At 46.2% G+C, this 70,837-nt stretch overlaps 1 protein-coding gene across 2 annotated transcripts; it reads right to left on the bottom strand.

Annotated features, from left to right (window-relative positions):
* Positions 1 to 34,867: 34,867 nt before the first annotated feature.
* LBHD2 (LBH domain containing 2) lies at positions 34,868 to 57,225 on the bottom strand. 2 transcript variants are annotated; one of them, XM_075103976.1, is made up of 5 exons: positions 57,091 to 57,225; positions 47,700 to 47,802; positions 43,316 to 43,406; positions 39,312 to 39,516; positions 34,868 to 38,174 (listed from the first exon to the last, which is right to left on the bottom strand). In XM_075103976.1, the coding sequence occupies exons 3-5, from the start codon at positions 43,403 to 43,405 to the stop codon at positions 38,098 to 38,100; spliced, it is 372 nt and encodes a 123-aa protein (XP_074960077.1). In that variant the 5' UTR covers position 43,406; positions 47,700 to 47,802; positions 57,091 to 57,225; the 3' UTR covers positions 34,868 to 38,097. The 2 variants fall into 2 exon arrangements, with proteins under 2 accessions (XP_074960077.1, XP_074960078.1); XM_075103977.1 differs by having other exon boundaries at positions 39,312 to 39,513; positions 57,091 to 57,216.
* Positions 57,226 to 70,837: the final 13,612 nt, after the last annotated feature.

Here is a 70,837-nt window from a genome sequence, read left to right as displayed (position 1 = left end):
AATGGTAAGAAGGGAAGAAACTGTCCATTTTCAACTCTTAAGTGATGGGGCTGTAAAGCTCTGACTGAAGCAAGCCCCGTCTGAGAGCATAAGGGCCTGATGACAAGGTAGAAATCACACTTTCCTGAAAAATATGTAAATAGCTTTTGTAGAGCTTTTTTCCTCTTTGAGAGACCCCAAAGAACTTTATGAAGGAGGTCATTATTTATTTTTGTTGTCTCAGCCCTCAGCATGACTAGAACTGAGGAGTCATTTTAGAAAAGGAGGGTATTTACCTGGTTTTCCCTCTTCCTGGTAATATTTTCCTGTTAACTAGGTCATATGCATGCATTTGTTGTGGATTCCCAATTGTTCTGTACATTTGTCACATAGAACAGCAAATAATTTGGCAATACACCAAGCTGAAAAAATACCAATAGATGATTTTGCACCAGAAAAGTTAATATTTTTTAGAACGGTGTTTTTAATGACAATATTTTGAGAATCTAACTGATATCACCGGGATGGAATTGCTGAGGTTGGAGAATGGTTCAGAAAAGCCTTGTACTCAAATTTGTTTTTAATATCAAAATGAATGGCCTAAAATTTTTTCTTACAAATCTGACTCAAGTGCTTGACTGACATTTGGTCCATTCTTTATATTTTTAAACAGGTCATTTGTCAGAATTTTGGTTTCTGCCCAGTACTGACAATCTTTCTTCCTGAGGTGGCCCAGTTCTGACCTCCTCACACCAGTAGTCCTATATAATCACCTTGCAACAACTCCCAGGTCAAGCCAGTACAAACCCCATCGGTCTTTGGATTAGTGAGACTAGGGCCTCCTTTTGAGCATGGGCTCTTGATTTCTCCACTTCTCTGGACTCCCTACAAGGTTACTGCTACCTTCTATGTGCCTCTGAGTTTAGCCCTGGCTCTAGTGTTCCTGACCCTGATCTGCAGGGTGGTAAAATCCTGATGTGACCAAGAGCCCCAGAACACCAGCCACTTGCCATGAAGAGCTCAGGGAGGTAAGGTTCCTACAGTTACTTGCAGCAGGGAAGAAGACAGCCCTCTTTTTCTTTTTTCATTTTCTTCAAATGTCCCAAAATAAATGCATCCAAAGGCAAATATTTCTGCAGTATCACTGGAGAGAAGGAGAGGGATGGGTGGCTCAAACCAGAATATGTAGCCCAAAAGAAAAACAAAAAATATTTCAGGTTGCTCTGATTCTGATTTCTTAAAATATTTTGATTTGGGATCAAGGCCAAAAAACCTCAGCTATTTGCACAGCCCTCATCTGAGCTCTCTGGAGTGGGGTGTTGCCTCTGTCTACTGGAAAGAGAGACAATTCAGCAAGCCACAGAAGTCTCATTGCTCATGCCTCCCCATAATCTCATTGCTCATACCTCCGTCTGCCCTCACCCACAGTGTAACACTATGCCACGCCACACATCGTGTGTGGATCTGCTGGGTCTCTCCAGATCTTCTGCTTTCTCCATGTTTGTGAGGCTACTGACTCCCTACAGGTTGGGCTGTGTTTATGCTTGTATCTTGAGCACCTTTTGAGAGCTGAGTGCATGATATAGTGACTGTGCAGCTGTGAAAACCTTATCTGGCTTTCTAGGTCTGTCCTCCCTCCTCACTTCTTCCCATCTTCTTCTGCAAAGCCAGTCATGGTGTACCTTCATGGCCCAGCTCAGCCAGCACTGCTGGTGGCTGCGCAAACTGCCAGCAATTCACTCCTGGGAGTGAAAATATGGACCCTCTGGAGATGGCTTGGTTCCTACTGAAAAAGGGTCCTTCAGAAATGGAGGCAGCCACATGTGCAGGTGGGACAGGAGAGATCTGGCCATAGCTCACTGCCAGATCTATGTACATCACCTCTGTGGTAAAGCTCACCATAAAAGAGGGTGCTGGTGCTTGGACGAGTGTTAGTTGCTTTGTCCTTGTCCTTTGTCCACAAGCCATCAGGTTTCAAGAGCCCTGGATGCTGATGTGAACAAGCTTGCCACCAAAGCAGTGGGGTTTTGCATTGGAGAACGGGGACCCTGGCCCACCACGTCCCCTGGGTCCGCTCATTCTGCCTTCATATGAGAATCAGTTGTGACGTGAAAAATTTGCACAACACAAGGGCAAGATGGCAGCTTGGAGCCAGGACCTGTGCTGCAGTGAGCAGGATGAAATGGCTGCCAGGCCCTGAGGCAATGCACAGGGCTCACCACAGAGGGTCACCTGTGGCAAAAGATGCATGTAGGGCTTCATTAACATGGTCGATTAATGTTTTACTGTGTTTGGTGGTGAGGAAGCACCCCATCATGAACAAGCTGTAGGACTTATCTGTAGACAGTGCCCCTAGCTTATTCTCCAGAAGGGCCAGGGTGTTTAAAAATTGGATAACCCATTTTTCTGAGCCTTAGGAATACGGGCGTTACTAATTACCTTCAGGAGAGCTCCCTCAAAAGTGCATTGTCTTCTTGCTAACAGGGTGCAGAGCCTTTCTCCTCCAGACCTACAAAGTTTCTTCAGTCTAGTGAATATGGGCTAGATCTTCTTTCTGGCCAACACCTCACAAATGTGCCATTTCTGAGGTTGCTGGCATGCTAAAGGCTCGTCTGTTTGGAGTAACTCAAGACTAGTTTTTTTCCATAGTAGCTATCTGGTTTTATGCATGTTCCATTTTATGATAGGTTGAATGACCTTTTCTGTTACAGCGTAATACACTTTATATGAGTTGAGATATTTAAGAATGGGGATTGCACTTAAAATTAACATCCTACTTGAATCTGATTTGTCTTTCAAGTACAGGCTCAACCTAAGAGTGAGGCCAGGAGCTGTGGAGCCAGTGGAGATGGCTGTACCAGAGGGAAGCCTTTGCTGGAACAGGACAAAGCTGTGCTGACTGGGGGGTTGGATCAGTGGTGCTTGGTGTGAGAGAGATAAATAGAGATTTTTGTTCACAGGGACGGTGAAGGAGAAGTCTTTCCGCAGATACAGGGCTATGCCATTTTTTATAAGAAGCTGCTTTTTTTTTTTTTTTTTTAATGCGGGGCTTACTGATGAGCAGATAACCTCATTGCAATACTTTACTGAAGCAGTTACAGGTAGAGCATGGCTGTTTGCTCCTAGTCTCAAAGCCCGTAACCTGGTTCATCACCCAGGTTCCCCTGGACAGTGACAAACATGTGGCAGGCCTGGCCTGAATTGAGACAGCCACAGCTGGACATCTGTGCTGACCCTATGCCTGTGAATTGGGAATGCAACTCCTCCAGCACAGGCACGCTCACAGTTTTGGGCTTTTTCATAGATGTCTTTTCTATTTTTACCAGGGAGAGGTTCATATTTTTCTTCCTGGTGGTGTTTAAATCTCTAAGTGAGAAGATTTTTTATTTTCCAGTTGTCAGAGGTGGTTACCTTCAGTCTCGTGAGGATGAGTGTGTGGCAGCAGCAGTCAACATCTGTCTCTGGAAGGTCAGCAGTAAAACAGCAAGAGACTGAGCTGTGTTATGAAGATAATGGCTGGGAAGGGGGTTAGATTGAACCTGGTCCATTTGCTTTCCCCTCCTAAGCACAGGTGCCCATCCAGCAGGCAGTCAGTCCTTCCTGGTGAACGATGACCAGAAAGCATCAGAGATTTGCAGCCCTGGGAAGCAACAGGGCAGAGGTGAAGCCCATGATCAATATTAATGGTAGCCCCAAGAGGTTGCTGGGTCCTCATTAGAGAAAATGGTGAGTTCTGATAATATTCTTGCTGTTACACTAATGTCTGATCTCTCATTTCTCCATCAGCAACACCTCCCATCTCGTCTGGGCTCGGTGTCCTGGAGAAGAGTGTGCTTAAAGGTGAGGTGAAGGTAGTTGCAAGAGGTGTTAAAAGAAAACATGAGGGAGGCTGTCAGCCAGGAAAGGGAAAATTGGCCCCATTGTTAAAGGAAGAAAAGAACATCAGAGGGCTTTTTAAAATGTCAAGAATGGAGTATTGCTGTGTGCTCTTTGCTTATTGAGTAGAGTTTGAAGGAGGTTTGCCTTAAATATACCTTCCATACAAATATACAGAAACATGTTTTTTAGTGAACTTTAAACATTAGCTATAATAGTCTTTGGATAAAAAGGCAGTCATTATTCCTTCGAGCACACTCTACTGCCGAGCAAATGTTCCAATGTGGCAGGATGGTGGCTTTAAAAATAGCTGTTCACTCCAGAGCCTCCAAATGTGGCTTGGAGGTAAATTAAATGTTTGACTGTGAGCAGTCATTGATGTGGTCCAAGAGCTGCAGCCAGCAAGCCCTCATTTTACTGAAGCCAGTGGAAACAGGAGACGGTGGGAAATGGTTGCAGAAAGAGAGAAGGTCTGGGCATCTTTGGGAAGCTCCAAGCCTTTCAGGAGCTATTTTTAAAAATCATCACTTGCTGAACTGTTATGACACCCATCATAAAAATCACAGGAAACCGGGTGGAAGGGCACTGACAGGGTGTTATTTTGGGTGACGTACCTGTGCTGTTTCTCAAGGTACTTGTCCAAACTCTTCTTAAATGTCCAGACACAAAGACCCATGTGCCTCGGCTCAGCAGGTCCAGTGCTTTGCTGCTCCCACCAAGCCAAAGCTCTGCTGGGTTTTGTTTGAATCTCCCTCACTGTAACTTATGCACATTTTTTTTTGTCCTACTCACAGTAGAAATGGGGAAATATTTATTTCTTATTTTCATTGTCCTTTGAATTTACCCTCTCTTCTCTAGGCAGAACACTTTTTCTGACCTTCCCACGCAAGTTGTGGTTTTGGGTCCTTGCTCATCCAGCTGCTGTCTCTTCTGAACTCCCTCCAGTGAGCTCATGACCTTCTTAAATTGCCTCCAAATTGAATGCAGTAACTCAAGCTAAAATCTTACCAGTATTGGACAGACTAGAATTATTTCATGTTCAGCAGCAATGATCCTGTTTGTATGTCATAGTACAGTATTTGACGTTTTTGCAACAGCAATGTTGATTTGCAGTCCAGTTGTGACCCACTAAAACCTTCAAAACTTTTCGTACCCAGCTGATACCAGACCAGCTTCTTATCTCCCATAAATATGAATGCCTGTTCCTTCCTACAGTTGGAACTTTGAATTTGTCCTTATTGAATTTCATCCTACCTTCTTTTTAGAATATTTCTCTGATTTTTGCAAGGCTACTTTATATTTGGCTTCATCCAGCACAGAGCAGCCTCCCTCATGCTAAAGCTATTTGTGAATATAATAAGCATCTTTTCTATCCTTATTAAAGTTACTGGTGAAGATACTGAAAGATGGAGGACCTTGCAAAGACTTCTTCTGGTCAGTAAATATGTCCAGTCTCACAGTGAGTGAACTAATCACTGAGTACAGTTGAGTACAGTCATTGAGTACTGTTGTGCCCATTAATTACAGCTGTCTGGTCACTGCAGACTGTTCCCCAGTGTGGAGTGTCTCCCAGCCCCTGGCATTGCCGACCCAGCCAGGGGAGTGGCAAGCCCCTGGCGCTGGCGATAAATTTCATAAGAAATTTCAGGAAACATGGAAATATTGATTTTTGTCTCCACTTGTCAATTTTCCCCTTTTTTTTCCCCTTTCAATCGGGTTTTTCCTTTCCACTCTCTGTTCTCGTCACCTTCCCTCTACTTTTCCCCCATCTGCTTGCCAGGGAAAGTACAATGTTTAGATAGTCTTTCCAAATCTTCCTTTTTCCACTGTCTAACCTTTCAAAACTTCAGTTTGGAGAAGTTAGAGAATGAGGGGAAGAAAGAAAACCAACTGTGAAACTGTGAAAACAAAAATGCTGATTTTTCCAGGACATGTGTGGAGCCATTCTTGTGCAGGCACACAAGTAGGAGAGTCCTAGTCAAGAAAAAAGATTATATTAATGTCACTCAGTGGCCAAGAGGAAGCAACAAGGAGGAAGGGAAAGCAATTAAAAGCTTCCAAGCATTTCAGAAAACATTAAAAGGTGGGGAAGGGGAGGTGTTCTGCTCTGACGGGGCAATGCATAAACACATTCACAATTTGAAAAGGGTTGGTATTCTCCTCTCTCTCTCCCTTTCTTTGCCTGACTGGGTTCCTCTGATGGGCTATATCTTCTCAGTCTTGTTCTGCTTCCCATGGGGGTGCCTGTGATGCAGAGACAGGTCTCAGGCATACTATCACTTTCTCTCCCATCTCTGCAGGACTAAATACATCATTTTCTTACCATAGCATCACTAAGGGTTTTTAGTGACCATACCAAAGTAAAAAAGCCAATATTAATCTTTTCTTTAATGCTTCATGCAAAGGGTCAGGAAAGAACTGATTGCAAAAGTACAAGGGACACACCCTTCTATAAATTAAAACGACAGCACTATTACTTTTGGAGAGGGCACAAAACATGGCTAAAGTCCAGCCAGGCAATACGTCTTCCCTGAGGGCGACAAGGCTGCTAATCTCTTCCACCAGATAACCCTGCTCCCTGCCGAAAAGTGGTAATTAAGGGCCACATTTTCAGCAGCCCTACAAAAATAGGCTTGTTTGACTGCAGGAACGGGATGTATTGCAGCATACACAGATAGCACCGTGGCACAAATGCTGATTTCCCACACACAGACACTGAGGGTTTATTCTGGGAGACCTGCTGGAAATGTGGCCAGTGCTGCCTGCCTACACTGCACTAAAGGTTGCAGCTGTATATACACCCCACACCCCCACAGGGAGCACTCACCATGCTCCCTGAGCTGCAAGGGTGACTGCAGCAGTGGCAGGATACTGGGCCTCCCCTTGCCACCTCAAAACAGAAGTTAGACTTTGCGAAGTCCCGGTTGGCACCAGTGTGACATGCTGGGATAGGCTGTGCTGCAGCAGGTCCCTCTCTAGGGCAGTTTCTGAGACGGTGTCTCTGAGGAGTATTTCTCCATGTCCCCATGCTCTCTACACTTTCTCAAGCTCAGCAGAGGCTATTTGTGGGTTATTTTTCTTCCCTTTCCTTTCTTCCTTGCTGTTTAGTGGATATCTTAACTATATGCATTTTCTGAAATCTGCACCAGTTTGGATCAAGGCCTGACTATGCTCTTAAAAAAGCAAAGGACCTCCATACTCCTGATGGATGGAGATGCTTTCCCTGTGTTGGAAAATGGGAATCAAGGAGGCAGCACTTTGCATGCAGGAGTGAGGACAGGAGAGGGAAGGGACCACTTCATGGATTTTTATCCTGACTCACTGTCAGCTTCCTTGAAGGCTCTGTTCTTCTGAGATGGGGGTGCATAAATATGGCAGCTTTTCTTTCTGTGCCCCACAAGTGCCAAGGTGCAGAGCTGCATGTTTGGGTGTGTGAATGGTGTTTTGCACAGAGCTGACCCTGCCCATGGCCCCGAATGTTGGTCCCCAGGTGAGCTCTGCTGGTAGGCCCTGTGGTCCATCATCCTTCACGTTGGCCCAGTATTCTGGTGACAGGTGCTCCCTAAGAAGTCTTCAGTCTTACTTCTCAACCACTATTTGTCGTATAGTTGGCTTTTTGTCCTAATGGGGGCTCTTCACCTGTTAACTCCTCATCATAGGTGGTAGGTCCTGCTGAACTGTCCAGTGCTCCTACATGGAGTTCTTCTGTGCAGTGGTAGCACAAGAGTAAATGGCTCCAGAGCGCCCTGGCACTGCTCTGGTAGCTCTGTGTAGCTGAGGAAGGCACACCAGGTTTTATGATGTCTGAGCAAGCTGTTTGTTGTAGACTGGCTGCTGCATTTTATGAGCCTATTTGCAATCCACCTTCAGCCTCTTCCCCAGTACCAAGTAAGGAAATGAGGGAAAGTTTATTGCACCAAAGCTTTCACAATTCACAGCAAATATGTTCTATACAGAGACAGATAAAAGATGATACTAACTAATCCTACTTGGCCTGATCTTGCTGTTATTACAGTGGTGTAAATCACAGTCCATCCATTGGTTCCTGAGAGGTCTCTTCAGTTCCTTGCCACTTGAGATGACTGCCTAGCTGAAATGTGTGCTTACCTTGGTTGGATTTGTTTGTCCTCAAGATCTTAACCAAGTACTTGGTTAAGTTGCTTTAGCAATCTGTCTAGCATCCTGCCTCTGCAGAGGCCATAGCCAAGAGGGCGTCATCTTTGCTGCTGATCTCTCGTCCCCAGTATCCAGGTCGTGCCTAAACCCTCTGGATTTCTTCTGATGTTACATCTCTATGAAAGGCTGCATCTAGCTATGCTAGGACCAAAGCTCCTGCCCAGACACATGTCATTTTGTGTTTTGCTCCCTGCAAGCTCCCTTCTGCTTGACCTGGATGAATGATCTCTGGTCCTGTCCTGATCTGTTTGTGCTGCTGCTGCAGAGATCAGCATCCTCACCATTGCTTTGAGCATGCCACTGCCTTGACATCCTTCTCATGCCTCCCTCTTCTCTGTGTCACTGTGTCTGGCCTTCTTGGCTTCCCTTGCAAGGTCCTTCATAGTCCTCAAGGGAGGAAAGCTGGTTCCCTTTGTCTTTCAAGGGGTATACTAAGGGTGCCAGAGCAGTGGCACAGGCTGCCCAGGGAGGCTGTGGAGTCTCCTTCCCTGGAGACGTCCAAACCCCGCCTGGATGCGGTCCTGTGCCCCCTGCTGTGGGTGTCCCTGCTCAAGCAGGGGGGTTGGATGAGATGATCTCCAGAGGTCCCTTCCATCCCCTGCCATTCTGTGATTCTGTGATCACTGATGCCGACCTCTCTAGCCTCCTCTAAAAACTGTGACTGAGCATATCCATGCTTTATCCCTTCTTGCCCTCTCACTTGTGAAGTGCTTGGATAAATGCCCATAAAGAGATATTTTTATGTCTCTTTTCAGATTCTCCTGCAAACCTGAGCAGTGGGATCCAGGATACTCCAATAATGCTGCTGTACTTCAACAGTGCAGGAAATACAGACAACCGTTTTCAGGCAGTTTTAGAAGTGGGAATATTTCTGTGGTGGATTGACACAGTTTGGAAGGGACTACCTTTCAAGAAAAATGGCCTTTATTTTCTTCTGCTGATTCCTGTCTGCCCTAAACATTTTCTGTATTTTCTGTGTGATTCTGTAAGAATATTTTGCTGCTGTCCAGCTTAATGAAATGTATAGCTAGAAAATCTTGCAGAAATGGAAGAAGTCTTAGTCTGTCACAGTGTTAAGTAAAATAATTTATTCCATTTTTATCCCATTTTATCCATTTATTTAATTGTTCCTTTCTTCAGAATGTGTTCTAAAGCCTTTCATACATTTTTTTCTCACCATCCTCTCGTGTATGTGCTCTTGCCCAGTCAGGCATCACTGCTCTGACTTCCCTGAGGAGCCTTGCTACTAGGAGAATGATACCACGTGCCAGAAGGCTCCAGCAAGGATTATTTGTTCTTATTCTCTGTCCATTCCTCCCACTACATTTGCTGACTCTAACATAACAACATGTTAGACTTACGCCTTTACTTTAGGCTTTATTTCCATTTTATTGTCTTTATTGCTGTTATTTAGCCCACCTTCTCTGTTATCTTCAGCATCAACATTCTCACTCAAGCAAGGCATTTGCTTGGTTTTGAGGAGATACCTCAGTTACCTTTAATCTACCATGCTCTCACCACATAACAGAACTGCTCTGTCCTTATTCTCCTTTTGTTTATGTAACTGGGTGACCTCTGTATTATTATTTCTAATGCAAGGTTTAACTCAGCCTGATTTTTGACAGTCCTTATTGGTTTCTGAGGCATGACAGTCAGGAATATCATCACCAGTTGCACTTTACTTTCCAGGCTGCTGCTGGGGCAGTAAAGCTTCCCATACTGATACGACTCTTTCAGCATGACTCTGCCTGGTATCATTCCAGCAATATTTGTCCATGACCAGATATGTTTGCAGCAGGGGCCCAACACAGTCCCGGTAAACTATTGTTCCCTAAAATAATATGACTCAATGAGTTTTTACTCTGGTACATATTCTGCCTCCTTATTTCTCTACAGTCTTTCACAGCATGACCAGAAACTATACCTTCACCTCCTGTAATTTCACTATTGCACCTCCAGGATAGTGTGTTTCCTTCAGTGCATATTGCAGTCAGAATCTCCATTTTTCCACATCCCACAAGCAGGAAATTTTAACTCTGTATTAATATTTTTCTATCAAAATACATCTTGCACACAAGGCATCTGTTTTTTCCCACTCTTGCCTAAGATCAGCCTTAACTGTGACTAAACACCAGAAGAGGTTGCACCATCCTTGGAGATATTCAAAACCCAGCTGAGTCAACCCGGAGCAACCTGCTTTCGATGGCCCTGCCCTGCACAGGTGGTTGGACAGATGGTTTCCAGAGGTGCCTGCCAGCATCACCCATTCTGTGAGTAGCTCCAGAATCCCCTATGCGTTATCTCCAGCCAGCTCTGTGGGAAAACGCTCCTCTTTGCTGCTGCTATTGCCCCTCTGAAGGCATGCTGCTAGTGCTGCAGCTGTTCCTCTGGCTTGTCAGACAGCGAAGATCACAAGCTCTGGGATTTTCCAACGCCAAACAACTTGAGTTTCCACCACCTTTTTGCAAAAAGACTGATGGGTTTTATGATGACTGTTGATAAACTGCACTTATTTCAGCGTCATTGAAAATGCCCTGGTGAATTTTTTTCATGTCCCTGTTAGAAGTGTTTTATTTTCTATTTCTAGGTAAGCAAGAAAAAAAACATAAGTCCCCTAACTCTGTTTTCAGATTTGGTATAATCAAGTTAATTACTGACATTCTTTTTGGTACTCGGTAATTTCAGCCTAAAGACATGTTGAACTCAACAGTTCCAAATACAGATATACTGGAAAGGCCCATCCATTCTCAGCCAGATCGAGGTGAAGGCATGGTGACAAAATAAAAATTTAAATATGCTGTTTCAGTTAACTGCCTATCTCAGCAACCATCTGCTTACCATGTGGAAAATGATTTGTAAGGTTTCTTAAAGGTTTGTCCATTGTTTTGGGCATGTTTCTCTTACTTTTCTTGCTGAATGAAGATCTCAGTCTCTCACCTCTCAATCTGATGGAGCTGGAGACTTGGGATAGGTACTTGCATAATCGCGCAAGACATTTACTGAATAACCTGAAGCAGGGAGAGGTAACTGACTGCAGACATCTCTATCACCTGCTGTTAACTGGCACACCTATTGCACAGACCACAGGACGCAACAGTAAAAGATGAAATCATGGTAACTGCAATCTTCCCGCAAGCTATCATTTAATTTACATTTTAATTAATTTTAATAAGTCTTGTAGTTACGAAATATTGAAGCAATTAAAGGGATGGAGGAAGGAACATGTTGGTGTCAATTAAGGACAGTGAGTCAAAGAGGAGAGTTTGGTTCAAGATGAAGTTCATATGAAAAATAATGCTTTCTAATTTATACTACTATAAGTTCTTTGGAAACCTGAATAAAATAATCCACAGTTTTAGAGTCTTAAACATTTGAGAGATCACTAGTTTCCTTAGTTTTCAAATGGGGAAACTGAAGCAGAGAGAGTTTGAACATCACTTTCCTGAGCTCAAAGAGAAAATCTGCAGCAGAGCTGGGAATCAAACCCTCAGCTGGTAAGCAACCCAGGTGAGTATCCTCCTTACAAAAGCATCCTTCCAACTGGCCCACAAAAAAGGGATTATGAAAGACGTGTGTGGTTTTGTGAATAAGTTGATGCCTTCGTAACACAGATCTCATAACCTGGTCTTTGGCTACCCAACCATTTGGTATACTCAGAAAATGACTGCTACTAAAGACAGTGTTGCTAACTCCTGTGATTTTCGTATCTACTGTTTTCTTAAAACCCCAGTTCCTTGATGCAGAAGCTTCACCTCTCTTTAAATGAAAAAGTTTCCAGTTGTCAGAGTTGTATTAAACATAAAGCACTGCTTTTAAGCATAAAGCAGTGAACAGAAACCAAAACATCAAATTAAAAAGAACCTAAATGCATTTTTGAATCACACCCAGTGTACCAAACCTCAAGTTTTTTAAGCCACCTCCATGATCCTGAAGGACAGATTTGGGACTTTCAGTATTGCTGATGTTGCACATCAGATGGGAATGAGCCTGGAGGCACTGAGCTGCTCTGAGCAGTCATGGTCATGCCAAGAGTGCACCTCCTGGAATATGCCAAGAAGTAGCTACAACAGAGAAAGGAGGGCAGCAATGCTGATTTCACCTCTTTGGACTATGTATTAGTGCAGATTTCAGTGTCAAACCAGGGAAAGAAAGAAGCTGGGTTTGCTATCATGAGAAATGCAAATGTCTGAGGTGGTTCCAAACAGCAGCAAGCACAGGTAACTGCTTACGATGGTGAGGGGGCTCAGCCACCAGCAGGTATCAGGCTAAATCTGTGCTGAGGTGCAGCAAAGATATGACAGGTGATTTATAGTCTTTTCACAGGGAGTTGTCTGTTCCTATGTTATATAGCTGGAGAGGTGGGCCTGTGAAGACCTCGTGAGGTTCAACAAGGCTAAGTGCAAGGTCCTGTACCTGGGTTGGGGCAACCCCTGATATCAGTACAGGCTGGGGGATGAAGAGATTGAGAGCAGCCCTGCAGAGAAGGACCTGGGGGTACTGGTGAATGAAAAACTGGACATGAGCCAACAATGAGTGCCCACAGCCCAGAAGGCCAACAATATCCTGGGCTGCATCAAAAGAAGCGTGGCCAATAGGTCAAGGGAGGTGATTCTGTCCCTCTACACGGCTCTGGTGAGACCCCACCTGGAGTGCTGTGTCCAGCTCTGGAGCCCTCAGCACAGGACAGACATGGACCTGTTGGAGCAGGTCCAGAGGAGGGCCTCAAAAACGATCCAAGGGCTGGGGCACCTCTCCTATGAAGAAAGGCTGAGAAAGTTGGGGTTGTTCAGCCTGGGGAAGAGAAGGCTGCGGGGAGACCTTATTGTGGTCTTCCAGTACTTAAAGGGGGACTATAGGAAGGATGGGGCAACCTCTTTAGCAAGGCCTGTTGTGACAGGACAAGGGGTAATGGTTTTAAAGTAAAAGAGGGTAGATTTAGACTAGATATAAGGAAGACATTTTTTAATATTAAGGTGGTGAAACCCTGGAACAGGTTGCCCAGAGAGGTGGTAGATGCCCCATCCCTGGAAACATTCAAGGTCAGGATGGACGGGGCTCTGAGCAACCTGATCTAGCTGAAGGTGTCCCTGCTCATTGCAGGGGGGTTGGACTAGATGACCTCTAAAGGACCCTTCCAACCTAAACCATTCTATGATTCTATAGTTCTATATTCTTACAAAGCCTATAAGGGATGACATGGGACAGAAAGCTTTCTGTTTGCTTCGTCCAGGCAGGGGTGGCACACAGTCCAACCTTGGAGGTGTTGGAGCAAGAGATCGGGTTCCCAGAGAGGGCTGGTTACTGTGCACGGACACACAACTGCTGGGCCGGGGAAACCTGGGGAGGAAAACCATCTTTGCAGCAGTAGTCTGAATTGCAAATGCCATTTACTTTTATTTGGACTCATTTTGATTCTTCTCTATGCCAAAGGGTTCATTGTTCTCTTCTGCTCACAAAACTTGGCTCTTGAGTTTTAGTCGGTTTATTTGGAGAGCTCAGAGTGGGAAAAAAGGCTAGGAGGGTCCCCTGAAGGCTTCTTCTGACCTAAGGCTGGGCCACGAGAGGCAAGGGCACCAGTGGGGGCTGGTCTGCTCCAGGCAGCTGGGAGCCCTGCAAGCAGCCAGCCTGAAAGGGCACTTCTGCTGCCTACGCAGGCATGCTCAGGTCGAGCTCAAGCCATGCGTGCTTGCTTGGGCACAGCGTCAGCCCCTCAGGGAGGGAGGATGTTCGTGCTCTCATGGGGGGGCCTTGCAGATCCTTCAGCGTAGGAGCTAACCCACTTTTTCTGGTTTTCCTTACTGCAGTGTGCCTGCAGGGAGCGCATCCCCATCCTTCCCTGCTGTTCCTCATCCTGGGCACAGGCTGCAGGTCACTTTACCCGTGTTTGCTCTCTGCCACCTCCCAGGGATGCTCTCCTGCCTGCTCTCCTCCTCATCCGCCCTGGCTGGAGCTGCCTTTGCTGTTGTGGGCCTCCAGTTAATCAGTATTTTCACACTATTATATCAGAGAGATGGGGGATCCTGGACCAGTGCTGGGATGGGGAGAGGCTGTTCTTTACCTTCACGCCACTGCAGTGCAGAAAGTTGCTAAAAACAGGAGTTCCCGGCTAGCACGGGATGGGAACAGGCGTGAGCTTCCTGCAGGGTTTCAAGTTGCGTCCCACAGCTGGCTGCTGTGCTGGAAAACAGGGGCTGTGGTGGCTCCGGTGGCTCTGCCAGCGCTCAGGAACGCATGCGTGGCACCGGCAGCTGGGGGAGACAGTGAGGGCAACCGCAAGGAGCAGCCAGAGCGACATTTATCTTTATCCTGGAAGAAGGAGGCTGGGTGGAAAAAAACATGAGAGATGAAAACCAACCAGGAGAGCAAGATCCATGGCCAAAAGTGCCGCAGCTGCCAATGTCATCAACGGCAGGCCTGGTGGTGGGGCGGGAGCCACCCTTTCCAAACACGGCGGAGGACGTTGGATTCTCTCCCAGAAGCAGTGCTGCAAACCCACCCAGAATGCTCCCGACACAGGCAAAGAGAAATATTATTCTCCTGTTTTAAAAATAAAATGTCTGATAAGATATCCAGAAAACTGTGCTGGCTCAGCCCTGCTCCCAGGGCATCCAGGGTGTCACCCTGCTTTGGGGACAGGGACACAGATGTTGCGCTGGGTATGGCAGTGCAGGTGCCCTGGGAGTGAAGGGATGCTCCCTGCCTGGCAGCAGTGTGCCTAGTGAGCTGCCAGGAGAACAAAGGCAGAGCAGGATGCATGGGGCCCCTCAGATCCTCCATCTGCAGAAATAGAGCTGCAGCTCAGCCTTGCAGAAGTAACCATCAGCTGCAAGCTGCCTGGATCACTGCTTCAGCATAGATCTGTATGCAGCTCCTCTTCTTAACGAAGCACCCTTTTTCCATATTGCTCATGTACTTATCCTGTTTCCATGTAGAAGGCCCTGGGCTGCTGCTGCGAGGGAGAAAGCTGACCTCCCAAGTCAAGCTGGACACAGGGACTGTGAGTGTCGGCTCACACAATTCACCTGTTCCCACCTGGATTTTAAGCCGTGCAAAGCCATGTACAGCCAGGCCCTGAGCTGCAGGAGGTGTTCCCAGCCTTTTCTCCTCTGCCCCTGTACCAATGCCATCCTGCCCACCACCATCCTGCTTGATCGAACTGATTTCCCTGATCACAAGGTGACCAGGGATGAGTCAGGGATGACTAATCACAAGGTGATTAGTGGATGAGGGAAAGTCTGTGGATGTCTACCCAGACTTCAGTAAAGACTTTAACACCATTTCCCACAGCATTCTCCTGGAGAAACTGGATGCTCATGGCTTGGACAGGTGTACTCTTTGCTGGGTAAAAGGCTGGCTGGATGGCCAGGCCCAAAGAGTTGTGGTGAATGGAGTCAAATCCTGCTGGCGGCCGGCCATGAGCGGGGTTCCCCAGGGCTCAGTGTTGGGCCAGTCTTGTTTAACATCTTTATCAATGATCTGGTCAAGGGCATCAAGTGCACCCTCAGTAAGTTTGCAGGTGACACCAAGTTGGGCAGGAGTGTTGATCTGCTTGAGGGTAGGAAGGCTCTGCAGAGGGACCTGGACAGGCTGGATCGATGGGCTGAGACCAACTATATGAGATTCAACAAGGCTCAGTGCTGAGTCCTGTGCTTTGGTCATAACCATCCCATGCAACACTACAGGCTTGGGGAAGAGTGGCTGCAGAGCTGCCTGGCGGAGATGGACCTGGGGGTGCTGGCCAATAGCTGGCTGAACATGAGCCAGCGGCGTGCTCAGGTGGCCAAGAAGGCCAACAGCATCCTGGCTTGTATCAGGGATAGTATGGCCAGCAGGAGCACAGCAGTGATCGTGCCCCTGTACTCGGCACTGGTGAGGCAGCGCCTCGAATACTGTGTTCGGTTTTGGGCCCCTCAGTACGAGAAGGACATTGAGCTGTTGGAGTGTGTCCAAAGAAGAGCAATGAAGCTGGTGAAGGGTCTGGAGAACAAGTCTTATGAGGAGCGGCTGAGGGAGTTGGGGTTGTTTAGCCTGGAGAAGAGGAGGCTGAGGGGAGACCTTATCGCTCTCTACAACTACCTGAAAGGCGGTTGTATCAAGGTGGGTGTTGGTCTCTTCTCCCAAGTTACTAGCAATAAGACAAGAGGAAATGGCCTCAAGTTGCACCAGGAGAGGTTTAGATTGGCTATTAGGAAAATATTCTTCACTGAAAGGGTGGTCAGGCATTGGAATAGACTGCCCAGGGAAATGGTTGAGTCACCATCCCTGGGGTATTTAAAAGACGTGTAGATGTTGTGCTTAGGGACATGGTTTTGTAGTGGACTTGGCTGTGCTGGGTTAACAGCTGGCCTTGATGACCTTAAAGGTCTTTTCCAGCCTAAATGATTCTATGATTCCTTGCTGCCTGTGGAGGGATCCCTGCATCTTCCAAGTTCCAAATGCTGCGAGCGCTAACATTTGTTCAAGTCTAACACTGCAGACCATTAACATGGGAGAGCAGTTTAGTGAGCAGAGGATGTTTTATTAATGTTCTGTTCATGTTGAAATTATACTACTGCTCTATAGGCTGAGTGATGAAAGATAACAGCTGTGTCAATAGTCCATAATGGGAGGGGAAAAGAGTTATTTACAACCATATTGGCTCTTAGAAAAAGTTTAAAGGCTTTGATTGAAGCTCTGTATCTCTGGCATTAAAGTACTGGGGGGAGGTGGGACAGTGCAGGTGTGCTCAGAGCATCCCCTCAGCCACTGTAAGGCACATGGAAAGCTGAGCAGCAGGAGAGTCCTAAAAGGTGAGACCAGTGTGCCAGTGAAGATCACAGCTCAGATGCCAACCAAGATTCCCACTTTGGGACTTGTTGTGGAATGCAAAATGTGCTCATCTATGCTGCTGATGAAGAGCTGCTTATCGGGGAAGCAGAGCAGATCAGGACAGATGTCACTGAAGGATGAAAGACAAATGTATGAGGAAATTTCATGCGAGAGGTTTATCCTTGTGCTGGCCAGAAGGTGCTGGACCATATGTACCAGAGCAGAGGTGAATAGTGGTGGCTGCTTAGTCCTTCAAGGACTGCAGCCTGCAAAGGGGACCTGAATCCACATCCCCTTCAACTGATTTGTGTAAGCTGAGAAGGATTTTGAAAAGAACCAAATTTTTTTTTTCCAGATTTTTCAGCTTCTTATTTACCCTTTTCTTTCCTTGAATGCTTACCCTTGCAGTAGATCTTCCTTGTTTATTTACTCCTCCTACAATCCCAGGGTAATAAGAACGGCTTACATTAGAGTTCAGGTTGTTTATCCACTGTTTCTGTGGTAGACAAAGCCTCAGAAACACTTTGGTAGGTAAAATACTGAATCTGCACATTTCAGGTAAGTTGGGAAGTGATGCAGAAAGTTTTATTTTGGAATTTGGAGATGTCAAATTAAAAAATGCATCTCTCTGTCATCTCAATTAATGTTTTTCCATGTAATGCCCAAGGTGATTATGACAGAAAGGGGAGAGAGAAAACATTTCTGTGTTCTTTTTGGTTTTCTTGGAAATCCCTTAAGACCTCTGATGTCGCAAGTTTTGCATGTAATTTTCTTTGTATCTAACACAGTGAGCTTCTTTGCTTCCCTTCATTTTAAACATCTACTCAAAGATGAGATGGATGTTCCTCTAGAAACATCTGCTTTTCTCCATTGATTACAAAGGGAATAACTTGGTTTGTGCAAATCGTTGAAGTTAATACAGGGGGCCTGCCTGCCTGCCCAGACACCTGCCATCTCTGAGCTCTTCTTTACCTGCTTTCCAAGAGCTTGCTGCTTATCTCAACCATCAGTTTTGCCAAAGGCACTAAAGGGAGGTTGACTCTGCTTTGCTGTGTGTGTTTTGGGGCCATCTCTCTTAGGAAATCACTGTGTTTGAATGTGCTTGGAGATAATAAGGCCTGAGACCTTCAGTAGCCTATTTCTGTCCCTCCCTAGGCAGTTGCTGAAGGCAAAGCTCACCCTGGTTTGTCATTTCCAGTTTTCCAGCCTGTCAATGCCTGAGCAGTGGGTCCGGCAGCAGCCTCTCTTCCCAGCTGCTGGTGCACTGCACAGTCACTTGCAAGCACTGCTGGTTCCAGCTCAGTTGGTGGCCAGGTACTGGTGTGCTGCCAAAGCATGTCACCATGGGTCAGGGAGTGAGCAAACAAGGTACACTGAGAGAAGGCTCTTCCTAACCACAATTGCATCTGAAAACTTTGTTTTGTTGTCCTTTATATTTCTATCCTGCCACCGGCATGATTTTACACAGTTCCTTGGAGGCCCTGAGTTATTTATTCTGGTAGTTAAGCTGCTTGCTGCTCCTCCAGGCAATTCCACAACTCCTCTCCATGGGCTGGGAGAAAGGCAGGAGGCCTTCAGAGCACAGTGGCAGAAAAGAAGATCGTAAGAGTTGGCACTTGGTTAGTGACCTCCTTCATGCCCTATCCTCTGCATTTGATGTGGGCAATCAGGAGAAGGTGTTGCCAAGGCTACGAGATCTTATCAGTCTGCCTTCCAGGTCCTCTGTGGCTTCCCTCTTCCTCCCATAATTGTGCCCAGACTTTCTGTTTAAATACCATCTGCTTCAGCTGCAATTCACACAAGTATCCCAAAGGGCTTTGCTCTTGATTCTCCAGTAATCTGCCTTTTGTATGCTAACCCTCTTGTTAGAGAGAAAATACACTTGTCTTTGAAGAGTGATAAAATAAGGATGTGAAGCAACAAAAGACAAGCAGGTCAAATACGAGATCGATGCTGCCTGAGCCAGATTCTGCTGTGGATAATTCCTGAAGACAACTTGTGATCAAAGCAGTAAAGGAAGAATTTGTCATAACCACTGAAACAGTTAATGGAAAATCCTGTCTGTAATGAAGTATCTACCTGCTGCACATTCCTGCTTATATTCAGCAAGCAAAATACCTACTGGTATCAGCAGGGATGTCAGGCGGGGAGTAACGACTTTGCCATGGTGGTCCACATCACCGATGTGAATCAAACCAGGTTTAAAATTGGCTGAGTTTCAAAGGTTAGATGCTGATCCCTTTCTGCTTTCATCCTCTCTTCCCCCAAGTTTTCTCTCTTTTACATAAAAACAAATCTGAGGTAGACTAATGGGGTTCTGGCTGGCAAGAAACATCCCTTAAACAACCAGTCTAATCCCAAGAGCATTATAAACTAATTAAAAAGCAGGACCAGTCCCTTTCCAGCAGGTTCACAGTAAGACATTTTTCACGGTGTCTGACCAGTACCTGTACACTTCTTGCAGTGTTACAGGAGGAGTAAATATTATCCAGACCAGTAGAATTTATTAATATTACCATGTTCCTCCTTTTTGCTGTTTCTCTTGAGCTCCTACAGCATGATTAGGAATATTTTGCTGACAGCATCATCTTTGGAAAGGCCCACCAGCATCCTGCTACAGGCTGCCCTGCTAATGCTACCTATTATTCAAGCTGCTTGCCTGATGCTTCCTATTATCAGACCCTTTTTCCCCTTATGTTTAGTTTGCAGTCTTTTCCTGTTTGGGCTGAAATGTAACATTAAGACTATTCTGACTGAGCCAGGTAATCTGATATTTACTGTATATGTAAAAATGTTAACCTAAGCAGCAGTTCCTGAGAATAATGCATTAAAAACCATATTGTTTTGCCCATTTTATGAAACAATTGAAGGAGTGATTTCAAATTTGATGGGAATGTTGTATCAAGGCTGCCTTTCTCTGTGAAAATTCCCCTAAATGGAGCTAAATGTGTGAAGCTTCAAAAGAATCACAGTTTGCACAGGAAAGGCTTGCAGGAATTTCACTGCTGCATTCCCCAGGAGTCTCTCCTTTCCATGCGCTCTGTGCACTGCAGGGAAGATTGCCTTGAAACTGTCAAAGCAGCGTTGCACTGTCAGTCCCCCGCAGCACATCACCAGAACTCTGGGTCCAGTCTGTGTCAGCTGGAGCTTCCCTCAAGATCCAGCATGAGCAGATATTTTCTTCAAACATGGCCGGCAAAGAGATATTCTCTTTATATCACTTTGTATCCTGCAAACCAAGCAGTGTGCTTTGTGGCAAGTCAAGAAAGGGTAATTAAGGAAAAGTTGGAGCTGCTCCTCACAAGGCTTCTCTTCTGAGACCTCATCCCCAGTGTGACTCAGTCAGCCCAGCAAGGTCTCACCTGCCTCCTGGACTTGCCCATTAGTGGTCCCATGGGTCAAGGCAGGAACAGACCCCTAGACAAGGAGCACACCTCCCCTTTTCTCTGGCTATTGCCCCCACTTGCTCCTGATATCTCTGTATTTCCAGTCCGCTCCCTGATTTATGAGGTGCCTTCGTTCCTGTGTGGCCTAGGCTTTTTTCGCTCAGCTAAGGGGGTTGGAGAAGGGTGAGAAGGAGTAATGAGGGACTGGAGACATTGTGAGGAGTAGTGATGAGCAGGAGGCACCTCTTTCACAGTCTTCTGCATGGCTGAGGAGAAGAGGGCATGAGACCTGTGCAGGAATTTGTTAAGTTCTTGCCCTTTTCTACAGGACTGTAGGTTCAGTGTGAGACAGAGCATAAAATGGTCCCTCATCTAGGGAGGCTCTTAAACCACAGAAGAAACAGAAGAGTTGGACGGTTGGATATACAGGAGGAAATTAGCTGCAGGGATTGGAGCTTCCTGGCCCGAAACTTTGACAAACACCTAACACACTTCGCCTCTTCAGGGGCATTAGGTGTTTGTCAGTGCATTGGCCAGCAAAGCCCTAAGCAAGATGGAGAAGTGCAAACCAGGGAGGAAAAGGGGACACACAGGTCAGAAAGCTGGACACCCTGCCCAAGCAGAACCAGGAATGGTCTCCTGGCTCCCATCTGGCATCCAGGTCCAGGTCTGCCTCCATGTGTGGAGGACGAAACAGTTCAAAAGATATTTACAGCTGGGTCACCTAAGATATTTAGCTCTGGGTCACCTAAAATGGTTGCAGAAATAGGTCAGGTGGTGGCATGCTCTTACAGACCTCTCCTCTTCTGGAAGACCAGAGAGCGGTTTACGACCTGCTGCTCCACCTGGACACTCACAAGTCTCTGGGGCCAGATGGGATCCACCTGAGGAGTACTGAGGGAGCTGGCAGAGGATCTCACCAAGCCACTCTCCATTTATTACCAGTCCTGATTAACAGGGGAAGTCCCAGATGACTGGAGGCCTGCTGATATAACGTCCACCTATAAAAAGGGCTGGAAGGAGGATCCGGGGAACTACAGGCCAGTCAGCCTGACCTCTCTACTGGGGAAGGTTATGGAGTGATACATCTTGAGTAAGCTCACCAGGAAAATGCAGGACAACCAGGGGAGCAAACCCAGCCAGCATGGCTTCAAGAAAGGCAGGTCCTGCCTGACCAACCCGATCTCCTTCTATGACAGGGTGACCCGCCTAGTAGATGAGGGAAAGGCTGTGCATGTTATCTACCTGGACTTTAGCAAAGCCTTCAATACTATCTCCCACAGCATCCTCCTAGAGAAACTGGATGCTCATGGCTTGGACAGGTGTACTCTTTGCTGGGTAAAAAGCTGGCTGGATGGCCAGGCCCAAAGAGTTGTGGTGAATGGAGTCAAATCCCGCTGGCGGCCGGCCACGAGCGGGGTTCCCCAGGGCTCAGTGTTGGGCCAGTCTTGTTTAACATCTTTATCAATGATCTGGTCAAGGGCATCAAGTGCACCCTCAGTAAGTTTGCAGGTGACACCAAGTTGGGCAGGAGTGTTGATCTGCTTGAGGGTAGGAAGGCTCTGCAGAGGGACCTGGACAGGCTGGATCGATGGGCTGAGACCAACTATATGAGATTCAACAAGGCTCAGTGCTGAGTCCTGTGCTTTGGTCATAACCATCCCATGCAACACTACAGGCTTGGGGAAGAGTGGCTGCAGAGCTGCCTGGCGGAGATGGACCTGGGGGTGCTGGCCAATAGCTGGCTGAACATGAGCCAGCGGCGTGCTCAGGTGGCCAAGAAGGCCAACAGCATCCTGGCTTGTATCAGGGATAGTATGGCCAGCAGGAGCACAGCAGTGATCGTGCCCCTGTACTCGGCACTGGTGAGGCAGCGCCTCGAATACTGTGTTCGGTTTTGGGCCCCTCAGTACGAGAAGGACATTGAGCTGTTGGAGTGTGTCCAAAGAAGAGCAATGAAGCTGGTGAAGGGTCTGGAGAACAAGTCTTATGAGGAGCGGCTGAGGGAGTTGGGGTTGTTTAGCCTGGAGAAGAGGAGGCTGAGGGGAGACCTTATCGCTCTCTACAACTACCTGAAAGGCGGTTGTATCAAGGTGGGTGTTGGTCTCTTCTCCCAAGTTACTAGCAATAAGACAAGAGGAAATGGCCTCAAGTTGCACCAGGAGAGGTTTAGATTGGCTATTAGGAAAATATTCTTCACTGAAAGGGTGGTCAGGCATTGGAATAGACTGCCCAGGGAAATGGTTGAGTCACCATCCCTGGGGTATTTAAAAGACATATATACGCAGAACTTCATAGCATGGTTTAGGAAGCATGGTGGTGTTGAGTTGACTGTTGGACTTGATAATCCTAGAGGCCTACTCCAACCTTAATGATTCTATGATTCTTCCCAGGTTCGGCTGATGTCTCTCCCCTCTTCAACCCACGACCCAAGGGGACTGAAAGTAGTAGGAGTCAAATGGGAGAGATGGTTTGCTCTGCACACCCAGACCAAAGGGATTTCTGCTCTGGCTGTTTCTGCTGGGTGTGCTGAAAGGTCAGCAATATTTCAAGTCAGCCTGCTAACAGCTATTTTTGGCTCTTATTTTGCAAATACCGCATCAGAAACAAAGAGTTATTTTTGTCCATCAGGATTGCTCTGATAACCTTGCTCAGTACAATGTTAAATAATCAAACCCCACAGGAATAACAGCGCTGTTTTATAATCCCATATTATCAGATATATAGAGGCACACAGCAGGGGATGTGCAGAGGGGAGAGCTTAAATCTCTTAATGAATACAAAAGAATATTTATATTATTCATATCATCTGAGTCCACATATTGCAATGATTTGGAGCGTGGTGTAGCTGTGCATAGAGGTGTGGATTTTTAAACAAGGAGGTACTTGTCCCAACAGGAGAAAATAGCAATAGCTATTGTTCTCTACTGCTTTTTAGCAATGCCAGTGAAAAATGTGGCTGGTGTGACAAGGAGCACCTGAAGTGCCTGCAGAGTCCTACTCCTACACACACTGTCACCATGGCTTCCTCCACATCTGTGTTGTGGAAACACCTCCCTTGCCCATGAAAACCCTGGTGGAAGTGGAGTATATTGATTTGTGAGTCACCGGTAGCACTGCTCCAGCAACAGTGGAGAGAAAGTCCCAACTTCTGACTTTCCATGGTTTATGCCACGTGACCCAAATAAGACCAGAATTTCCTTTTGCTAAACACTGTATGGACTCAGGAAAGACAGCCCTTGCCCAAAGACATTGAAAATGTCACAGACAAAGGTAAGAGAAAGGGAGTCTTACAATGTCCAATTTATGGTTGGAGAAGTTAAGCACAGAGACCTCACAGATCATCTGCTCTGCACCTATCACATCCAACGTATTTTTTAAAACTTGTTATTTAGGTACCAAAGAAACACCTGTATTTTCAAACACAGTCTTCATGGCAGGTGATCACCACATGGAAAAATCTGCTCCAAAGTATCCAGATGGTAGCAGTAAGAAACTGATCCCCCCTAGAAACAGAAAAGAGCTGTTCCTATGAGAGCTGGACACTTTGGAGCCACATTCCTCTGATTACGGGCTGATGGTGTCAGGGATGCTGGTATCAGAGTGAGTCACTGAGCCTAGATATCCTGAGCAGGCCTGGGTCAATGGTTCATCTTTTTGTTAAGCCCACCTTTCCATTCCTCAGAAGGCTAAGAGACACCAGTGGGTGGTTATGGAGAAGAGGCAAACTCTTCTCAGGTGTGTACTGTGAAGGGACAGAAGGTGACAATCACATCCTCCCTTATGAGGAAAGGCTGAGAGACTTGGGTTTGTTCAGCCTGGAGAAGAGAAGACTGAGGGGGGGGATTTCATCAATACCTATAAATATCTAAAGGGTGGGTGTCAGGACGATAGGACTGGGCTCTTTTCAGTGGTGCCCAATGACAAGACAAGGGGCAATGGGCATAAGCTGAAACACAGGAATTTCTATCTCAATATGAGAAAAAACTTCTTTCCTGTGAGGGTGCCAGAGCAGTGGCACAGGCTGCCTAGGGAGGGTGTGGAGTCTCCTTCCCTGGAGACATTCAAAACCTGCCTGGATGCATTCCTGTGCCCCCTGCTGTGGGTGTGGCTGCTCAAGCAGGGGGGTTGGACAAGATGATCTCCAGAGGTCCCTTCCAACCCCTACTATTCCATGATTCTGTGATTCTGCGACTCTGTGATTGCAGCAGGGGATAGGACATAATGAAAAAGACCTCCAAGAGGGTGGTTAAGCAGGAAAGCGGGATCCCAGAGAGGAAGTGGTCATTCCACCCTTGAAGGTGTTCAAGATTCAACAGGACATGGCCATGAGCAGCCTGCTCTACCATCAGATGTAGCCATGCTTTGAGCAGGGGTTGGACTGAACAAAGTCCCACAGATCCCTCCCAGTCTAAATTACTCCACAATTTTTCTGAGTTGAAAAAAGTCACTGGCATGTTCTCCCTCTTGTCTGAGAGGCTTGTTCTTTTCCCAGGGAGCCTCTGTGTCTCCTGTGGTGTTTTGCAGGATGCACAAGAGACTGGCCCTGGGAGTGATGTGCTTGTGTGTGTTTTGCCCAGAGGTACCCAGTGACCAGCCCAGCATGGGTGACAGAATGTGGGCTTCCAAGGTGGTATCACTGACTTAGGGTTTATTGCTCACTAGATCATGTTCTCTCACATTTCCAGCACCTGGAGTCACTAGACTATCAGACAATCTCAGTTTGGGAGTTTTCTAAAGGATGTCTCAGCCCTTTGTGCTGCAGACAAATGACTGAAAATGCAGTACCTCTCCTCTTCCTCTGCTGCAAAAAGCCATTAGGGAGCCCAGAGCCACTCATTTTAAATCTTGTAATTTTAAGCCAATCGTAGAACTTTTAAACACCTGGAGTTGGCAAATCTACAGCCCAGAGGTCCTTGTGCCTAGACCACCCAGCCTTTGCAAATACCTGCACAGATATGTGTGTCTTCAATTTGTAATGTATTTTGCAAAAGCTGTTTCAATTTCTTGAAACAGGCACTTGATACTTTGAACACTCTCATTGCTAAGCACTGGCCTCTTTTGAAGTATCCATGTACTTTTTGTCTGTGTGATGGAGAGGCTGCTGTCACTCAGTCAGAAGGAAGATAATATATGCAGTTGCATATTTGGGTTGCTCATCTTCTGGAGTGTTGAACAGACTTCCTAAACGATGCCTTAGTCATTTGTTCAACTTTCAAAATGAATATCCCAGAGAGGTCTGCATTTTCTGGCTCAGAAGGACTTTCAAACACAATGAATCAAAAAGGGGATGATTTTTGAAGCTGTTGTATGGGAAATTTATGGCTTTGCTTCTTCTAAGATGAAAAACCTGATGTAGGATATAAATTGACTTAGAAGTTTGCCTTTAAAACTCAGCTTGTAACTTCTCATGGGAAACAGAGGATGGGTAGGTATAAATCAACCTGCACTAAACAGAATGGCTAAGACTTCAGAAAGAGGAATCTAGACCAAAGGACACGCTTTTGTTGTGGACTTAAGCTGAGCTCGAACCCAGTCTCATCATTTCACTCTTCTGTGCACAGAAGACCCTCCGGCATGACTTTTGTGGTCAGCTTGCGAGAGGATACAGGCTAATAAACCCTGCTTGGAGCACTCCTATAATTTTCCACCTGTGCCAAGAAAGACAGAGAGGTTTTCCTAGTAGAGCCCAGAGGAAAGAGCAGGATAAGTAGGTGTGGGGCAGCACAAGAGGCTGGCTACCTCATGACTCACACCCAGCCTTGGCTACCCCACAGCTGGTGATGGTCATTCAGCATAGCTGATGTGAAAGCAAATCCTGAACTGCTCTGCTGGGACAGAGAGAAAAAAAAAGTTAAACTGTTATGGAGAAACAATTCCATGTTTATACCATGATTAGTTTACATTGAAACGTGGCTGCTGACAGGTTATTTCGGTAAAAGAAGGCAAGAGCTCATTGTGTCCCTCATTCTGCTGCATACTCTGCATGGGTGGAGTTTCACTGAAATCAGCTGGAGCCCTTCCACATATAGCAAACGGCAGGCTTAGCAGTGATGTTTTGCTTTGATATCCCTCTTCTACTCAAATAACCTATTAGCTAAAGTGCTCCATTGAGCTGCAATCTCTAGTAGGATTGTTTTGGTTTATAGTTTCTCTGGTGAGTAGTGTGTTTCTGGAAGCTGGGCTAGGTATTTCTTTTTCCTCCACTTGGAAACATTGTGTTGAAGAAAGTGGAGATTGTTAGATATTTTGAAACATGTTCTTCTGCAAAAAGTTCCCTTTTGAACGTTTGATAATAAAAATTCATTTGCATGATGCTGCAGGTTGTGGGCTAAATTACATAGCTGGATGATGATTTAGCAAGATATGGAGTTGCCACAAAACTACATGCAAGTTCAGAAAACAACCAGGCATTGCCCAAGTTTGCAGCTCCAGTGAATCATCACAGAGCAGAGGGATGGCGAGCTCATGGCATCATACAGGGTGCTGGGCAGTGCTGGGGCTGAATGGCACATGAAGCAAACAACAGCATTAAAGCACAGGGCATGGAGCTGAGAGGCAGGTCCCATAGATAGCTCTGACAAAATGCTGTCTGTCCTTCCACTCTGTAATCTGAAGCAATGGCTCAAGCCAGCTCCAGAGGGGTCCCAGCGGTGTTGCAAGCACCTGCCGATGGCTCTCGCGGTGGGCGATTGCCTTTGTGTCAGCCCCTTTGGCAGATGGAGATGGAGAGGAGGCAGAGCAGACAGCTGGTAGGTACAGGTGGACTGTGAAAGGGCAAGAATTTGGTTTCCAGGTGTTAGTTTGGTGGCACTTTGGGAGGGCTGAGGACCGGCACCTGCTCAGGGCAAGCAGCAAGATAACTGCCAGTGGCAGGGTTCAGCAGACCATCGCTGTAACCACAGGTTTGGTTCATCAGCTCTCCCTTGGCTGTTCACATCCAACAGAGGCAGCTGCATCCTGGAGACAAGAGATGGGTGTGTACCAACATCAGGTGACTGCTGATAGGAATCTAGAGTATTTGAGCTATTTTGCTTTTTGTGTATAAAGCTCAGCATCAGCACCAGAAATGCAACATGAAGGCAAATGTCAGAAAGGAGAAGAGTCAAGAACTGAAGAGTAAAAGCTTCTAGTAACTACATGCATGTTTCCACCCATTAGTTTGAAGATGTAATCCCTAAATCATCCCAGCCTCACCGGTATGTTTTATGCAAACTGTTACTGTCTCCAGGAGCTGCAAGTAAAAACACTGTTGTTACACTCATGTTCTGATATCACGTATAATAATTCTTGTTCAATTTGTTAAGCAACAGTGTTCAGTGTCACATTGTGTAGGCATCAGAAGTATTATTTGGTAGTGTTTTTTAATTTTAAACATTTCTGAAGTGCTAGGCATATAAGTTGCTGCTTTTAAGTTTGGGGTGAAAAGGGAAAAAATTAGAAGAGTGTCACTGCATTTAACTTGCATATTGTCTTGGTGCCATGCTCTTAGCAGGGAGCACTAAACAACCCCTCAGCAACCTTCCTTCTGAGAAGAGGCAGCCAAAATCTGTCCTGTGGGGACACTGTCTCTGGGACCAGGCCCCACCGATGAGAAAGTCTGTGAATCCCAGAGGTGTATGTGACTGTGGATGTCAGATGTAAAAATGCAGAGTGCTTTACTGAGGAAAGCCAGCTACCCCCAGGAGAGTAAAGACAGAGGGGTTGAAAAATCTGGGGACTGAACATATAAATCTCCTTGCATGACTTCAGCTCAGATAGATGAAGTGGCTATGCCTAGGTTTGTGGTGAAACAAGAAAAAAGAATGGAGTCTAGGGACTCCTACAACCCAGGAAGTGACACCTCTCCCCCTGGTTAATCCATCTTTTTCTGAATCATTTATGGATGTTTTGAGGGTGCTTATGAAGTTCAGAGGCATTAGGCTGGAGAAGAAAGTGCGGAGAGGCGTTGCATGTGCTGTCAGCCCCCCGGCGGTGTGTCCATCTGCTCTCACGCGCTAACGAAGACCTGCTGCGCTATGCCTTTCAGGAAGCTTCAATCTTCAGGGCCTTTTGCATGAATCTTTAATATGTTCCTTGTGTGCTTGTCATGTAGGAATTCAAAGACTGAAAATAAGCTGCTTAGCAAAGATGGGGCATATCAGCTAACTTCTCCGCCAGGCTGTCGGACAAATCCACCAGCCTCTGGTGCAGAAGAGACCAGCTCAGGCTTACATGCCCTTTTGCAAAATTTTTCCAGAAAGGAGAGGGAAGCACATCAGTACCATAAGAGATCCCATCCTGTGTTTTATAATCCTTCCTTTGTTGGACCTACCTGACCCCTCCAAGAAGACACAGCTCATGAGGAAAGTTCTCAGTGGAGGCCCAGAAAAGCTGCCAAGAAATGCACACTGGATGAACAGGGCCACAAGCCACTTCAAAAGTAAGCACCAATAACAATCCAAATGCCCAGATTCGGTGCATTACCTATCTAGAAGCAGGTCCACAAAGTCAAAGGAATTACTTCTGTACATACCTGATTTCAGAGGAACACTGGGTTGGAGGTTCATGAGCACAACTTCACCAGACCTAGCCCAGGGCATGGACACAGCTAGGGTTGGTTTATGTCTTTGTGTTAAAAGTTGAGTATCTGCATTAGCTGTTTTCACATTAGACATCAGAGATTCCTGCTCTCAGGTATATTGGGTCCAGAGTATTTTCCTTTGAGTTGGCAGCAAACCATTATTCAGAGTGTAATGGCATCATTCTATGTAAAAAAAATAAATCCACAAAGAGAAGATCTAGCTTACTGACAGGATAATTCAGTGTACTGAGTGTTATGTGTTCCTAGTAGCCTGTAGAAAGACTGGTATATGCAAGTTTTCTGAGTTAGTGCTGGCATATGCCGTCCTGATGAAATCCAGCTTGTGAATTCTAGTCATGGTCCTAAGGTTTATTAAAATGCACTGAGAAGGAAGGTGACATTGTAAGACAGAATAAATAGTGGTGCCTTGTAAAGCCTGAATATCAACATGAGTACCTTAAGTGCAGTGCTAATTACAGTAAATTTGGAGTGGAAATCAGTTCTTCCAGTTTCTTCTTAAATCTTTCTCTGGTCACTCTAGGAATGTTTAATAATTGATGCTTGACATCATATGCTCTGTGCCCATATGTCTCATTTGGTTTGTGTGTGTTTAACTTGTGTAAATAAACTACTCTGCAGTGGTACAGTACTTAGAAACCTACCTTCTGCGATGCATCGCCTATAGCATATGTTGCTACAGAACCTCTGTTGTTTATGAACACTCCAGGCATGATCTGGTGTAAAGCATGGGCCCTATCCTGCCATCTGCAGCCATGTTTCTGCTAAAAGCTCACATCCTCTGGTGTTCAAGGCACAAAAAACTGTTGCCTGTGGAATCTTCCTTCTAAATAAGAATAGTTCCTTGGGCAGGAAGGTTTTGCTAAAACGTAGCAGCATCTGGTTCTCATTTTGGTAATCAGTCATTTATCCAGTTTCATAAGACTGAGACACAAGGGGTCAAATAACTTCAGTTCAGGCACCAATTTGGTGGATCAGGATGATTTACATCTCAAGATGCTCTTAGTTCTCTCCTTTGGCCAGTAGATATTACGTATCAATACAAAAGATAGTTCCCAGCATTAATGCAGTATTGCCTATCTCTTCTACTGTACTCTATGCACACCCATATATGACAACTCTGTAAGATCACTTCATGGTGTTTTTCAAAGCCTGTATATGTTTTCTGATTAGGCATATGTGCTGGATTTAGCCAAATCCCCACTTAAGTACCATACTCTATGTATCTAGGTCATTTGCACAACAATTTTTATTGTAAATCTGGAATAACAAGCACAGTTCTTGGCAGAGTTCTGCATGGCAGAAACACTTTATGTCTTCATATAAATGCATGTGAGCTTTTCTGGAAGGGAAAAAAAAAAAAGAACAAATTAGTTAATTTGTCTACAGTTTTCCTGGCAACTCAAGAGTAACAAGAGATAACTGCAGAGACTCAGAGCTGTTCCTTTCACTCTACTTTTGGGCAAATGTGTTGGGCAGCTCTTGGACCATTTCACCTGCCTCCTTCAGCCTCAGGCTAGTCTCAGTTTGGCCCTGGGCACCTGCCGTAGGGAATGCAGAAAAAATCCTGCTGGTTTTGTCCTTGCCAAAGCCAGCTCGCCCACCCAGCTGGGCTCTGCCAGCAGCCCCCTCCCCAAGCAGGCTGCAGTGAGGAGCAGGGCTGGCAGCAGCAAGGAGAGGGGCAATGTCAATAGCTGCCCCAAAGTGGGGCAGGCACAGCTTGAGCCTTGGGCAGGGTATGGACCAGGCACCTCTGTGTGGGTACAGGCACTGCAGGCGTCTCCTGCCAGCTTCTTCCTGATGCAGGGGACCCTCCTGCTTGCAGACTGGAGCCCGGTGCCCTAGGTGCTGTGCCGGTATTTCCATACAAAGTAAACAAAAGGCAGTTGCTATCCTAAAGAGTTTAAAATCAAATCACTTGGAAGAAAAGCTTTGGCTTGGTTACATTAGCAGTTATCACGACTGGAGCCAGACACTAGGTTGTGACAAAAGCAACTATTGCAAAAACAACATAATTACAAGTCTGGGCTATTTGTGAGTTGAACCAGTTCTTTCGTATTTGCTGAAATGAAATGCAAGCACCAAAGCAACGTAGTTTGCTGCATTGTTCAAAGAGTGAAGCACCTTCAGCAGCACTGCCAACCAAATGTGCTGCAGCTCTGGATGGTGAGAAAAGCACACATCACTGTTAGAAACAAAAAAAAGTTTAAAGAATGCAATAGAATCTGTACTTACTCAGAAGCTGGCCTTGCTTGGGACAGTGGCCTAGCATGATAAGCACCTTCACTTGCTCTGCTTATTTAAATATATTTCTGAGCATTTCTATAAAGCAGGAGTATAAAATATCCTAATTTTATTCTTTTTTATTTCCCCTCAGTACCCAAACTCATCCCGCAGCTGCAGTGAACCCAAAGCAATGCCAGCAAATCCCATGCATCAAAATTTTGTATTATTTTAATAGCTTCTTTTTCTCAGAATGCATATGAAAATCATACAGATGATTTCTAGCAGGACAGTGGTTCATGCTGAGCCAGCAAATAATTTTCTAGTCTTATTTTGAATCACTCTTGGAACAAGTCTTAGCTCTTCATGTACAAACTAGGCCAAAAAAAAATGGGTGGGGAAAAAGACACAAGGCCCTTTGTCCTCTCTGAAAATTGTTTAAAACCTCAGGGTTGAATAAGGCACTTTATTTAACCCAGCCTCATTATAAATACAAAGTGGCACCTTGGCCTCTAGGTGAACTAGGGAATTCAGATGTATCTCCTCAGTTACAATCACACTTGAGAGGCACAGCTTCAATCCAAGATGTGTCCCTACACTAAAGGGTTGTTAAAAGTAACTGAGGACACCAGGTTTGGTCCAAAGAGAGATCCTGAGCTAGAAGGAAGGTGCATGGGCCAACAGGAGTCAAATGGCTGCTTTGCCTTTGTTTGTGTTTCCTGGTCACGCTTTAAGCACCAAGTCCTCTTTTTGTTTAGTGTCCCAAATGCTGTCTTAACCTTTTTTCTTGTTCCTACTGGAGAAAAATTGGTTTCAGCATGGTGGGAGTGACTGTTCATCCCTGTGGGCCCTTGAGGGCTTCGTGGTGGAATAGGCACCAGGAGCTGCTCTTCCCTCTGCAGAGACCCTTTGCAGGATTGGGGTTAGCTCTTGTGCCCCCAAGGGATGCAGTCCCAGCACCTCCAGGCCACATCACTGGGCCAAATTAACCAAAACCACAATGGACAGGAACACCTGAGATTTAGAGAAACCTCTCCTGCTGTGGCTCCCAGCCCTCAGGCCTGTGAGGAGGGGGAGGATGAGACGCAGCAGCATGCATGTGTCCTGCTGGGGTATGGGAGGGCTGGTGGCTGGGCATGGCCATTAAGAATTAAAAAACCAACCATGCTGCTTCCAGAACCAGTGCACTCCATGGCTACATGGAGACCATTTTTGTGTCCAATCCACTTTGTTCTGCATCAGTTGTAACTTTGGGGAAAAAAAAGCTAGTTGTTTCCCCCTGCACACCCAAGCTAAGAGTTAAAGACCTGTACCACTGAATAGCACCTGAGTTGCTGGGTTTTATCTCATGTTCAGTTTATTTTGTTCTGCCCCTGTGTTTTCAGTTGCAGTTCTGTACTTGCAAGACCTCACCAGCCTGAAGAGCTAATCCAGGAAGACATACGGGGCTGCCAAGGGAAGGCTGGGTTGATGAGATAGGTGCCTGTGCTATTTCTTCCTGTTTGAATCATCATCAGTGAATCCTAACAGCAACAATAAATTATTCTTATGTTTCCAGCACTGTGGTATCTGGAGCTTTCCCCAGCTCCTGGGTCTGGCTGTACGTCCCAGCGGCATCCCAGTCCCAGGGGTTTTCATGGCTTCATTGCCTGCTGAATAGTAATGTGTGGGTGTATAGATGTCAGCAGTATGGAGGACAAGTGGGTATGTGACAATATCCAACCTATGTTTCATAAATTAAATGACTAATTCATAAAGAGAATTTGTCACACTCTAGGAGCCATGCTGAAGCTGAATGCTGGCTTGATTGCAAACATCCATTTAATGGCTGGATTCACTGCAATCACAGGCATTTTAAACAGATTTCCTTCGGTGTGTGGGCATGAATTGTCAGGCAGGATGAAAAGCTCCTTGTCCTTTATAGTGTAGGTCTGGGGTCTGAAAACTGAGCATGAGGAGAATAGCTCCTGCTCTGTGTCCCCACCTCCCTGGAGGTCCCCACTCCTCCGCTCCTGCCCACCCTCCTAGACGGGCTCAAGAAGGGTCTCCAGAAAGGATGTCTGCTAAGGTTAGAGGTGAAGTTTTTGGACTCTTCATGGCAGAAATGGAGGAAAATGTTTTATCAGCATTCTTAGAGGAAAATTGCAACTTTCAATGTTTCCAGTTTATTTTTTTCAATGATTTCTTTTTTAAAGAGAGAAAACCAAACTTTGTTAAAATCCTAGTTTTCCAGAACTGAGTGAATCTAAACTTTGGAGAGTTACTGCCTCTGAAATGAAAGCCACAATCTGTTTTCAAAGGCAAAGGGAAGAAGGGTGCCCTGCTCTAATTTGTGGTGGAAGCAATGCATTTGAGTAACAGCTTTTATAACGTGAATGTGAGGGATGTGCTGTTTGTTATGGGAGTCATGACTCCCTGTAGGTGACGTCAGTTTGACATCATAAAAAAGCCAATGTCCATCTCTTACTAGTGGTTCAAATAAAGGCTAATTCCACTGAAAATGTTATTTGCTTCTTTAGATGGGAGTGTCAAGCAAAATACCTCTAAAAGAAAGAAGTACTAAGCAGTACTAATCAGAGAGATTAAAGAGAAATGAAAATATCTCATAATATGTTAATGGGATAACATTAAATGAACCTGAGGATCCTGTGGATTTAAGTGTAGAATATAAATGTTAGGAGCAAGACAAAAGTGTTCCCATGCTCATCCTATATAATTTATTACACATAAACTCCCCCTGCCCTCAGACTCAAGGAAGGAAAACAGCCAGAACTCAGCACAGATATCACAGCAACATGAAGTCAGCACCAGCTGAAATTGCATCCCCTGGAGCTGTCAGGTAGTACCTTTTGCATCCTTTTGTGGCTGAACACTATACACCACACAGAAAAACCCCGTAAAGAAGGGATGGCTCCTAGGGAGGTGAGAAGGAGGCAGTGTCAGTCCCTCTACCACATCTCCCCCAGGAAAATATACGCCTGGACAGGAGAGTCTTCCATGCATGGTGCAAGTGAAACGCCAGTACTGAGTGACATTAAGCATCAGGTTTGCAAGTGCTGCAGTGCCAAAGCTGGGCTCATTGCCTCCAGCCTGGGATACAGAAAATGTCCCTAACTGTGCCACCACTGCCCACAAGGCACAGCCTTGCTGCTGAGAAACTGGCTTTGATCCCAAGCAACAGTATTTTTGCCATGCTGATATACCCATCTCAGCAAGCAGCAGCTGCTTTTGAACTGGGAAAGTAACAGGGAGTCTTATCCTCCAGTTATCTGATCCTTAGCTTTTTGGTAACTTGACGTTTTTGGAAAAAATTTGTTGTTCAGTGGCAGACTATCTCTGCCTCTCATCTTTCTGCCACATGAGCCCGCTCTCCTTGCACAGGGTATAGGTTTCTAGTAATGTGAGTTCCTGCTGGGCTCCTCAATAGCCATTCCAGAAAATGTTAAAAATGCGCACTGCATTAAAAGGTGAATGAAGATGAGCCAGCTGGCTCGCTGTTAGCACCACACACAAGGCAGGGTACCTCCCAGGGCGAAGGGGCCGCGGTACGCAGGGCAGCAAGAAAATCCCAAGACAGCAGCAGTGAGCGCTGAGCTGCCTGGTGTAGGGAGGGCTCAAAGGACAGAGACAGAGACAGCAACGGCCACTGATGTAAATCTGAATTTATCTGTGTAGGACCATGTGGGATAGAAGGCCAGTGTGAGTATTTGCATGCCATGGGGCAAAGACAGGCTTAGAGCTGGCTTTGTCCTCCTGTATTAGTGGTATGACAGGAGCTGCACGCCACCACAAATAATCCTTTGCATTCTTAAACCAAGACGCTGTGGGTACACCAATTCTTCCAATCAGTCCAGTATAGGCATTTAATAGGCTAAATGGTGTAATACATCTACAGGACATACATCAGTCGAGTATTATGTACAGGTGGCATTTTACAAAATTAGAAAGAACTGAAATAGAGCAAAATCCAACAATGTCTTACTCCATAAAACTTCCTTTCTGCACTACATGAAATATTCTACAAGCTAGACTAGAAAAATATGACTGAATGTCTTTTTTTTTCCTTTTTAGTTTCTACAAAGCTTTTAATCCAGAAAAAAATACAAAACAACTATTGAGTTTATTAGAGACAACACTTGTACACAGACAAAGAAAGTGGACATTCATAGACCTGCAAGTTGAATAAATAGGGCTTGTTTGTATAAAACAATTTTCTCTCTATCTTGCTCTCCTATTTTAGGGCCTGTGGCCCATGTTCAGAAAAATAAAAATGAGAGGAGGAGTTTGGCTTTCTGTGGTTGTTAAACTGAGGCCACATGGCTTTAGGAGAAACCTGTAGTTTGAAACATCAATTTGCTTCAGGTAAAATACTTCATGGGAGCAGCGCAAAAGAGGGAAAAGGAAAAAGAGGAGTAATTAGGCTGGAAGGAGGAAACCTGGCATTTCTGTACTGGCTGCAGCTTTATGTACTAGGATGAAAAAAGTAGTGTTGCGCGGCATTTTTTCAGGGTGCATGTAGAATTTTGTTGTTTCTTTGGGAAATTTATTTAGGGAAGTGCCATTGACCTCAGGTGGAAATAGGATAAGGGCCATCCAGAGCAGGAAGGGAGGGAGTGTCTGAAAGCAGACAGAGAGCACATAAAATTGGGGGAAGTGTTTCAAACAACTGTTTTTCCTTTTACAAAGTGAAAAGCAAATTAAGTGATATGTCTAACGTCATTCCTCACGGAGCTGGGCAGACGCAGATTGAAAGGAAATCACACAGCTAAAAATATGTCGTCACCACCGTTGTTTTTCCTCCAGAGCTTTGTAAAACTTCTTGACAGCTGATGGAAAAGCAGCACTTAAAGAGCACCTCACATCTGCCCAGCAACCTCACCAGCACAGCTTTCCTCCCACCGTGACCAGCTGCAGATGGGTCCGAGATGGGGACCTCTTCTCATTGCTCATGGGCTACCCAAACACGTAGCTTGAGCTTGTTCTCACTTCGTTGGCTTTACCAGGAAACTGTCACCAGCGAAGGGGGTGATGGGGATGGCAGCCAGATTTAGGAGGTGCTCTTGAAACCTTCTGTTACTCTGGTGAAATTTGGTGCTCTGACCAGAATCCCACTCATCCAACAAAATAATTCTGTGACAGCGTAGGTAAGAGAGTCTACATCAAGAACGCAAAATAGATTGTTATATAGGTTGAGAGAGCAAAGTTAAATTAAGTATCACATTATACTATACGACACTGCTTATAAAAAGGGTCCTAGTTCCCAAACACCCCAAATAATGAGCTATATAGTTTTGTACATAAATTAATGTTGCTTTGAAGTAAAATAGTCTCTTTCCTTTGTATTAAACATCCATTGCACAGAATTCTTTGTAAGTAAATATATTAAATTTGGTTGCTAAGAAGGATAAACTTATCTTATTAATACATCTGGCCAGCAAATTTTATCCACCATCACACACTTAAAAGTTGCTGTTAGAGAAAATTATTACTGGAGAAAAGAAAGCACTTGGAAGTCAACTTAGGAGTTAATGCTGGAAGAAATCCTGTTATTTCCATCCACCTACAGCGAGCAGCTTCTTCCGGCTGCAACATTAATTGGAAGTACAGACCCCATCCAGCCCTGCAGAGATGGAGAAAGCCAACCTCGTAGCTTACAGGACACTCGTCACTGACACAGTCAAACTCTTTTGAGTACATGCATTATCTATCTTCACCAACACTGTCCCAAAGGGAGCGTTTTGGGCCGAGATCAGTGCTTCTCCTGCAATGGTGGGAGTGAGTCTCTGGGAGGTCCCCATGCAGGAATGGGTTCACCCCTGTCAAAGTGGCCCCCAAATCCCCAAAGAAAATCCACTGGAGGTCCAAGGCATCCAGAGACAGCTTGTCCCACCATAAGCTCTGGTCTCCAGGAGGTGGCTGTGCAACCAAAGCCGAGGGGAGCGTGCCACAGATGAGGGCACCCCCCCAGCGCCCACACTCCTGCCAGCAGCGCCACTCGGGCAGGGGAGAGGCGGGTGTGTGTCCTGCTACCTCGTCCCTCCTCCACCTCCTTATACTACAGGTGGCTTTGGGGGGACCCAGCATCAGGCAGAATGGAGGGCAAGTTTGAGCCGTACCATGGAGCTCCCATCACCCACCCCCAACCACCGCCCAGCTTGGGATGAGGGAGGAACAGCTGGGCCTCTGCACCTATGTTATACACAAAACATACCAAAAGAAGAATTGTCACAACAATTTCTATTAACAAGGTGGGACAAATCTAGCCCTGGCGGAAACGGGAGCCATCTCGTTGGCTTCAAGGGAGAGGAGCACGTGCCACGCCACGGCTGGACCTGCGCCTGAAGAGTGCACGAACAGCACGATCCACCTGACCAAGCCTACAAAAGACAGCCTCACTCCACAAACACCAGCGACTAGCTAATCCGCTTCATCAATGTACAGCAAGAAAGCGTTTCCGAAAGGCATGAGCCTTATTGAAAAGGCGGCTTAAGAAAAGGCTGGTTCATCCAAATTTGCACAGGTTAGCCAAAGGGAGAGAACTGCTCTGGGCTGCCCCGGGGCGGCAGCCTGGAGGCAAATCTTACACTTGCATCTCTATACAAAAGTTACAAAATCAAATGGTGACATTATATTACATCTATTGTCCATAATATCACAGTGCTAGTTTTAAATGGCTAAAAACAAGAAAAGTTTTAGATTTAAGACATCCCTCCTGTAGAAATATAACCCCTTTGTCCTGCTGTTGATACCTGAAAGCAGCCTTGCTTGGAAAAGATAAATCCAATGAAATGTGCTAATTGAAATTAGGAGCATTTTCCCTTGATAACCTCATATTTCCTAACATGTCCCATTGCTTCCCAAGGAAAAAAATAAAGAAATAATATGAATCCCAGCCTGAAAATCAAAATGTTGAAAAGAACAGTTCTAAAGCCCAGACACTTCTTACCAGGTACTAACTAAATAAAACCCTTGCAGATTTAAACACAGATTACTTTGACATGTCTTCAGAGTGTGTTAGCTTTCCAACAACATTCACAATGAAGTTTCGCTTCTGAGGCCATGGAGTCCCTACTCTTCCTCTTCAGTTCTGCTTTCCAAAGTATCTGTACTGTCTTCCACTTCTTGAGCTGGGTGCGCTAAAGTATCTGCAAAGAAATAGTTCATCAGCATACAGGTACAATAGCCTTCATCTGATCCCCTGCTCCACCAGGCAGATGATCCATCAGGGTGCCCAGACTCGATGTGAGCAATTCACTCTACTTGCAAACCAGTAGTTAAACCTGGAGTAGGGTACTCTAAGTGCATCACAGCCTGACTTTACAGGGGATGTCAGACCTCAGGACCGGCACTGAGATGAGGAGCTGATGCCTCTCATTAAAAGCAGGACAGACATTGTAGTGTAAGGGCTACCCACTGTCTTAGTGAAATCTGCTCCAACTCTCAGTCCTGAAGACATAATGAGACCTAACGTCACTGCACAAAAACAACACAGAGGCCATAACATGCAACCTGGAGGTCAGGCCATAGATTTGGCTTACATTTCTTCTTGAATGAGCACAGCCTGTGCTTGCCACCACCTGGAAATGCCAACTGGAACAGCAGGTGATTTGACACTTCAAGATCAGACTATTTGTCATTGCCCCTTTGAAGGTAAGAGAAGGTACACCTTGCACCCTATCCTGGCTGCTGTCTCTGGGCATTTGGGTGGCAAATGGTGCTCTGAAATGGAAACTACATCACTCTTTAAGGAAAAAGGAGAGCACGGAGATGAAAAGACAGAAATAAATACATGAGTTCCACTCTGGAGCAGTCAGTGTGCAGGTTACACTCCAACAAGCTCTTATCTTTAGCCATATTTACCCCACAGTGACTTTGCTAGTCATATCTACACATTTGTGAACTCCTGCTATATTAATGCTCCCCTGGGAGCTTTGAAAATGCTTTGAAAATGTGCAGCTGCTAAACACTTTGCTTCTAGGCTATGAGATAGGGAGGTAGATTTGTGCTATTGAGCAGGATTACTGCTTCCTCGAGTGAAGTGCTAATGTGCAGTAAACTGCCTGTTGGCCATGCAAGTGGCCAGCACTGAACATGATGTGGATGAAAACACCATGTGCTCAAAAGCTACAAGGAAATTTTCAGTCCACAGGACTCCCAGCACAGGTGCTTTGGGCACTTTCAAGCACCTACTGATCTTTGGTACCCTATTAAGTCAGTGCATGGCATGGCCTGAAACTGCTATTTTCCTATGCAGAACAAGGATGAAAATTACTCATTCAAACCTTCCAGGTCCATCTGCTGCTGCTGCTGCTGGACACAGACTCTTTGGTCACCATGAAGACCCTTCTCTTCTGCTGATTTCAGGTCATCTGGAGGCCAGCGCAGCTCCCCGCTCTCTACTTCCCCAGACTCGGTCGGCTCCACCACGATTGATGGCAGTCTTTTGGACAGCTTGGGGTACTTCTCACGTGAGTCTGGGAAGGCCTGCTGAAACATGTGGGGACACGCCTGTCAAAGTCTTGCCCAGGGATGCATATTTCAAGCAAGCAGAGTACATGCTCCATCTTAGCACTCCCATGTCCTCCAAAAAAACCGTTGAAACTGGAGTAGGGCAAGCAGTCCTGCACAGGGAGGATTTCAAAAGCTTCTCGCTGGCCAAGCATGGACACAGAGGGGCTAACAGGTCTCAGCACACTCTTCCCTGCACATGCGGTCCCTTGCTGGACAAAGACCAGGACCAGAAACCCAGCTTTGCTTGCCAGCACGTTGGGCAAATGATTGCTATGACTTGTGCGATCCGACGTGCATAGTAAAAATGGTGACTTAGGTGACGAAATTCATTATGTTGCTAAACACTTGTGTTTCATTTCTGGTAGGTTTTTAGGACACAAAGGTCATTGCTGTACTGCTAAGCTAAATGGCTGCTGCAGCCCTTCTAGCTGCCCTCCTTTTACTCTGATATGATATTCATGTTTTCTTGCAATGACAGTTTATCAAGAAGCCACCATTCTGCAGAGCTATTTTCTGTAATGTGAAATACTGTATCTTATGATGCATTCATGCAAAACAAGTAGCCCCAGAGATCATTTTTACACAGAGGATGGTGCCAGTTATTATTTTCATTTGTCACATTGAAGCTGCAGGTCAAACACTATGCAGCGATTAGAGCTTGAATCTGATCTACGTCTTTTTAGGGAAGGAGACTGTAACTCATAAAAGTGATTTCTTGTTTTCAACATAGCTCATTCATTTAAATCTCTCAGGGTACTTTGCTTTGGATTGGGTTTTTTTCTGGTGCTTTTTTGAGGAACAAATTCCAGCTCCTCCAGGATATTAACATAAGACAAACTCTGTTGCTGCTTTGCTGAAACCTTATCTCCTAGCTTCTCAAACGTCCATATATCTGCACTAACATGCTAAATTTCTCAGTGTTAGCTGAGTTTTATTTTATTTTATTTTATTTTATTTCATTTCATTTGTAACAATAGAAGCAAGGTGCAGACTACAGGACTGAATGAGAGGTTGAGAGCGAGAACCATCCCTGTTTAACTCAAGGTGCTGCCACGGGCTTGCTGTGTGATGGTGGGATCCTCCCTGCATATCTGCAACACGTTCATCATTGAATCAGAGTCTCTGGTTAAACTGAGCTCTGCTGTTACGTGAGCCAGTCTCAGCACTGCTCCCACTAGGAGCAAAAGCAGAAACGTTCATACATTCCCTAAACACCATAAAACTGGGCACATCCTCCAGGATATTGCCAGGGACGTGGGGACTGTAGTGTCATAACCCAGTGGAGGTGTTTGCTTCAATGGCTTTTGCAGCCTGCCTTCATCATATGAGCTGCTCTCTCTAAGGACTTAGGGTTTAGTTGTCCCACATGGCATCAGAGCTGGCAGGGGGAGGCAAGCCCTTAGGAAGGGCAGTATTCTTCCTATGTGTCTGAGAAGCAGCAAGCACATTTTTATCATTGCTGCAGTGCCTGTATCTGACTTCTGGAGATGGGGAAGGGCAATAGTTCTTATCCTTAAGCCCTCGCTCCCCATGGTAATGTTGCAGGGATTCATTACTCTCTGCAGATCTACATGAAGGTGAAAAATATTGTGTATTATTTAGTGTTGCAAAGTGAGACACAGTTAAGAAAGACTTTTTGTGTGTGTGAAAAAGCTCCTTCAGTGCAACTAGACCAAGTGAATCACTGAAAGTAAACCTTTCTAAAGCCTCCCTGAGCTGCACCCACACGGGTGTAACTCACCCTGATCAATCAATGCTGCTTGTGCTGCCTATCAGAAAAGCTCCCCCCAACTTCCCATTACACAGCCTCCTCTCCTGAGCTGTTTATAATTTGGAAAGACATTTCCATGGAAGTTGTCTTGACTGGGAGGAATTCTTAAGAATCTGCTCATATGATCCTGCTATTTCCAAATATGAGGCAAGGTAAAATCTCCTTAGCTAGGACAGGTCCAGAGGCACCCCTGAGCAGCAGCGTACTCTTCAGACCAGGAGGAGTCCAACTCCCTGAGCCTCATGGCTCACCTGGCAGAAAACAGCCATAAAATTGTGGGCAAATTGCCTCATTTCCACCCAGGGCTACACATAGAAGTGACAATGACCTGTTCCCCCGGCTGCTGCTCCCTGCTCAGGTGGCAGAGGGCTGTGTGAGAGCCATCCCGTCCCCAAGCCTGCCAGCAACCCCTGGCAGGGGGATTCAATGCAACAAAATTTCTGCTTTTTCCATCTGCTTTCTGAAGCCCTAGGAAATGACACACGCTGATCTAAAAATGTGCTAAAAGGAGATTATTACGGCTGCAACAAAATTTAGGAAAGGCACCTGTGTGGCCTCAGCTTGGCTATTTTTGTTTGTGTCATTCTCATATGGTCTTTTCTCACACCAATCACATAATGTTTTTTTCCACTAGAGCCCAGAATTTACCACGTCCCTCCAGGAATGAGTCAGGACTGGCAGGAAGCAGAGCTGCCTGTCGGGCCTCGCTGTGTTTTTCTGAGGAAGCTGGAGTGTATGACGAGTGGGCAGGAGACTGCAGGAAGAGAAGGCCCGGTCTCCTGGCCAGTGCGCTTGGAAGTTGCTTGGAAGAAACCTAGTTTTCCCGCTGGGTCACTGACTTTGTGCTCCCTCTCATTTCTTTTTGGGTTTTTTGCCTCAGTTGGCCATCACTAAACGTGGATGGTATCACCTTCTCCCAGAGGGCTAGGGTAAAGGAGCTGGGGGAAAGCCTCTGGAGCATATGATCGGGGCACCATAGAAAAGCCATAAAGACATAGGTGGAGTTGGAGTTGGCACAGAGTTTCAACAGCATAGACTAACACAATAATGAAAACCTGGGACTCGGGGAAAAAGAGAAAAGAGAATACTGGAAATGTGTTCTTTGAGTGAGCAGCATCTATCCTGTACAGTCGATGAGGCAGGGGAAAGCCTATGGTACGCTCTTTAATTACATACAGCCTTTCTTTACATGCACAAGTGATCTGAAAGGAATTCGCAGAATTTCAGTTCTGACTTCCCTGGCTTCCAAATGCTGGGCTTTAACCTGCAGCAGGCTTCTCCTAGATTAGCTTTCTGAGTCTGCTCGCAATAATACATCTTGTGTTGAGAAGCAACTCAGGTCCACCAGGACACGTTTAGGTGGTTTGTACCCAGCTATGACACTGAGAGTCACGAGTACAACCACACAGCACAGACTGGGGGGCTTGGGACATTGTGATCCCTCCTGCTGGAAATGGCACCACAGGTAGGTACATGAGTGGGTGTCTGAAACCGCCTGGGGAGAGAAAATGCTCTTGCACCTGCCAGGAAATGGCCCTGACCAGCGCTGCTGCGAAGATGCCACAGCCATTTATGTGAATCACACCATCATTACAAATGGTCTCTTTTCTAAAAATGGAGCTCCCTCTGGGCCTGAGGAAACTTAGCTCATTACAAGAGTGGCTGTATAAAAGCTGTGGTACAGTATTGGCTGGATGCCTTCATCACGCGATGGTTGCTCAGTTCTGAACTCCTGTTGACAAACACCCTCTTTCCCTGCATCCCCAAAGGGGCTGGACATTGCTGTCACTGTGCTCACAAGGCCTGGCACCCAACAAAACCCTCCCGCCAGAACTCTCACCTTTTAAAAATAAAACCTAAGTAGGATCAGACATGTATTTCAGGGCTCGTTCTTCTGGCAGCTGTGCTCTGCAATTCAACATCTATGTGCAGGACAGTTATTGGTTGCATTACATTGGTTTTTTAAAAGCAACTCAAGATACTTTCCAGTTTTTCTAAATTTACCTGGCTTGAAGGGCCTCCTTCTTCCTCAGGAGTCTGGCTGAGCGCGAATTCCTCCATCACCGGTTCCCGTGTGTTCATCACCTCTGTCATGCTGCAAATATTAAATCAGAATTGGAAAACTCAGCTCTGAGCTTTGGCCCCACAGTTAATTTAACAAAAGACTTTAGCTTTTCATATTTGATAAAATAATTTTGGTACAGATTGCCCTTTCTAAACAGCCCCCTGGGAAGCGTTTCCTTGGCCCTCCAAGCCAATTGCTACCACTGCATGCCATGATGCAAAGCAGGGCATCAACCCCAGCTGTACCCCTGGGACAGCAGAGAGGATGCCCGCAGAGTCCCAGAGTCATCAGCAGGAAAATATGAGCCCTCCTATGTTATCAGCAACCAGTTAATTACAAATACATGAGCTCAGAAATTGCGTCTGTTGACCAAAAAAAGTTACTCTTGGAAATATCAGCCTTGAATTAAATTATCACTCTGATTCTCTGTAATGTCTTCAATATTTGCTCTTCCCAGATGTCTCTTCCATTTAGTCATGAGCCAGCACTTCTTTTTAAACTGTTAATTCCAGACACACCAGCTACATCCATGTCTAAGGGCCATATTTTCAATAGTCTTTACTTGCCTGAGTGTTCAGAGGTGTGTTGAGTGGGATTTTCAAATGCATCAGGGAAGGTTTGGCACCTAAATCTCATTTATATCATGGACTTAGGACCCTAAACTGCTTATGTGCCCATTAACCCTCTCCCTGTGCTGTTTGGTACCTGAGGCACCACCATCCTGGCCCTTGCACTCTCCTTGTTCCAATGGGCACTTTGGCAGCCCAGAGCAGAGGGGTGAAAGCTGGCCACAGTCCTCGTTGCAGGAAGCCTAGACCAGCCCATGACTGGGTAGCTGCACTCCTCTATGGCATTAGGATTTTCCTCACATTTGAGATTTATTGATACAGCATTCTATGGAAAAATTTTAGGATGCCTGAAAACTTCATAACATGTATTAAGTGCGTAGGAGCAAACAGAGCCTGAATCACTGTTTGACCTACAGACTGAAGGGGCCATGTTCGTTTTGGATGAGAATATATCAGCCCTGGATGGTTTGGCCCTGACATTTCACTCTCTCTAGCTGGCATTCATCAGGTACAGCAACTACTGGGTGCCAGAGCCTCCTCCAATACGCAGAATGTAGGCATCATCTACTACGCCACCCTGCCACCTGCCACAGCAAGCAGCCCTTCAGGCACGACTAAATGCTGCCATTAATTCTGGTCCTGCTTCTCACACAAAGACCTTCTTTGTAAAGGCTGCTCCTACTGAGAAATGCAAACTAAAACATCTTAAGCATAACTTGTTTCAGGCTTACATTACCAATTACCCCACAAAACTAAATTTTACAATATCTGCAATTACTACAAAACCCTTCACAATGACTTTAATTAGCTGTAGCACAGAGCAGCATGATATCGCAAAGACTTTAACTCCCACTGCATCACATTTAAAAAAGAGCACGGCAGACCCAGGAGACATTTGAGCTCAGCTGTGGGCCAGGGCTCAATCCCATAGTCATCCATCATCAGCTTACGGAAAAGCCCTGAAACTCCAGCCTTGGACCCAACCAATGCCGAATTAAACAGTGCAGTTCCTGGTACACACACACACAACAGGGAAGCAGAAATAGGCTCTGAAACTCAGCAAGAGGCTGAACCAAACCCCTGATCTGGGCACCCACCAGCTTACACAGCTTGAATCCTCCCAGAGCCACAGCACAGTAAAAGAGGGACAGATTCTGCCTGCGAAGAGAGTTTTGAGTTCCCTGCCATTTCCTGGACCTGTATCCCTCCCAGGGACACCACATCAGGACACCACAAACCACCTAATCCATAAAATATATTTATTTTCAGGACACATGCTTTTATTTGTGCAGCATCCAGCGGGCCATACCACTGGGCACCCTTGGATGACAACACTGAGGAACTGGTGAGCTGGAAATGGGAGACCCTTTCCTGGAGCAGTGACCATGGGCCCAGCTGTGCCAGCTGTTTCTACACCCCAAGGCAGTGCTTAAAAAGGACAGAGCTGTGCCCTTGGACCCTTTCCCGACCAAAAAGAAAGCAGCACTCCCTGTGCTGCCTCCTCCCTCTGATCACCCCTGGTGTTCACGCAGTTCTTGCTTTTTTACCCCATCCTGGTCCTGGTTTCTCCCTTGGTCCCAGAGGGACCCTTTTGTATCCCTCCTGCTGGCTCTCCAGGGCTGCCTCTGCAGATGACCACGCTGGGCCATAGCAGGACCCTGCTCTCCCACCCCAACTCTTTAGGAAAAGTTTGCCGGGGGGCTTTCACACCACCTGTTAGCCAGACCCAGCCAGGAGCCCTGAGGAGCACAGGGCCCACCACTCTGAACATGTACAAGATTAACATCTTTCTTTTTGGATCCTTTTTAGGGTTTAGTGCCCCATCCCCAGCTGTCCTGGACAGCAAGGCAAGGGAAATGAGAAAGCATGTGTCTGGCTGGAAATAATCTTGGAGGCTTTGTGGGGGGCCAGGATTTATGAAGTCTTGGGCTTGGCCACCATGGAGAAGACGTGTCCCACTGCTGTGTGTGCTGGGGGTTGGTCTCTGCTAGCCAACAACAGACTCCTGCAGTAGCCCACCGCTGGCTGTTTCATTTTAGCAGTCTTTCAATATGTACCAAGTGTTTAAAACACTTCACTGTCCTTGTTCCATGGGACATTAGAGATACACATCCACTGTCAAACGTGTCATATGAGCTCAAAGATGTTGTTAAGACCTCATGAAATTCTATTATTGAGCAATAATGGGCTCTGTGCTTCCCTAAGACCACATTACACCCCGCAGCTTATTTCTAATGACAAAGACAAATGATTCTGGCTAGGAAAATGGTGACAGTCCTGCCAGTGTTATAGCAGATGCCTCAGTGAATCAGCTCCCAAGCTGTTGAAGCCCAGACCGTTTCACAAAATCTGTGCAACTTAAGGCTTTGATTGAATAGGATGGCAGAAGTGATTGTACTTCAAGTGTTTCAGAAAAGAACATGGGACCATGTAATTGGCATAAGAATTAGGCTTTAACTGGAATAGATTAATTGTTCTCATTCTCCAGTTAGAAACAGTAAAGGAAAGCAGAAGAATCTATATGGGGTATGAAAGCAGTGATGCTCCTAACAAGCTCAACTAGGTATTTAACACTAAAAATGACTATAAGTTAAATAATCGAGAATGCCGCTGCAAATCCGTTCATCTGAAACTTTAGAATCACCCGTAGGACATCACCGAGTTGTTTATAAAGCCACAGAATCTGAAAAAGGGCTTTGGTGGCTGCATAGGGCTTTTTAAAAATATGATACGATTTATGTGCAGGAGAAGTTTTTACTTTTCAGCCAGTTTTGAAGGAAAAATATTGAACCACTTTTAGTGCTGCTTTTATGTGAGATGTACTAACATACAACAGAAAAGTGGCTGATACAAGAAAATTATTATAAGAACTATATCTCTTAAATTTGGTCTTGCATTCACTTTATGTACGGTAGATGCTGATATCACAAATGACACCCAGTAGCCATAGTGATGCAAAACACCGCAATAAATAGCATTTACAAACAAAGAATAAATTCTGTGCTGGTGGATGAGTCACCTACTCTGAACCTTAAAATTCTTGTGGCAGTGAATTAAGAGATGCATTTACTTCCCCTAGGTCTGATTAAGCACAAATATACCAATTAAGGGAAAAAAAGCAAAATCTGTTCTTGTTTTTCTGTGAGAAAACTACATTTAGAGAAAATGATCTTAAATGCAACTGCTACAGTTGCAGGACCACGCTATGCTGATCTTTTTCCAGGGGCACAGAGCAAATGCACAGCTCACTTTCTGCTGTTTGTGTTGGCACAAACAACATCAGTAACATACAGAAGAATATATAGGTTGACAAGTGCTAAACCACTTACCATAAGAAAGTGCTCAGAAACAATGCGCACATTTTTATTTTAGATTTTGAACAGAGGGCAAAACTGACCTGTGAAATTCCTGGTGGAAAAACAGTATTTGAATGAAGACCAGCTTCAGGATTCAAAAATGTGAAGCACTTATGTGACGTTATGGAAAACAGGAAGTTTGTGTGATGCAAGCAGATTTCTTTAAGAAGAGGGGCAAAACCACATTTTATGGGACAGGCTGAGCCATGGATAGCAAGAGCTGTTACCTAAAGCAAGGATCAAGCTGGAGGATGCTCAGGCATGCAACAAAAGGGGACCTGATCCTGCTCTCACCTCACCAACCAGGATGGGCACCAAAAGGGGACACTGGCCAGAGCATGAGGCTCCATGGGGGATAAGCAGCAGGTAAAGCGCAATGACAGAAGAAAGCACGTTACCTTCAATCACATCAATGGATGTCACTTCCAAAAACTGTCCTTGCTGCAGGTGTTCACGTCGTTGATGAAGTGTTGTGCAAACTCTGCCAAATCCTAAAAGTGCCTGAAAGAGACGATACAATAGAGTCAGAGCGTGCAACCAATGCAACAACATTGGGAGTGACCTGTGTGAAAGAGTCTACAGAAAACTTGCTGCAGAAACTCCTACTGTGAAGGTCTGTATAATTTTCTATGCCAGATGGGTTTTGTTCTCACTAAGGGTGCAGCCCGTAGCATACCTTCTGAATTACCAAGGCAATTAATGTTCCAAAAACACCCAAAGCTCTTAACTGAAGCACCTTGAAATCTGATTCTGTTTGTGATGTTAAACCTTATTCCTTAGTGTAAGCTACACAAAAACTGCTGAAACTGGGGCACTCTGGAATTCTCCCATACAGGAATTTTGATGATAGTTGGAAAATCAGAAAATAAAAATGTATACCCCTATTTGGCAGGATCAGTGTGCTTAGTGAGACCCTGTTCAAAACCTCAAAGAACGAGATCCCTGCTCAAGAAGCTACTGGTAAAGACACAAAGAAGACAAAATATGCTGAAAGAAGGATACCTTAGGATTACATTACTGCACGTTTCTTTCAGATGTCACAGGGGTAGTGATTTTTGCAAACATCTACTCCAAACTGAAGGTAATACTTTGACTGGTATCAGGACAGGGAGCCTGGTGAGCAGAGGTGAGGATCCCACCATTTCAAAGTGTCAGTCACTGATTTCTGATGATTTCTCTGTCAGAACATCTTAGCTGAAGAGCCTGAGGAGTTACAGTGCTGAAATATAGTCAGTATCTTGGCCAAAGATGATTTTCTGAGAAGTTTGTTTAGCCCTACAGCTTGCCAAATATATATTCATGCCAGCCACAGCTATTTCCTCGGATGGGGAAAAGGTGTTTTCAGTGAAGTGAATGGCACTACTGTATCTATTTTATATCCTCCAGTGGTTTGGATTCCAGCCCAAGTGATTAAACAAATCTACCTGCTTTGGAAGCCTTCCTTCCAAGATTTATAACACTGGATTAACTGCACACTGATTTTATTCAAAAACAGTGACAGAGGAAAAATTGTGCATTGCATTCTGGAATTCCTGCTTATGCCACAGGCCACAGGCCATGCTTATTGCAAATTAGGGAAGCAGGAAATCACATCTCCTTCCCCAGACTCAATTCAGAAGTTTTAATTCTTGTCTGGCAATTTTCCTTCCTAACCCACGACCACACCATACATAGCCATACAACGACCATACCAATAGCTTCAGAGAGGCTAAAGTTTTGTCTCTTAAAAATTCATGACTATACTCAGTGCTTGTCTCTTGTATGGAAACCAGAGAGCATCTGATACCATCCGGGAAGAGGATTTTTATCCCACTACTCATTACAAAACCACTGCTATTAAACCTATGAAAATTCAGCACGAACTTGTCTACCTTCAATCTCTCCTTTAGAAAAGGCTGGATGTAATAACAACAGTTATTACACTGAGTCATCTCTCAATGAGAGACAAAACTGTGTAAGAGATAACGAAACAGGCACCACCTGGCCACTGGTTGGAATCCAAGCCAGGCCACTTGCTACTTAGAGGTATCTTCAGATGCCTGGTTAGCGGTATATAGGGATCCACACTGTACTCAGGGAATTAAACCCACATCTATTGCTTTTCCAGTCTCAGCAAAGGAATTCTGGATTGAACTGACCCAAGACCAATATCCCCTCCAATGTTTTGGGCAGCATTGTCCTACGGTGCATGCAGTGATTGAGAAGGGATGTCAGCCTCTGGGGCTCAGCTGTAGTAAAAGCACTTAAGGACTGCAGCATGGAAGAATTCCCTCTCCCAGCCCCACATCCATATTTAAAAACAGAAAAACTTTTTCTCAGTCAAGAGTGTTGAAGAGTTCAGTGTTTCTAGTGCATAAAACTACCAGAATGCATTTATTCTCTGAAGAGGAAATACTAATTTTATCTACTTAATAAAAGTTGTTATCTCCTTTGGCTGACACTAGAGGAAACAAATTAATACTCTCCCTTCTACAATACTGCTTAGTCTTTTAAAAACAAAGCACAGCTACTGAGACCATGCAATGAGCCTTTACTGCAATGGAAACAGTCTGGAGATTGCTCCAGTAAAGCCCTTCTCTGCTTATCTCTTCTTGTCCCTTCTTACTTTTACCCACCTTGGTTGCTTTGCTGATTAGTCCAGCCTGGAGCCTGTTTGCTCAATGCACCCACTCCCAACCAATCCCTCTTCCGCCCCCAAAATAACTTGCCCTCCTTTGCCTCAGCTTGATAACCAGCTTCTTCTCGGGCTCCAGGAGTACAAACACAGCTGTGCTGCTATTAACAGTGACCAAGAAGTCTCAAGTCTCAGAGACCAGTGACACTGCCCGGCCACCCCTCCTCTGGGCTTGGAGAGCTCTGCTACCCCTCTCAGTAAAGGACAGTTGATTTAGGGACTACTTCAATGAGCCAGTCATGTCCTGCCTCTTTAGGAGCTGCAGCACCAAGCAAAGTGTGAGGAGATACAACCAAGGGAATGATAAGAGAGCTGGTTTCACCAGTGAGACCAAGCAACGCTTCAGTGGTGGCCCCTTTGCCCAGAGCAAGGGCCCTCAGCCTCCCACCCCACACAAAGAGATGGATTTCCACCTGTGCTGCTTGGCACAGGCCAAAAGCCCAGGTATCAAAAGGCTTCTCTTCCACTTCAGAAGGCATCTGGGACACATCGTGTGTTTGGAGTTTCTACACCACAGAGACATGGTCTGTCCCAGTGGGGTCGTCTCACCACCCACAGGAGGACAACCAGCACCAGGGAGCAGAAGCAAGATGTTGTTAGCAATTCTGGCCAGCTGGGATATGTGGGAAGCCCAGCCTGGCTGTCTCTCCTGGGTCGTGCCTTGCCTTGCTGTGCGAGGAGAAGACTCCACCATGCACAACAGCGGAGACCTTTCCTTAGGAAAAATCCACTGTGAATTGCAAAGTAGATGTTTTTAAGGTAAGTGCACTTCATTGGGAAAAACAGAAATAGGAACCAGCCACAGGTTGCAATCCTAGCAGCCCACAGATTGGCCACTTGATAAAGGAGCCCAGCATTTCAAAGGCGCTGAGCGCCGAACACTTCCCCAGGAGGCACTAGCACCTCCAGCATCAGGTCTCTTTTATTTGGAGATGCCTTCTATGCTGAAAGCACCACCCCTCCTCTCCCAGATGCCCCAGTGTTGGAGACACCAGGTGGCAGAAAGAGACCTGACCTCAGGGTGCCAGGGCTGCTGCTAGATTAGCAGGGGCTGTGGGACAGCCTTCTCCCCTCCCAGGCTTCCCCAGTTAATCATTCCCCCACTGACCACTCATGGAAATATTATGATAACAGCCTAACAATACCACATTGAAGGTGCACCTTCTAATAAATAAGTGTAGGCAGGCAGCAGAAATCGGCCTTGAACCACTGTTCAAATTTATCATTTATCTGGCACTGCAGAAATGGAGTCCTCCCCTTCTTATTTCAATGGGACAATCCCCAGGGCTTTACCAGCCCTGTATTTAAATTGTCCCCCATATGACTCTACAGGCTCAGCCTCGCACACGGTAGGACTGTAAACGCCGAGCTCTGTGAGCTCGCCTGTGCAATCGCAGCGCACAGGCAGTTCCTACTGATTTCAGATAGCACCTCAAACAAACCAGGAGTTCAGCCTTGGGTGTCCAGTCCCCGCTGCTTCACCTCACTAAAGCCTGTGGATCAACACAAGCTTTTCTTCACTCAAGGAGCCTAGTCTATGTGTGCTACAAAAAGAAACCCCTGCTATTGATTACAAGGAAAACTGGGACAGGACACACATAAGAATGGTGTTAGGCAGGAAAAGCAATGGCCTACGGCTTGATTTTTGCAAAGTGGAAAATACCAACAGGCCACAATAAACCCTGCTCAGCAATTCCCAATGAACAAACAGGCCCAAGGAGGTTTTTCTACCCAGAAGAAGAAAGGGTGCCTTATTTGGGCCACTTTGCTGCAGCAGATCGGGCTGCCAGTTCAGCCAGGGTGGATGAGTGGGCGATCTAGGACAGAGCTATGGTTGTTGTGGTGGATGAAGCCATGAAGGGGCTGCTCACATGGTATCAGAAGGTGCACATGCCTTCAAGGAAATGTCAGTCAGCATTTTCTAGGGCCAGATGCTTCTGTGGATCCAGCTCTTCTATGCCTCAGTCTTACGTTAGTGTCCTAGGAGGATGGAGCTATGGCTTAGGCCCTGCAGTGCTTCAGGCCACACAGGTGGCCTGGGCCATCCATGGGTCAGACCATGCTCAGTACCTCCGCTGAGGGTGGGACACCAGCTTCAGCACCTTGGCACAACCCAAAATAAGCGCTTACCTCAGTGACACCCTGCAGCCTCCAATTTCCATGACTGCCTACTGAGCTCAGCTTTTGGAATCTGGATAGGAACTTGGACAGCTTCTTTGTTTCCCCTGGTTGCACATTTGTAATGGATGCACTTTATGAAGTGTTGTGGATTCCATGGGACTGGTGAAATGTAAGTTACTGCGTGGACCACAGAAGATAAATGTGTGTGTGTGTATGAACTCCTATTTAAACCTCCCACTTCTTTTTGGATGCAAATCTCTTTCCTAAGCAACTGAGAAAAGTGCGATATGTGTCAGAGTCTGGAGATTAGAGATCTGTTCTGTTCCCTCGTTTCAGAAGCTCTTGTCTTCGGCCACCCACGCAGTACTTGAGTTCTCCTCTCCACAGGCCAAAGCTGCCTTCCTCTCCTCGGCAGCGTGTGCTCTGCAGAAGATGTCGATCTCTCTCAGGAAGCAGCGAGATGAAATGACTCTCAATGTGGAGGAGCAGGCATTTCAGCATGAGACACAGCACGTAGTTTGGGAGAGCGAAAAGGGGTAGGAGGCTGCTATTTCCAGACCGTGCTGCCTCTCACCGCTAACTTCACAGCGAGCCGCAGTTTTTACTGTTCCTGCTCCAAAGAAGCTGCTGGGGTAAATATCACCCTAAGGAGTTTCTCAAACACTCGTCTGTGGACTACCAACACTAGAAAACACAGGCTCGCAAAGGGCACGGTACTGGCAGATCACTCTAACTCAGCCTCCTTGACTCCTGATGTTGCACAGTGAGGCACAGGGAGCCGCTGTTCTCACATCCTCGGCTCCTGGAGCACCATGACTACCAAACAACTTCAACTTCCAATTTGTTGTAGTTATCCAAGTTCCTACTGGCTCTGTTTGCAAAAAGGAGCTAGAACCTTGCCTCATAAATGGTCAAAGAAGAAGAAAAAAGAACTAAAACATGTCTGTGTTTAATTACACAATTTTTAAAGCAATTTCATGATTTGGGGGTGATTTAACTCAAAGTTTTTTGCAAATGACGCTTGCAAAGCTGCTTGCTATGGGTGCTTCCTTGGTAGCTTTTCTTTTTACTTTTTTCCTGGCTGCTTTAGATAAGCTCATTTTTTTTCAGCTTTTTGATCTCAGCAGTAAACTACCTGAGCTTCCTCAGTGAAGATGCCACAGGGGACAGGTACAGCAAGGAAGGAGAGTGGGGCAGCCAGCCAGGATGCTCGAAGATAGGGATGAGGAGCAGACAGCCAGGAAGCATGTGCAGAGCAGCAGAGGGAAGAAGAAACAGAGCAGATGGGAAGAATGACTAAGCCAGCTCCTCCGAATGCTGGTAGACCTCGGTATCATGGAATTCTCCACAGAGTACTCATGGAACCGTGTGCCAAGAGAAAGTTTGGATGTATTTTTTTTAACATTAGATTCAGCAGCTAATTGATGTGAAAGGACCTCATTAAGAAAACAGCCCCATCAAAATTAGAGATAAGCCTCAACAAGCTGTTAAATGTTTTTAGAGGTACCTCTTCTCGTACTCGCTGTCCAAACACTCTCTCATCTAAGAACTTGATTTTGGGATTGGAAATGCCAGTGCTGAGCGCAGTATTGCCGAGTTCTGCTCACGCAGTGAACCCTGCATTGGCTTCAGCTTCTCGAAACAACCTTACGAAGCCAGCACCTTACAAATAAGTATATCATTCCTTCTAATTCAGAGCAACCATTACTAAAGAGTCTCAGAAAGAAATGGTTTTGTTTCTGTGATCTTCCCTGGAAGATGACGATTCTCTCATCCCTCATATTTCATGCCACAATTGTCCCTCACCTGACAGCACCCGTGGGAAAAGGTGGCAGATGAAAATTGGCTTCCTGTGCTTCTTTCTACTATTCCCTAGGTATTTCTGGATGGTCCTAAATTCAGGTCCCAAGAGCAGAAGATGAGCGAGGAAAAAAGTACCTTAGAACGTCAACTCAGAGTAGGTGATTCTTAGATGGAAATGTCATGGGAAATGGATTGCAAAATGTCTGATGTCCTTCTGGCACTGTGAAAGAATATTCCAATAGTCTATCACTGGCCTCATTTCTAGGTAACAGAATAGAATAAGATGCTAGGTACAGTTAGGTAGAACCACATTTACTTAAAAGATAAATGAGTTCTTTCCTTGTAACTCTGGGGAAATTGGAATATGATGCTATCAGTGCTGTATTATGATGCAATATTGAGCATTTAGTAGATAATTCAGTAAAGCCAATGCAGCAAAAGTGTTAAATTTTTTTAAAAAGCCAACAAAATCCCACCAGACACTCCTAAGAGAACAAAGACAATGAAGAGACTTTTAATGTTGCCTATTGTTAATTAACAGCACAACTGCAGGTGTCACGACACCATAGCCTCACACCAAGATGCAGCTGGTTTTCTCTAGGATTTAAAACTCTGTAAGCTTAATTGAATTTCCAAGTATGGGAAGTTACCCCAGCCTGAGATGGAACATATGAGAACACTGTGTGCTATTGCAGTAGGGGTGGGCACGATGGAAGGTGAAGACAACACACAGCTAAAAATAAAGAAATTATTTTAAAAAATTAAAATGCAGTATGGTTTTTTTTTTTTAATGAGTCATTAATGCTGAAAGCAGATATGCATTAGCAGGGCTATGAGTCCTCCTGCCAACCAAGTAACAAGCACCTTCCGGATCTAGAGGTCTCCTAAATATTTGCACACAGGCAGCTCATGCGTGTGCATTCAGAGACAGAACTCGGCTGAAAATTCAGGTTACATCTTACAGAAGTTGCAGTGGTGTCAGCAAGAGGAGCTGGAATCGGACTATTCTCACCTAATCCTATGGGGACCTGGGCACTACAGGGCAAAATGCTGTGGGATCAGTAAATACACCCTGATGAGAGCAGGGGCTTGTCCTGCTGAACCACGGCTTCTTCCAGCGCCAGTATCTGCTCTGCAGAGGACGGCACTGGTCATGGTCTCCCTGAACGGTGAAGGAGAGATGATCCCAGCCCCTGAGGACCTGTGATCAAAGAGGGACAAAGGCTGAAACAGGGCACTGAGATAAGGTTTTAAGGACTTGTTGGTATCAATCAGTGTTTTTCATTCTACCTGATTGTTATTGGTTGGCAGTCTTCCTGGGGCTTGCAATAAAGTCTTCCTCTGGAGGTGGAAAATGCAGGAAACAGATACATTTACAGATTTTTCCAGGCAAGGTACCCATGTCAGAGGAGCAAAGGGAAGGGCTGTTGCCGAGGCAGATGCTGGTCTCCTTGAGGTCATGGCAGGGCTCCTCCTGCCTTCTATGACATAGGATCCGCCCTGGATTAAGACTTCTCTGACTGACCCCTCCAAAATAGACAGATGCGGTTACAGAGCCTCAAATGCAAGGGCATAATTTCAGAAATGAGAGAGAAGGAGCAGTTTCAGCCGGTGACACTGTGGGGTTGATACCTGATCTATGCAAAAACCTGTTGCTAATAGAAGGAGATCGCTGTGAGAAGGGTGGGAAAGTAGTGACTATATTTGCATGTTCATTTCTTCTGCTAAAGTCTTGTACCAGAGATGTTAGATGACATTCCACTTGATTGACAAATTGACAGGCTAGATCGGGAAAGCAAATAAACCAAGTCAAGTCATTCCCTGTTTGCTTGTTTTCTTTCTGTAATCATAATGTTGACTCTGAAAACATGTTTTTTAAATGGAATATTAATTATTGAAATCCTGATCTGTGAGCTGGATTCTTTTCTGGGCACAAGATTTGTTGCTCATTAGATGTACGAGATGGAAAACACTGGCTTGAGCCTGGTTGTGTGTAGGCAGATTTCCCTGCTTCACCTTCATTTTCAGGCTACTCATAAGGAGGCATTGTGCAGAGAGCCAGGCTACGGGACAGACATGAACACCAACTTCTGGGTCCTCCAAGAAGATTTGAACCTATAGCCAGGAGGGCTTCCTTTGCTGTACTGCTGACTATATGTCTGCAGTAAAGATTTTAGTCAGGAAAAGACTAATGGAAACAAATTTCTCTTTGTATATTGCTTATTGTGGCTTGAGGGGTTAATGCTACATCCAGCCTAACTAACTCCCCTCCACGACTGTAGCCATATTCAGAGATCTACAAACACAGCTCTGTCCCAGATGAAAAGAAAATTTTTGTGGTATGTTCATTTGGCAGCAGGAAAACATTCACACCCTTTGCTCAGAGTGAAACATAGTCCCCATTTACAGAGCAAAGTAGGTTCTTTCTTTCTCTGCAAGTAATCATATGTGCGGTATTTGCTACCTGATGGGAAAAGCAGGATTTCAGTGTTCTTGTACCCGGTTCAGCTAGGCTGCAAGCAAAAGCATCATTGCCTTAAACTTGCGCTTTGTTACCAACTTCCTCGCCTCAAAAGTTGCCTTGAAAACAAACAAACAAACAAAAAAGGAATAAACGAAGAGCTGAGGCGATCACAGACCAGAAACCAACAACTCCCTCAGTGCTACACTCATTCGTGGGGATTCCTTCACACAACCCTTTCGGCTGCCGAACAAGTTGGGTTGTTTCGTTGTGTTTAAAGGAGAACCCGTTCTTCAGTGGGTTCCCCACCATCCCTCACTCAAAATAAAATTAAAAAAAAAAAAAAAAAAAAAGAAGAGAAAAAGGCATCTGGAGAAACAAGCCAGGGCAGAGGCGCGCTTCCCGCCGCCCCGTCCCCCGTAACTCCCCGCAGCCAGGCGTGGAAGCGGGGCACTTTGTCCCGGCGGGCGCTCGGCCGACCCCGCACCGCACCGCACCCCGCACCGCTGCCGTCCCGCATCGTCCCGCACCGCCCCGGGCCCGCGGGCAGCACGTTCCCGGGGCCCGGGCCGCCGCCGCGGGGATGCAAGCGGAGGACTAAGAGGTGGCGGCTCTTCCCCGGGGCTGCCGCCGGACCCCCGCCCGCCGCGCCCCGCCACCCGCAGCTTCCCCAAGCCCGGCGGAGACCCCCCCCACACCCCACCCCACCCCACGCCCCGGCGCGGCTCACCGGCGGGGCAGGCGAGGCGAGGCGAGGCGGCAGCCGCCCGCCGCCCATGCACGGCGGCAGAGGGGAGCCGGCAGCTCCGTCAGCGCGTCCGCATCCTCCCGGGCCAGGCGCTGGCACCGCCGCCGCGGCACCTCCCCGCCCGCAGACCGGCCCCGCCGCTGCCGGCGCGGGGAAACCACTCCCCCGGCAGCGCCGGTGGGGCGGCGCGCAGCCACGGCCCCCCCGGCACGGCACGGCACGGCACGGCCCCCGCCGCGCCCCGGGCCGCCCCGCGGACGGTGGGGGGGGTTGAGGAGCCGCAGCGCGGTGCGGTCCAGGCACTTCCCGCGGACACGCGTGGAACGGCACGGCCCCCCCCTCACCGGCCCGGCCCACACAGCGCCCCACGCGCGGGACAGAGGGGCCCGGGAGGGGACACTTCCCCCGGAGCTGTTCCCCTGCTCACGGGTGTGGAGCTGACACAGGGCTCCTGGCCCCTTGCCGCCGCAGTCCCTGCTGAGAAAACGCTGAATGCAGGAGGCACAAACTTTTTTAGCTCCTTTGGGGGGTTTCTTTGCAAGGGGGTTATTCTCCCCCGAGTGAGTTTCCTGGCTGCGTGCCCTGCCCGCAGCTGGGACACGCTCTCCTGTGGGCAGCATCCTGTCACCACCTTGTCCAGAGGGCCTACGGGTGGCAGGCAGGCTATGCCAGGACTGTGATAAGGGGCACCCCACTGCCAGGGGGCTGTCAGGAGCCCACCTCAAACCCACTGGAGAGAGGCTGTCAGGGGAGCCTTTGCAGCTCTGCTTCTATTTGTGATGCCGGAGGAAAAGGCAGAAAACACCCGCAGTGGGGTGAGGCAGTCTTGGGCAGGAGGCTGGGGAGCAGCGCGGGGGGATGTGGCCCTGGAGGGCTGCAAAAAGGAGCATGGTCCTCCCCACTGCTGCTTATCCCTCTGGGAAGCAGCTCAAGCACAGGCGCTGAGGGCTACGAGGGGGACCAAGACCTGCCTTCTTCCCTTTGCACATCCAGTGATGGGAGCTGTGGGTTCAGCCTGCAGAGATGCAGCCCCTGGGGTCTCCTCTTCGCTTGGTCCCAGGGCGGTGCGGCTCCGAGGAGGGACATGCACCATGGCTGGCGGAACAGGCCTTTCCTTTCATGCCTTTCCCGAGAGCGGCGCTTCCAGCACAATGGAGCAACATGAGCACTGAAGGGGAGATGGGTGTCAACCAGGGGAGGCCCTTCCAGCATTTGGTTCATGTGAGGTCCTGTGAAACCAGTGCCAGCAAGCGCGGATGGCACAGGGTGCATGGGGCATCCAGGGGAGGCACAGCTGCAGGTGCTGGAGCCTCTGCCCCGCCAGGGGAAGAGGAGGCGATGTGTAACCTCCTCCTCAATCTCCCCTGCCGGGGCTAACATTGAGTTGTCAGAAAGCAAGGAGCTTGGCCTCCACTTCAGGGTGATTCATGCTTGGCTAGTGGCGAGAAAAATGTCAGCTGCTGCTGTGGGCAATGCTGAAAGGTAATTGAATTAGGGCAGTGGGACACCACGGGCACAGCTGCGTTCAGCTCTTCATGCACCCAGGATGGTGGAAGGGAGGGGTCTGTGCCTGTGCCCGGTGAGCCCATTTGGGAGTGAAGGCAGCTCCTTTCCAAAGGATATATAGAGATATATGTACACTCTCTATACAAAGAGTGTATCTAACAGGATATTTTCCAGTGCCAGGGTTATGGCCCCCAACTCCACAGTCACCCAGGAAGTGGTTGTGTCAGCTCTACTTCGGGAGCTGCTCCTGAACAGTGGGCTTTTACACACTGCGTGCTTTTTACATGCTCCTTTTGCAACTGTGTATAAAATGTAGCTATCAGTTTAAACCTATATGGGCAATATAGTTTTATATTATATTATAAGTCAGTGTATAAACACATGGTGCACTGAGAATGAACTCTGCTGTGGCAAGGGGCGGGCTGTTTGTTTATGGCAGATTTGTTCCCAGACTGGTAATAGTTATGTTTGTCTGAGGACAGAACAGCTCTAAGGGGAGATTTATAGGGTGGATGCTAAAAGTGACTTCCCAGTGACATTAAGAATTGCAGGAATTCTTTAGGAAGGAGGTGTCTGTGTGGTTAGAGCCCTGGGGTGATATTAGGGAGCCTGTGCGCCCCATCAGGCATTGGGCAGTGCAGGTGATGGCTGGGACGTGGCAGGATCCAGCCATGGGGCTGGGCAAGCTGCTCTGCTGGGTGAAATAGAGAAGCTGCTGCTGCCCTCCATCTAAAGGCACCAGAATCTTGCAGGGAGGTTGGTGGGGACAGTGCAGTGCCACCAAGGGACCCTTCCCTCTGCTTCCACTTCTACTCCCCACTCCCCATGAGCAGGTTCTTACCTGCACTTTTTCCTGAGTTGTTCCACCAGGAACTGCAAAAGGCAAGGTAAGAGACCAGGGACAGAGGGTGACTGCTGTTCAGAAAAAAAGATGTTTTAAAGCTATTTTGAGTCTTGTGGAAACAACTGAGGGTTTTTTGTGTGGCCACAAGGAAGGAAAGAACAAGGTTCTGTCTCCACCACAGGATCTGTGTAGTCCTGGCAGCAGATGTGCCCAGTGGCACACAGGACCTTGCACCCAGCCAGCTGTGATGTGCTGTCTGCTTTCAGCCCCTGCAGTGCCCTGCAGAGTGTGGTGGGGCTTTGCTCCGGCTCCTCACAGAGATTGTGCTGGGGAAGGGGAAAGTTGTGCCTCTTCCTGAGGGGCTTTCAGGTAACAGGTACAGCTCTGAGCCTCTCTGTCCTTCCCACCCACCAGCATGTCAGGGATATCAAGGGCTGGGCACCAGTCAAGGGCGCTCCCTCGTTCTTTGGATGTCACTGGGCAATGGGCAACTGCTAGCTGAGCCTGATTTAAGAGCAGCTGGCTGGGACTCTACCCAGACAGGGCAGCAAGGACAATGAGGTATGATGCAGTCAAGCAGAGGGGATGGTTGAGGTCTTTTTGAATTGTGAGAAATCCCCAGATGCTTTTTGATGGTCCTTTTGTAGAAATACCTCCACTGCATGTTTACCATGTATCTGGTGAGGAAATGTGATCCTTCTTTACTCACACGAACAGTTGTGATACAGTCCATGCCTCTGTTAGCTCAAGATGTGTCTGTGGCAGCTAGTGAAAATGTTCAGAAGAAGCAACCAGCATCTGCCTGGTGCTCTCCAGGAGGGCTTTGTAGTTGTGTTTGCAAACTTTGAGGTCCCGAGTGGGGAATTCACTTTCCTCCATGGGCAAGTTGATCAGACATCAGTTGGGAAACAGGGGATGTGGATCGGATCTCCTCTTTACAGGCTCCTGGAAGCCCCATACTGGTGGCTTCTGAAGCCCACCACAGTTTCTAAAATAGGCTGGATGGCAAAAGCTCTCTAGATGATGAACAGGGTGCTAGTCAGCCAGTGTTATTCCTGTGGAATTGATTTGAACACTGCAAAGACTAAATTTAGTTTCATGATTAATTATGCCAGGAGACCCCCAGTATTGCATAGGTGCCTTTATTAAATAAATGTAATGGAAATAGTTATTGGTTCCAAGAGAAGGGGTGTTTGCATTTGCAGATCTGGAGTAAGACTCGTGTGAGAAGGGCACTCATCCTGCACACTGAATTAAGATGAAGACCCATGGTCAGGAGGCTCTGTGAGATGTGCCAGTTCTGAGACCCTGGGTGACACCAGTTGTACACACCACCTCTGGTTTCTCAGGAAGAGGCCATGTGCAAGCCCTTGGTGCCAGCACTGCTGCATCAGAGAAGTCCCTGCCTTGGGACTTTGCCAAAATCTGACTTGTCATTATGGCCAACAGGCTACATTTATGGCCAACATTATGCCCTCCTGGAGGCTGCAGGGCTGCCTGTGACCTCTCTCCTCCCACAGTTCCCCTTTGGACTTGGGCTCAGTGTTTGCTATTGAGGTGCAAACCTCCCATGCCTGACATCCTCCTGGTGTGAGGGCTCCTGCGGCTCACAGTATTTCTTACACTTGTGTAGCTGACCAAAAGGTAATAGCAAAAAGAGAGAGAGAAATACCTGGGCTAATCAGCAAGAGATGTAGCTATCACCTTGCTTCTTCATGGTGTGCATGCCTCTCATTTTGCATGGCTTAACAAGTCAGTGCATCAGCTGAGTGGTGGTAACTGGCCATCTGTACAGCATATATACAAACATGTGTCTTATTGTAAGCCTTTTTGCTATAGATTAAAAGAGACCAATTTCTTTTGACTCTGTTGCAGGGTAACATTAGAAGCAGGGACAGCTGTGCTGGCTCAGCCGAAGTGACGGAATCAGATAAACATGCACGATGCTAAACCCTTATTAACCTTGTGAATTTACTGTTGTAAATTTGAACTTTCTGTTCCCATCCTGCCCCTCTCTGTGGATCGCTCCTGTCCCTCCTGGACACACCTCTCATTTTGAATCGTGAGATGTCATATCTTGTTTTTTGCTGTGCATGTCACCTTCTGAGTGCTCTGAGACAATTAATCACCCCAGTCCTGATGGAAAATTCTCAATCCTTCAGTTTTCTGGTTGCGTTCATCTGAGTAATGTCCTTGCAGAGGCAGGGGAGAGAAAAGTTTCCAATTCATTTGCAGATATTTGATTATTTCAAAAGGTATTTTTGTGAAGCATTTCACATAAAGTTCCATGGCTATGTATCCCAGAGGAAAACCTGGGCAGCACAGCTCCTTGGTCCAAGCAGGCATGGCCAAGTTGGCCAATGGCAGGCTGAGCTCTCACTCAAATCAGTCAGCAGCAAAAGGGATCAATTCCGGCCTGGTACAAAGGCTTTTGTGTCAGAAAATCTGGTCATGACCTGGTGCTGCATGAAGCGGAGAAGGTAAGTTGTATTAGCATGCACTGGGCATCAGAATCACAGAGGCTTCAGATGCCAGGGCTTTGGGCTGGGAACATAATAAAGAATCACACAGAGCTTTCTGATGTTACATATCAAAAACTTACTGGAAGGAGGAGAGTAACTTGTTATTAAAACAAGTCTCTCCTTGGCTGCTGAGCTCCTAGTTACACCCTTTCCCCATCCCTTCAGGCTTCACTCCCTGATGTGCTTCCGAGGCCACACATCTTCATTCCTTGCCACTGTGCAGGGAACATGGCCCTGCATACCCTGCACGTGGGTGTGCAACACTGCAGGGGCTGTTCGTGGGATGAGATCTGCAGGGATTGCCATAATGGGGGCCTCCCTGTATAATACCAAAGGTTCATTTCAATTATTAGGCTTGATGTTGGCTGTGATAATGAGTTACTGTGTATTAACAGTACTGGCTTTACTTCCTTCTCCGTATTTGGTTCCTTCTGGCATTGGAACAAGGTTTTATCTGTCTGAATCACCACATCATCATCAGATGTAGTCTATAGGCACAGGACTGTCCTCCAACAGCCCGTCTCCCCTCTTGGAGGCTGTGGTTGGGAGTATGGTTGCCATGGTGGTAGCGAGACAATTAAAATGGCTTTATAACCAGCTGAAGGTACTGACTGTTTCCAGGATACCATATATCCTAATCAATCTCATCTCTGACTGACCTTGGAGTGAAGCCAGGACCAATGACAGCAGCTTGTGGCATTTAATTTTTTTCTTCCTTCTTCAGCCCTCTAGGGTTAGCTTTCCTGCATGGATTTGAAGCTGCAGTTCAAGGTAAAAAAAACCCTCTGTCCTTTCTGGATGTGTTATCTTTCATTTTACATCCTTTCATTTGGGCCACACAGCACAAAAAAATGTATAAAGTTATCACCACTCTTCTGATCTCTTGACCTGCAAGAAGCTGAACTGGCTTCCTTGCATTGACTGATGTGGGTGCTGCCCTTTAGCTGAGTGCAGGGAATAAGGGATCTCTTTGTTAGAGACTCCTCCTAACAGGCTGTGCTTCTCCCCCTGCCAGGCCACTCCCCGTGGGTGGTGGGGGCTGGAAGCAATATGTTGGAAGTCACACTGTATCCCAACAGCTTGGGATTCAGAGCTGTCAAGCAGTGGCTCATTGTTAGTACAACTTCTTCCAGAATGCCAGAAAAAGAAAAGGCGACTTAAAACTTTTATGACCTGCTGACACATGAGTATGGTAGGAATCTGACGTCTGTGAATCTGGAGGAACAGTGGAGGGGTTTGGAGATCTGCTGCTGCTGCTAGTTACAGGGCTATTTTTCCATACAGGTGACGATGTGAGCCGGAGGGCTCCTCCAATTTGCATATGGTTCTTCCAGCTGGCTTACATGGATCTACTTTGTTGTGTAGGTGCTACCCTGTGCTGGGCACTTCAAATGGAGGTATAGTATTTTTCTGAGGGCTCCTTGTATCTTTGCCATCATTCAAGAACAGCTGAAATCCCATTTTAGAGAGCTTCTGACTTAGATGACTCCTGAGGAGACTATGTAGTCCCAGGTGGGCAGCTGGGCCACCTGTTTCGTGCAAGTCTGGATGAGTTTGCAGCATGGGGCTGCAGGGTGACACAAAATGGCACTCCTGATTGCTGCTACTTTTCCCCATATTTCTAGAGAATTTAGCTCAGGGTTGCTCTGCATGGCACTGGACACTTCACCGGTGCAGGTGCTACAGTGGGTTTCAATTTCAGGGCTCTTCTGCATTTTGTGGTGACACTGTCTAGCTCAATGTTCTCAACTTTTCTTTTCCTTGAATCCTCACTTTGAGGCAGAATGCTTAAAACAACCACAGTTATCAGCATTGAAATAAAATTAACCTGAATCTCACTTAGGTTTATGGGCCTGCTTAAACCTTCTAGGGTTGCGAAGCCTGTTTTGGAAGCTGCTGGTCTATGTCTTTGCAATCAATCGATAGCACGCCATCGATCACTGTATATAATTTGTTTTAGATTATCAGACCTTGCACAGGTCTCCTGAATTTCTAGCATGCCCATAGATTTTCTAGCTCTTCAATCTCTGTTTGGATTTACCTGATCCCTCCAGCTGGAAGAGTCTGCAGGCAGCCTCCACTTCACAGAAGGGGCATTCCACCTGGGCAAACGCTCCTGGCATCTGCTGAAACAACCGATTTGGAAGCATTAGCCTGCTCCATTAGTCTCCAGGATAGAAGGTCATTGAAAGTCCTGAGGCAAACCAAAACCTTTTCTGGAAGTTTTTTCTGCCTTAGGAACCAGCTACCTTCAACACTTCCTCAGTGACCAAAGAGAACAGCTTTAAAAAGTCCTAATTTTCCGAAGATAAGCGATTTAGCTATGTAAATGGAAAGCTATGGTTTTCTTTAAAGGCTCTGTTTGAAGATACCTTTTCCATGATTCCCCCTTGACACTGTTAGGTCTTCCTGGATGCTCATTTTGGATTATTTTGTTTCAAAATCTGTTTAGAAGCTTAGATTCTAACGAAGGACAATAATTACCCAACTAACCACCCACCCGAGGAGTCGGAATGATTTACAGCTTTCAAAAGAGCTGATGCTAGCTTGCCTTTTGTCTTTCTAGTTAATGCCTCTCTAATATTCTTCTCTGGACACAATGACTTTCTGAACTGTTTTTTCTCCTTTTTTTTTTTTCTTAAATAGAATGCTAAGCCCCTCCACCACCTAATTCTCTGCATACAAAAGAAGATTTAATATCCTCTAAATTGCTATAAAGAACAAACCTACCAGATGGCAGACCTTGTTGCTCAAGGGGGATGCAGGCTGCTTTTCTTAGAGAAGCATTTTAATGTGGTTTTGAAAGAGAGAGTCACTAGATGTTTTAATCTTTTCCTTAGTGGGGTGCTGTGATGTAACTCAGGAGAGGTGCAAGAAGAGAGGGATATAGTTTGTGATTCAACAGAGGAATGTTGCATGACAAACCTTTTTTGCTTATTTCTTGAGTGTCTTTGAGAAACATGTTAACTATGACCTTGAGCATCTTTGCAGAAGTTATGAGATGTAACATCTGGAACCTAGGTGTAACTTTAAAAACTTGAAGAAAGATTTAAGAAAGTTACTAGCATTCAAAGACTACTTCTCCAGATTTAAAACAAGGATGTTGCTGACATATAGTCAATGCTCTGTAGGAAGGAACTGTTCTGCTTCATTCTCTTTCCTATGTCAGAATCCAACTTGCTAACAAGATTAATTGATTAAAAGGAGGACTTCTTTAAGAGCAAATGTTTTGCATCTCAGTTATTTTCCAAGTATTTGGCTGAATAATTCATCTGCCACATAGCTAAATAATTTCTCTTAATAGATTATCTGAGAAAAGATCACAATATTTCCATATGGAACTATTGTTCAGACTTATTTGCTAAATAATTTATTGGAATAATCTGTGCTCTATGTCTCATTTGTGGCCAGTTCCTTGGGAGATGCTGATATTCTGATGATGTGATATGTTTCTGTTCCCAAGTGGGTGAGTGTAACTTTCTGGAATTATTTTGTGATGTAAGTGGTTGGTATTATGAGTTTGAAATGTGTTTTCACACTAAATTCACACTTGGTGAGTATTCCTACCAAAAAATGTGTTCCCTAGGATAACTGTGGAAAGCAAACATGAAAAAGGAAGGAACACAGTCAAAGCAAATCCATAAAAAGATTCAGATGAACAGAAATGTGTTTGCAGGACACGCTTAGCTCTCTTGTGAAGCAATGTGATGAAGGAAGAGACCTCAGATTTACAAGGTAGAAATCGCTATATGCCAACCAGCTACATATCCTGTATGGACCACTTGGAAGATGATCAGCTGCCAGACCAGCTATCAAACAAAGATGACCCACAGTCATTGGTGTTGTTCTTGGCGTTTAGGTTACACCACAAAGCGTCAAGGAAAGCAAAGTATAAAGTTACATATAAAATGAAGAAAAGTGAGAAAAGATAAGAAGGGCATATTAATGGGATGGCAACAATCTCAGTATTACGGATGAAGAAAATAGGGTATTTTACATGTCTGCAAACTAACACAATAGTCTGTAGTAACAGCCACTACCTGATAACTTGAAAGCAAGAGAATAATTTCCATTGTGAGGTAGTGATCAGCTTTCACCTGGGATTTGGAGATCTGATCCCCTTATCTTTGCAAGTGCTACTGGGAGACCTGCTTGGTAACAAGAGAAAAATTCAACCTAACAACAGCCCATTCATCCTCATGCTGTGTCAGACAAAAACCAAGTGTTTATCTGGAACATTAATTCTCTGCAGACCTTTGCTTCAAATCATGTTTGATGTATGCCAGTAAGTATATTAAAATAGCCAGAGAGAGGGGCCTTACTCTCACAGAGAGCCAATTGAACTATGTTTCACCCCAGCGTGAAGGAATAGATTCAGATGGTAAACCTGTCACAACATAGCCATATAGCTGAATCGTGAAAACAACTATTCCGGATTTAATCCCAGGTATCGATTGGGAAGGTTGGTTGCAGTTTTCTTCCTCTCTAGTATTCATGTCTTTCTCTAAACTTTGAAGCATGTCTTTGGACCAACTAGAACAGACACTGACTTTTTCAGAGCTTTGGCCATGTTTATACAGTGTATGTTGTTTACACTAATCAAACTCTCTTGACCAGCCTCCTCGTTATGATAGTCTAAGACGCTTTTCTTGACAATCCTTGTGCATATGCTGTTTGCAGAGTACTTGGGAGATGTCCTGAGGTCCAGCAGATCCTTGCCCTGTTCTGTGCTCTACAGGTTTACTGGCAGTACCTCATGGGATGTCTTTCCAAAACTACAGGAATACCGGTCTGGAGGTGTAAGTGTATTAAACTGCCAAAATCATGTGATTCCTTTCCTGCCATCCATTAATGTTCCTGGCACCATTTTCAAATTACTATTGGGCAGCAGATGTAGGACATGCTGCTAAGTGCTATGATTATGAGATTCATTAATATGGATGGGATTATGCACATGATTTTTAGTTGGGCAAGCATAAAAATTTGCATCTGGGATTTCCTAACATACTTGATACAGCCATGAGTGTGCCCATCCAAGTGGGAAGCCATGCCACCTTTACCTCTGGCAGCTTACTGCTCATCAGTTCACCAGCTGAGGTTGAAATGGGGAGATCTCTGCTCCATCATATCATAAGCCTGAAAATGCGTGAGAGTTGGTACTGGCTTTGAAGGGTTGCAAATGATAGACACACATGCCTAGTCTTTGCCAGCAGGAAAAGGTATTTTCCATGGGTTTGCAGAGGCTGACTGATCACTATAAAATATTCACTGATGATAATGTGAAGTGGAAAAGTCTGTGATGCTGTGTTATTGCAAAAATTGGGTCTGGGTGCTGGAATGGAGAGGAACTATTTGCTTCTAGGGAGGATATGAACATTATGGTTCCTATTCTTGTTCTGGGCATCTGGATTCAGTGTATGCCCTGTTTCCCTGGCCAGGGAAGCCCTTTGTTGGTGGTTTCGGCATGAAGGAAGAATTATTTAGCTTCGTGCAGAGTGGTTGCAGATGATCGCTGGCACGTACTTCAGGAAGATGGATAGGAGGGAGGTGGTACTTCATGAGAAGGGTGGGTGTTTCTCATCATAATGTGCCTCATGTGATAAGTGCCTGCATTTTTTTTGCACATCCATAAGATGAGGAGAGACATCCTGAAGGAAATATTGGAGCAGGAATGTGAGTGGGAGCAGGAGGCAGAAATTTAATATTTTAGGCAGATGGGGAAAGCATCTCTGTTAAATGACTGAAATAGCCATGACCACAATATAATGGATGTTTGGTGTACTGAGGACAAAGAGTGATTTTTGGACTATGAATGCATTGTAACCAAGGAAATGTCTTCCTGTTTGATGTATTGATGGTGTGTGGGCATGATCTGTCATGTAAGGGTTGAGCTGGATCTACATGACCTTTTCCAGTCAAATGCACTAAAAATTAATTTGAGTGAGGAAAGTTATACATGATGTGTTGAATAAAACCCCAAAGACAGCAGTGAGGAAACACACAAACATAACAGCTGTGAAAGAGATGCCTGGTTGGACTAAGGATGTATAGGACCACAGAAAGATGCCAAAGTGGGACTGGCAGTAACAAAAGCCCCAGGACATTTCCTGGGTTGCAAGGGGTTCTCTGTGCCAAACCCAGTCTCCCCAGATGTTTGAATTTGCATTGCTTGTGCACTCCTTCCGAGGTGCCCTGTTCCCATTCTTTGGGAGCACTCAGGAAGTGCCATCTCCCTGCTGTCTCTGCAGCCCCTCTGCTGCGATGCATTCAGTTGGCCCTGGCACACGTTCTCTCACACATTTTTTCCCATTCAGGTATCTGTCAGCCTCCCTGTGCGTGATAATGCTCCTCTTCACACAGGTTGTGTGCTACAAGTGCTAAGGGAAATGATAAAAGCTGTAAGTGCTTATTGTCCTTTCCCAGTTTCCATGGCAACCATGATAAAATGTTTCTTTTCCAACATTTCAGGAATGCCATTCACCTCCTTTCTTCCCACTCTTCAGTTCCCTTCAGGAGGAGGTGATGCTTACCCAGCTGCTTCACCAGGGACAGACTCCTATGGTAAAGGCTTGGCACTGCCTGCACCCCCCAGGGCAGATGTTAGGGTGAATGGGGCAGTGCTGAGTAGCTGGACAACATCATCTTGGTACAAAATCCCCAGACCCCAAACAGTTCTCCTCTGAAGAGGCAATAGTTGCACCAGGACCACAGTGGGAGCGGGATTCCACCAGGCTAGCAGTCCTCACAGCTGCAGGAGGGGAAGGGGAGAGCCAGCTCTCTCCCAGGAGAGCAGCTTTGCCTTGCAGGGTTGTTCTGTGCCATATGGGCTTTGATTTCTGTCACACAAGACCTATAGATCAGCACAGTGAACAAGTCACACGCTAAAACCTGCACGTCTGGTCAGCCTCTGTAGCTCGGGCACAGGAGGTCACCACTGATAGCTCACCTTCTTAATCAGCTGAGTGAAATAATGAGCTAGAGAACCTTTTCTAGAGAGTTTTTCTGTCTGGAATATATTACTATTATACACATAATGGGTTTTCAGCGTGCTTAATTATTTAACCAATGTGTCAATGGCACATTGAACCCTGCCTCGTGTGAGCTGCTGTGGGTCTATGGGGCTGAGCAAACTGCCAGTAACACAGGAATGGGACATGAGGGCAGCAAGTCTAGCTAACAGCTGCAGGATGGACATGGTAGGCAGCAAACCTGTAAGTCTCGGATTACTTCATTTTAGTTGTGTGGTGCATGTACAGAGGGAAAGAGGGTTGAATGCTAAGCAAATAGAGAGACAGTACCTGGAGAACACAGTTTTAATATATTGTCTAAAAATATATTTTATAATTTATATGTAATCATACATATCTACTAATGGAGGCTGTCTCTGCACCGTGTTCAGTGAAGCTTTTCTCAAGGCATTTGGGTGCATTGCCCAAATCTGCTAGGTCTTTGCCCATCACTGCCTGCCTTTGTTAATGTCCACCTCAGCAGACCCTGGTCAAAATTATGCCAGTTGTTACTTTTGTCTTGCTACTCACTGGCAACAGGGTGGTTCTGGGAAAACAGACTGTGCCACCACTGTCCTATCTGGCAGCATAATCTGTACAGCACACCTGTAATATCAGGGATATTATCTGCAGAAATATAGTCCAGCTCCTCACAAGCTGAATAAAGAGGGGGATCACTGTCTTGCCTTCCTGCAGCATCGGGCCAGCTCCAGGAGGGTTACTACTTCTCCATTGCTCTTCTTGTCCTGGCAGTGCTTCTCCAGGCAGAGACCAAACGTGCAGCTCTGGAGAGGCAGCCTGCTGCCTAAATGAACCCAACTCCTCTCAAGCACTGGAGAGCTGGCATCTAGTCAAGACGTCACTGGAGCTGTGGTGGGCATACAAGGGTACCAAGGAGGCCCATCCCAATAAGAAGCAGTATCATTTGGATAATGTTTGGAAACCCACCAGATGTGGCAATGTTGGCACCAGAGCTGGCTGAAGATGAGGGTTTCTGATTCATCAAAAATTACATTTTTCTTGACCTTTTCTTTTCACTCCCAGAGTTTCAGTAAACTGGGGCCAAAGACCCATAAACCTCAAGGCTTCTTAGCCCAGAAACAGACTTTCCAAATATATATTTCTGCCCCCACAGTTTGCAATACCCCCAGCCTGGGGATGTTAGGGATCCAGAGGAAGGCACCCCAGAGCCTGGCCTCAGATTTTGTCAGCTGGGCTGAACTGAACGTGTTCTACATGAAACATAAAAGATTTGAAGAAAGCAGTTGTTGGGCTGAAAATTTACTGGAAAGTTTCCAGCCAACCACTGTTGGAAATGAGCCTCCATGAACCCCAGAGACCAAACAGCCTCATTGGGAAGTCACCCAGGCCCTATTCTTGGAGGTTTCTTATGGGTCCATCAGCATGAGCAAACAAAAGACCCCAGGTGCAGGCCATCATCCATGTTGTTTAATCATTCTTGCTCCCTGGCCTGGCGCTGGCTGGTGCCAGCCAGTGCTCCGCTAGCCGGTGCCCTGGCACAGCACGGAGGGCAGCATGCACCGAGGACTGTTCCCAAATGGGCAGCATGGGCCAGGCTGCAACGGCTTCAGCACCATCCTCCCCACACAGTCCTCCCCACACAGTCCTCCATCGGTGCCACACTTTTCCGTACCCCCATCTTCACAGAAATAAAATATCGCCCTGCTCAACTGCAACACTAGTTCAGATGCTTTGAATGAAAAAAAAAAAGATAATACTACTAATATTGTATTAGGGCCACAGGGGCAGCATCTGGGGACCAGATGAGACCCAGAAACACATGTGTTATGAACTGGAAGTGGCTGATCTGTACCAGTTGGCTTCAGGGC

Source organism: Phalacrocorax aristotelis, chromosome 9 (genome assembly GCF_949628215.1).
Source record: "Phalacrocorax aristotelis chromosome 9, bGulAri2.1, whole genome shotgun sequence".
NCBI lineage: Eukaryota > Metazoa > Chordata > Aves > Suliformes > Phalacrocoracidae > Phalacrocorax > Phalacrocorax aristotelis.
Note: the sequence above shows the minus strand (reverse complement) of the source record. Positions and strands in the feature narration are given on the sequence as shown.

Excerpts from the sequence above, each read along its gene's own strand:
- LBHD2 (XM_075103976.1), bottom strand. The coding sequence starts at position 43,405 with ATGACAGAGGTGATGAACACACGGGAACCGGTGATGGAGGAATTCGCG. Across the intron at positions 39,517-43,315 it reads AAGGAGGCCCTTCAAGCCAG|CAGGCCTTCCCAGACTCACG; the intron begins GTAAATTTAGAA and ends CACATGTTTCAG. Across the intron at positions 38,175-39,311 it reads GCAGCAGATGGACCTGGAAG|ATACTTTAGCGCACCCAGCT; the intron begins GTTTGAATGAGT and ends ATTTCTTTGCAG.